Source organism: Aethina tumida, chromosome 5, assembly GCF_024364675.1.
Source record: "Aethina tumida isolate Nest 87 chromosome 5, icAetTumi1.1, whole genome shotgun sequence".
Taxonomy (NCBI): domain Eukaryota; kingdom Metazoa; phylum Arthropoda; class Insecta; order Coleoptera; family Nitidulidae; genus Aethina; species Aethina tumida.
This window is the reverse complement of record NC_065439.1, coordinates 9,627,932-9,700,020: the sequence shown is the minus strand read 5'-3', so window position 1 is coordinate 9,700,020 and position 72,089 is coordinate 9,627,932.

Here is a 72,089-nt window from a genome sequence, read left to right as displayed (position 1 = left end):
AGAATCTAATGAATCCAAAGAATCTAAAGAATCTAAAGAATCTAAAGAATCTAAAGAATCTAAAGAATCTAAATAATCTAAATAATCTAAAGAATCTAAAGAATCTAAAGAATCTAAAGAATCTAAAGAATCTAAAGAATCTAAAGAATCTAAAGAATCTAAAGAATCTAAGGAATCTAAAGAATCTAAAGTATTTAAAGAATCTAAAGAATCTAATGAATCAAAAGAATCTAAGGAATCTAAAGTATCTAAAGAATCTAAAGAATCTAAAGAATCTAAAGAATCTAAAAAATCTAAAGAATCTAAAGAATCTAAAGAATCTAAAGAATCTAAAGAATCTAAAGAATCTAAAGAATCTAAAGAATCTAAAGAATCTAAAGAATCTAAAGAATCTAAAGAATCTAAAGAATCTAAAGAATCTAAAGAATCTAAAGAATCTAAAGAATCTAAAGAATCTAAAGAATCTAAAGAATCTAAAGAATCTAAAGAATCTAAAGAATCTAAAGAATCTAAAGAATCTAAAGAATCTAAAGAATCTAAAGAATCTAAAGAATCTAAAGAATCTAAAGAATCTAAAGAATCTAAAGAATCTAAAGAATCTAAAGAATCTAAAGAATCTAAAGAATCTAAAGAATCTAAAGAATCTAAAGAATCTAAAGAATCTAAAGAATCTAAAGAATCTAAAGAATTTAAAGAATCTAAAGAACCTAAAGAATCTAAAAAATCTAAAGGATCTAAAGAATCTAAAGAATCTAAAGAATCTAAAGAATCTAAAGAATCTAAATAATCTAAATAATCTAAAGAATCTAAAGAATCTAAAGAATCTAAAGAATCTAAAGAATCTAAAGAATCTAAAGAATCTAAAGAATCTAAAGAATCTAAAGGCTCTAAAGAATCTAAAGAATCTAAAGTATTTAAAGAATCTAAAGAATCTAATGAATCTAAAGAATCTAAAGAATCTAAAGAATCTAAAGAATCTAAAGGATCTGAAGAATATAAAACGTCTAAGGAATCTAAATAATCTAAAGAATCTAAAGAATCTAAAGTATCTAAAGAATCTAAAAATCTAAAGTATCTAAAGAATCTAAAGAATCTAAAAAATCTAAAGAATCTGAAGAATCTAAAGAATCTAAAGAATCTAAAGGATCTAAATAATCTAAAGTATTTAAAAAATCTAAAAAATCTAACGAATCTAAAGAATCTAAAGAATCTAAAGAATCCAAAGAATCTAAAGAATCTAAAGAATCTAAAGAATCTAAAGTATCTAAAGAATCTAATGAATCTAAAGAATCCAAAGAATCTAAAGAATCTAAAGAATCTAAATAAACTAAAGAATCTAAAGGATCTGAAGATTATAAAAAGTCTAAGGAATCTAAATAATCTAAAGAATCTAAAGAATCTAAAGAATCTAAAGAATCTAAAGAATCTAAAGAATCTAAAGAACCTAAAGAATCTAAAGAATCTAAAGTATCTAAAGAATCTAATGAATCTAAAGAATCTAAAGAATCTAAAGAATCTAAAGAATCTAAAGAATCTAAAGAAACTAAAGAATCTAAAGGATCTGAAGAATATAAAATGTCTAAGGAATCTAAATAATCTAAAGAATCTAAAGAATCTAAAAAATCTAAAGAATCTAAAGAATCTAAAGAATCTAAAGAACCTAAAGAATCTAAAGAATCTAAAGAATCTAAAGAATCTAAAGAATCTAAAGAATCTAAAGAATCTAAAGAATCTAAAGAATCTAAAGAATCTAAAGTATCTAAAGAATCTAAAGAATCTAAAGAATCTAAAGAATCTAAAAAATCTAAAGAATCTAAAGAATCTAAAGAATCTAAAGAATCTAAAGAATCTAAAGAATCTAAAGAATCTAAATAATCTAAAGAATCTAAAGAATCTAAAGAATCTAAAGAATCTAAAGAATCTAAAGAATCTAAAGAACCTAAAGAATCTAAAGAATCTAAAGAATCTAAAGAATCTAAAGAATCTAAAGAATCTAAAGAATCTAAAGAATCTAAAGAATCTAAAGAATCTAAAGAATCTAAAGAATCTAAAGTATTTAAAGAATCTAAAGAATCTAATGAATCTAAAGAATCTAAAGAATCTAAAGAATCTAAAGAATCTAAAGAATCTAAAGAATCTAAAGAATCTAAAGAATCTAAAGAATCTAAAGAATCTAAAGAATCTAAAGAATCTAAAGAATCTAAAGAATCTAAAGAATCTAAAGAATCTAAAGAATCTAAAGAATCTAAAGAATCTAAAGAATCTAAAGAATCTAAAGAATATAAAGAATCTAAAGAATCTAAAGAATCTAAATAATCTAAATAATCTAAATAATCTAAATAATCTAAAGAATCTAAAGAATCTAAAGAATCTAAAGAATCTAAAGAATCTAACGAATCTAAAGAATATAAATAATCTAAAGAATCTAAAGAATCTAAAGAATCTAAAGAATCTAAATAATCTAAAGAATCTAAAGAATCTAAAGAATCTAAAGAATCTAAAGAATCTAAAGAATCTAAAGAATCTAAAGAATCTAAAGAATCTAAAGAATCTAAAGAATCTAAAGAATCTAAAGAATCTAAAGAATCTAAAGAATCTAAAGAATCTAAAGAATCTAAAGAATCTAAAGAATCTAAAGAATCTAAAGAATCTAAAGAATCAAAAGAATCTAAAGAATCTAAAGAATCTAAAGAATCTAAAGAATCTAAAGAATCTAAAGAATCTAAAGAATCTAAAGAATCTAAAGAATCTAAAGAATCTAAAGAATCTAAAGAATCTAAAGAATTTAAAGAATCTAAAGAACCTAAAGAATCTAAAAAATCTAAAGAATCTAAAGAATCTAAAGAATATAAAGAATCTAAAGAATCTAAAGAATCTAAATAATCTAAATAATCTAAATAATCTAAAGAATCTAAAGAATCTAAAGAATCTAAAGAATCTAAAGAATCTAAGGAATCTAAAGAATCTAAAGTATTTAAAGAATCTAAAGAATCTAATGAATCAAAAGAATCTAAGGAATCTAAAGTATCTAAAGAATCTAAAGAATCTAAAGAATCTAAAAAATCTAAAGAATCTAAAGAATCTAAAGAATCTAAAGAATCTAAAGAATCTAAAGAATCTAAAGAATCTAAAGAATCTAAAGAATCTAAAGAATCTAAAGAATCTAAAGAATCTAAAGAATCTAAAGAATCTAAAGAATCTAAAGAATCCAAAAAATCTAAAGAATCTAAAGAATCTAAAAAAATCTAAATAATTTAAAAAATCTAAAAAATCTGAAGAATCTAAAGAATCTAAAGAATCTAATGAATATAAAGAATCTAAAGAATCTAAAGAATCTAAAGAATCTAAAGAATCTAAAGAATCTAAAGAATCTAAAGAATCTAAAGAATCTGAAGAATCTAAAGGATTTAAAAAATCTAAAGAATATAAAAAATCTAAAAAATCTGAAGAATCCAGAGAATGTAAAGAATCTAACGAATCTAAGGAATCTAAAGAATCTAAAGAATCTAAAGAATCTAATGAATATAAAGAATCTAAAGAATCTAAAGAATCTAAAGAATCTAAAGAATCTAAAGAATCTAAAGAATCTAAAGAATCTAAAGGATCTAAAGAATCTAAAAAATCTAAAAAATCTAAAGAATCTGAAGAATCTAAAGAATCTAAAGAATCTAAAGAATCTAAAGAATCTAAAGATTCTAAAGAATCTAAAGAATCTAAAGAATCTAAAGTACCTAAAGAATCTTAAGAATTTAAAGAATGTAAAGAATCTAAAGAATCTAAAGAATCTAAAGAATCTAAAGAATCTAAAGAATCTAAAGAATCTAAAGATTCTAAAGATTCTAAAGAATCTAAAGAATCTAAAGAATCTAAAGAATCTAAAGAATCTAAAGAATCTAAAGAATCTAAAGAATCTAAAGAATCTAAAGAATCTAAAGAATCTAAAGAATCTAAAGAATCTAAAGATTCTAAAGAATCTAAAGAATCTAAAGAATCTAAAGAACCTAAAGAATCTTAAGAATTTAAAGAATGTAAAGAATCTAAAGAATCTAAAGAATCTAAAAAATCTAAATAATCTAAAGAATCTAAAGAATCTAAAGAATCTAAAGAATTTAAAGAATCTAAAGAATCTAAAGAATCTAAAGAATCTAAAGAATCTAAAGAATCTAAAAAATCTAAAGAATCTAAAGAATCTAAAGAATCTAAAGAATCTAAAGAATCTAAAGAATCTAAAGAATCTAAACTATCTAAGGAATCTAAAAAATCTAAAGAATCTAAAGAATCTAAAGAATCTAGAGAATATAAAAATCTAAAAAATCTAAAGGATCTAAAGAATCTAAAGAATCTAAAGAATCTAAAGAATCTAAAGAATCTAAAGGATCTAAAGAATCTAAAGAATCTAAAGAATCTAAAGAATCTAAAGAATCTAAAGAATCTAAAGAATCTAAAGAATCTAAAGAATCTAAAGAATCTAAAGAATCTAAAGAATCTAAAGAATCTAAAGAATCTAAAGAATATAAAGAATCTAAAGAATCTAAAGAATCTAAAGAATCTAAAGAATCTAAAAAATCTAATGAATCTAAAGAATCTAAAGGATCGAAAGAATCTGAAGAATCTAAAGAATCTAAAGAACCTAAAGAATCTGAAGAATCTAAAGGATCTAAAATATCTAAAGAATCTAAAGAATCTAAAGAATCTAAAGAATCTAAAGAATCTAAAGAATCTAAAGAATCTAAAGAATCTAAATAACCTAAAGAATCTAAAGAATCTAAAGAATCTAAAGAATATAAAGAATCTAAAGAATCTAAAAAATCTAAAGAATCTAAAGAATCTAAAAAATCTAAAGAATATAAAAAATCTAAAGAAAATAAAGAATCTAAAGAATCTAAAGAATCTAAAGAATCTAAAGAATCTAAAGAATCTAAAGAATCTAATGAATCCAAAGAATCTAAAGAATCTAAAGAATCTAAAGAATCTAAAGAATCTAAAGAATCTAAAGAATCTAAAGAATCTAAAAAATCTAAAGAATCTAAAGAATCTAAAGAATCTAATGAATCTAAAAAATCTAAAAAATCTAAAGAATCTAAAGAATCTAAAGAATCTAAAGAATCTAAAGAATCTAAAGAATCTAAAGAATCTAAGGAATCTAAAGAATCTAAAGAATCTAAAGAATCTAAAGAATCTAAAGAATCTAAAGAATCTAAAGAATCTCAAAAATCTAAAGAATTTAAAAAATCTAAAAAATCTGAAGAATCTTAAGAATCTAAAGAATCTAAAGAATCTAAAGAATCTAAAGAATCTAAAGAATCTAAAGAATCTAAAGAATCTAAAGAATCTAAAGAATCTAAAGAATCTAAAGAATTTAAAGAATCTAAAGAATCTAAAGAATCTAAAGAATCTAAAGAATCTAAAGAATCTAAAGAATCTAAAGAATCTAAAAAATCTAAAGAATCTAAAGAATCTAAAGAAGCTAAAGAATCTAAAGAATCTAAAGAATCTAAATAATCTAAATAATCTATAAAATCTAAAGAATCTAAAGAATCTAAAGAATCTAAAAAATCTAAAGAATCTAAAAAAATCTAAAGGAATTAAAGAATCTAAAGAATCTAAAAAATCTAAAGAAACTAAAGTATCTGAAGAATCTAAAGAATCTAAAAAATCTAAAGAATCTAAAGAATCTAAAAATCTAAAGATTCTAAAGAATATAAAGAATCTAAAGAATCTAAAGAATCTAAAGAATCTAAAGAATCTAAAGAATCTAAAGAATCTAAAGAATCTAAAGAATCTAAAGAATCTAAAGAATCTAAAGAATCTAAAGAATCTAAAGAATCTAAAGAATCTAAAGAATCTAAGGAATCTAAAGAATCTAAAGAATCTAAAGAATTTAAAGAATCTAAAAAATCTAAAGAATCTGAAGAATCTAAAGAATCTAAAGTATTTAAAGAATCTAAAAAATCTAAAGAATCTGAAGAATCTAAAGAATCTAAAGTATTTAAAAAATCTAAAAAATCTAATGAATATAAAGAATCTAAAGATTCTAAAGAATCTAAAAATCTAAAGAATCTAAAGAATCTAAAGAATCTAAAGAATCTAAAGAATCTAAAGAATCTAAAGAATCTAAAGAATCTAAAGAATCTGAAGAATCTAAAGAATCTAAAGAATCTAAAGAATCTAAAGAATCTAAAGAATCTAAAGAATCTAAAGAATCTAAAGAATCTAAAGAATCTAAAGAATCTAAAGAATCTAAAGAATCTAAAGAATCTAAAGAATCTAAAGAATCTAAAGAATCTAAAGAATCTAAAGAATCTAAAGAATCTAAAGAATTTAAAGAATCTAAAGAACCTAAAGAATCTAAAAAATCTAAAGGAACTAAAGAATCTAAAGAATCTAAAGAATCTAAAGAATCTAAATAATCTAATTAATCTAAAGAATCTAAAGAATCTAAAGAATCTAAAGAATCTAAAGAATCTAAAGAATCTAAAGAATCTAAAGGATCTAAAGAATCTAAAGAAACTAAAGTATTTAAAGAATCTAAAGAATCTAATGAATCTAAAGAATCTAAAGAATCTAAAGAATCTAAAGGATCTGAAGAATATAAAACGTCTAAGGAATCTAAATAATCTAAAGAATCTAAAGAATCTAAAGTATCTAAAGAATCTAAAAATCTAAAGTATCTAAAGAATCTAAAGAATCTAAAAAATCTAAAGAATCTGAAGAATCTAAAGAATCTAAAGAATCTAAAGGATCTAAATAATCTAAAGTATTTAAAAAATCTAAAAAATCTAACGAATCTAAAGAATCTAAAGAATCTAAAGAATCCAAAGAATCTAAAGAATCTAAAGAATCTAAAGAATCTAAAGTATCTAAAGAATCTAATGAATCTAAAGAATCTAAAGAATCTAAAGAATCTAAAGAATCTAAAGAATCTAAAGAAACTAAAGAATCTAAAGGATCTGAAGAATATAAAAAGTCTAAGGAATCTAAATAATCTAAAGAATCTAAAGAATCTAAAGAATCTAAAGAATCTAAAGAATCTAAAGAATCTAAAGAATCTAAAGAATCTAAAGAACCTAAAGAATCTAAAGAATCTAAAGAATCTAAAGAATCTAAAGAATCTAAAGAATCTAAAGAATCTAAAGAATCTAAAGAATCTAAAGAATCTAAAGAATCTAAAGTATCTAACGAATCTAAAGAATCTAAAGAATCTAAAGAATCTAAAAAATCTAAAGAATCTAAAGAATCTAAAAATTCTAAAGAATGTAGAGAATCTAAAGAATCTAAAGAATCTAAGGAATCTAAAGAATCTAAAGAATCTAAACAATCTAAAGAATTTGAAGAATCTAAAGAATCTAAAGAATCTAAAGAATCTAAGGAATCTAAAGAATCTAAAAAATCTAAAGGATCTGAAGAATATAAAAAGTCTAAGGAATCTAAATAATCTAAAGAATCTAAAGAATCTAAAGTATCTAAAGAATCTAAAGAATCTAAAGTATCTAAAGAATCTAAATATCTAAAGAATCTAAAGAATCTAAAGAATCTAAAAAATCTAAAGAATCTGAAGAATCTAAAGAATCTAAAGAATCTAAAGAATCTAAAGAACCTAAAGAATCTAAAGAATCTAAAGAATCGAAAGAATCTGAAGAATCTAAAGAATCTAAAGAACCTAAAGAATCTGAAGAATCTAAAGAATCGAAAGAATCTGAAGAATCTAAAGAATCTAAAGAACCTAAAGAATCTAAAGAATCTAAAGAATCTAAAGAATCTAAAGAATCTAAAGAATCTAAAGAATCTAAAGAATATAAAGAATCTAAAGAATCTAAAGAATCTAAAGAATCTAAAGAATCTAAAGAATCTAAAGAATCTAAAGAATCTAAAGAATCGAAAGAATCTAAAGAATCTAAAGAATCTAAAGAATCTAAAGAATCTAAAGAATCTAAAGAATCTAAAGAATCTAAAAAATCTAAAGAATCTAAAGAATCTAAAGAATCTAAAGAATCTAAAGAATCTAAAGAATCTAAAAAATCTAAAGAATATAAAAAATCTAAAGAAAATAAAGAATCTAAAGAATCTAAAGAATCTAAAGAATCTAAAGAATCTAAAGAATCTAAAGAATCTAAAGAATCTAAAGAATCTAAAGAATCTAAAGAATCTAAAGAATCTAAAGAATCTAAAGAATCTAAAGAATCTAAGGAATCTAAAGAATCTAAAAAATCTAAAGAATCTAAAGAATCTAAAGAATCTAGAGAATATAAAAATCTAAAAAATCTAAAGGATCTAAAGAATCTAAAGAATCTAAAGAATCTAAAGAATCTAAAGAATCTAAAGAATCTAAAAAATCTAAAGAATCTAAAGAATCTAAAGAATCTAAAGAATCTAAAGAATCTAAAGAATCTAAAGAATCTAAAGAATCTAAAGAATCTAAAGAATCTAAAAAATCTAAAGAATCTAAAGAATCTAAAGAATCTAAAGAATCTAAAGAATCTAAAGAATCTAAAGAATCTAAAGTATTTAAAAAATCTAAAAAATCTAATGAATCTAAAGAATCTAAAGAATCTAAAGAACCTAAAGAATCTAAAGAATCTAAAGAATCGAAAGAATCTGAAGAATCTAAAGAATCTAAAGAACCTAAAGAATCTGAAGAATCTAAAGAATCGAAAGAATCTGAAGAATCTAAAGAATCCAAAGAACCTAAAGAATCTAAAGAATCTAAAGAATCTAAAGAATCTAAAGAATCTAAAGAATCTAAAGAATCTAAAGAATCTAAAGAATCTAAAAAATCTAAAGAATCTAAAGAATCTAAAGAATCTAAAGAATCTAAAGAATCTAAAGAATCTAAAAAATCTAAAGAATATAAAAAATCTAAAGAAAATAAAGAATCTAAAGAATCTAAAGAATCTAAAGAATCTAAAGAATCTAAAGAATCTAAAGAATCTAAAGAATCTAAAGAATCTAAAGAATCTAAAGAATCTAAAGAATCTAAAGAATCTAAAGAATCTAAAGAATCTAAGGAATCTAAAGAATCTAAAAAATCTAAAGAATCTAAAGAATCTAAAGAATCTAGAGAATATAAAAATCTAAAAAATCTAAAGGATCTAAAGAATCTAAATAATCTAAAGAATCTAAAGAATCTAAAGAATCTAAAGAATCTAAAGAATCTAAAGAATCTAAAGAATCTAAAGAATCTAAAGAATCTAAAGAATCTAAAGAATCTAAAGAATCTAAAGAATCTAAAGAATCTAAAGAATCTAAAGAATCTAAAGAATCTAAAGAATCTAAAGAATATAAAGAATCTAAAGAATCTAAAGAATCTAAAGAATCTAAAGAATCTAAAGAATCTAAAGAATCTAAAGAATCGAAAGAATCTGAAGAATCTAAAGAATCTAAAGAACCTAAATAATCTGAAGAATCTAAAGGATCTAAAATATCTAAAGAATCTAAAGAATCTAAAGAATCTAAAGAATCTAAAGAATCTAAAGAATCTAAAGAATCTAAAGAATCTAAAGAATCTAAAGAATCTAAATAACCTAAAGAATCTAAAGAATCTAAAGAATATAAAGAATCTAAAGAATCTAAAAAATCTAAAGAATCTAAAGAATCTAAAGAATCTAAAAAATCTAAAGAATATAAAAAATCTAAAGAAAATAAAGAATCTAAAGAATCTAAAGAATCTAAAGAATCTAAAGAATCTAAAGAATCTAAAGAATCTAATGAATCCAAAGAATCTAAAGAATCTAAAGAATCTAAAGAATCTAAAGAATCTAAAGAATCTAAAGAATCTAAAGAATCTAAAAAATCTAAAGAATCTAAAGAATCTAAAGAATCTAATGAATCTAAAGAATCTAAAAAATCTAAAGAATCTAAAGAATCTAAAGAATCTAAAGAATCTAAAGAATCTAAAGAATCTAAAGAATCTAAAGAATCTAAGGAATCTAAAGAATCTAAAGAATCTAAAGAATCTAAAGAATCTAAAGAATCTAAAGAATCTCAAAAATCTAAAGAATTTAAAAAATCTAAAAAATCTGAAGAATCTTAAGAATCTAAAGAATCTAAAGAATCTAAAGAGTCTAAAGAATATAAAGAATCTAAAGAATCTAAAAATCTAAAGAATCTAAAGAATCTAAAGAATCTAAAGAATCTAAAGAATCTAAAGAATCTAAAGAATCTAAAGAATCTAAAGAATCTAAAGAATCTAAAGAATCTAAAGAATCTAAAGAATCTAAAGAATCTAAAGAATCTAAAGAATCTAAAGAATCTAAAGAATCTAAAGAATCTAAAGAATCTAAAGAATCTAAAGAATCTAAAGAATCTAAAGAATCTAAAAAATCTAAAGAATCTAAAGAATCTAAAGAAGCTAAAGAATCTAAAGAATCTAAAGAATCTAAAGAATCTAAATAATCTAAATAATCTATAAAATCTAAAGAATCTAAAGAATCTAAAGAATCTAAAGAATCTAAAAAATCTAAAGAATCTAAAAAAATCTAAAGGAATTAAAGAATCTAAAGAATCTAAAAAATCTAAAAAATATAAAGAATCTGAAGAATTTAAAGAATCTAAAGAATCTAAAGAATCTAAAGAATCTAAAGAATCTAAAGAATCTAAAGAATCTAAAGAATCTAAAGAATCTAAAGAATCTAAAGAATCTAAAGAATCTAAAGAATCTAAGGAAACTAAAGTATCTAAAAAATCTAAAAAATCTAAAGAATCTAAAGAATCTAAAGAATCTAAAAATCTAAAGAATCTAAAGAATCTAAAGAATCTAAAGAATCTAAAGATTCTAATGAATCTAAAGAATCTAAAAAATCTAAAGAAACTAAAGAATTTGAAGAATCTAAAGAATCTAAAGAGCCTAAAGAATCTAAAGAATCTAAAGAATATAAAGAATCTAAAGAATCTAAAGAATCTAAAGAATCTAAAGAATCTAAAGAATCTAAAGAATCTAAAGAATCTAAAGAATCTAAAAAATTTAAAGAATCTAAAGAATCTAAAGAATCTAAAGAATCCAAAGGATCTAAAGAATCTAAAAACCTAAAGAATCTAAAGAATCTAAAAAATCTAAAGAAACTAAAGTATCTGAAGAATCTAAAGAATCTAAAAAATCTAAAGAATCTAAAGAATCTAAAGAATCTAAAGAATCTAAAGAATCTAAAGAATATAAAGAATCTAAAGAATCTAAAGAATCTAAAGAAACTAAAGAATCTAAAGAATCTAAAGAATCTAAAGAATCTAAAGAATCTAAAGAATCTAAAGAATCTAAAGAATCTAAAGAATCTAAAGAATCTAAAGAATCTAAGGAATCTAAAGAATCTAAAGAATCTAAAGAATTTAAAGAATCTAAAAAATCTAAAGAATCTGAAGAATCTAAAGAATCTAAAGTATTTAAAGAATCTAAAAAATCTAAAGAATCTGAAGAATCTAAAGAATCTAAAGTATTTAAAAAATCTAAAAAATCTAATGAATATAAAGAATCTAAAGATTCTAAAGAATCTAAAAAATCTAAAGAATCTAAAGAATCTAAAGAATCTAAAGAATCTAAAGAATCTAAAGAATCTAAAGAATCTAAAGAATCTAAAGAATCTAAAGAATATAAAGAATCTAAAGAATCTAAAGAATCTAAAGAATCTAAAGAATCTAAAGAATCTAAAGAATCTAAAGAATCTAAAGAATCTAAAGAATCTAAAGAATCTAAAGAATCTAAAGAATCTAAAGAATCTAAAGAATCTAAAGAATCTAAAGAATCTAAAGAATCTAAAGAATCTAAAGAATTTAAAGAATCTAAAGAACCTAAAGAATCTAAAAAATCTAAAGGAACTAAAGAATCTAAAGAATCTAAAGAATCTAAAGAATCTAAATAATCTAATTAATCTAAAGAATCTAAAGAATCTAAAGAATCTAAAGAATCTAAAGAATCTAAAGAATCTAAAGAATCTAAAGAATCTAAAGGATCTAAAGAATCTAAAGAAACTAAAGTATTTAAAGAATCTAAAGAATCTAATGAATCTAAAGAATCTAAAGAATCTAAAGAATCTAAAGGATCTGAAGAATATAAAACGTCTAAGGAATCTAAATAATCTAAAGAATCTAAAGAATCTAAAGTATCTAAAGAATATAAAAATCTAAAGTATCTAAAGAATCTAAAGAATATAAAAAATCTAAAGAATCTGAAGAATCTAAAGAATCTAAAGAATCTAAAGGATCTAAATAATCTAAAGTATTTAAAAAATCTAAAAAATCTAACGAATCTAAAGAATCTAAAGAATCTAAAGAATCCAAAGAATCTAAAGAATCTAAAGAATCTAAAGAATCTAAAGTATCTAAAGAATCTAATGAATCTAAAGAATCTAAAGAATCTAAAGAATCTAAAGAATCTAAAGAATCTAAAGAAACTAAAGAATCTAAAGGATCTGAAGAATATAAAAAGTCTAAGGAATCTAAATAATCTAAAGAATCTAAAGAATCTAAAGAATCTAAAGAATCTAAAGAATCTAAAGAATCTAAAGAATCTAAAGAACCTAAAGAATCTAAAGAATCTAAAGAATCTAAAGATTCTAAAGAATCTAAAGAATCTAAAGAATCTAAAGAATCTAAAGAATCTAAAGAATCTAAAGAATCTAAAGAATCGAAAGAATCTAAAGAATCTAAAGAATCTAAAGAATCTAAAGAATCTAAAGAATCTAAAGAATCTAAAGAATCTAAAAAATCTAAAGAATCTAAAGAATCTAAAGAATCTAAAGAATCTAAAGAATCTAAAGAATCTAAAAAATCTAAAGAATATAAAAAATCTAAAGAAAATAAAGAATCTAAAGAATCTAAAGAATCTAAAGAATCTAAAGAATCTAAAGAATCTAAAGAATCTAAAGAATCTAAAGAATCTAAAGAATCTAAAGAATCTAAAGAATCTAAAGAATCTAAAGAATCTAAAGAATCTAAGGAATCTAAAGAATCTAAAAAATCTAAAGAATCTAAAGAATCTAAAGAATCTAGAGAATATAAAAATCTAAAAAATCTAAAGGATCTAAAGAATCTAAAGAATCTAAAGAATCTAAAGAATCTAAAGAATCTAAAGAATCTAAAAAATCTAAAGAATCTAAAGAATCTAAAGAATCTAAAGAATCTAAAGAATCTAAAGAATCTAAAGAATCTAAAGAATCTAAAGAATCTAAAGAATCTAAAAAATCTAAAGAATCTAAAGAATCTAAAGAATCTAAAGAATTTAAGAATCTAAAGAATCTAAAGAATCTAAAGTATTTAAAAAATCTAAAAAATCTAATGAATCTAAAGAATCTAAAGAATCTAAAGAACCTAAAGAATCTAAAGAATCTAAAGAATCGAAAGAATCTGAAGAATCTAAAGAATCTAAAGAACCTAAAGAATCTGAAGAATCTAAAGAATCGAAAGAATCTGAAGAATCTAAAGAATCCAAAGAACCTAAAGAATCTAAAGAATCTAAAGAATCTAAAGAATCTAAAGAATCTAAAGAATCTAAAGAATCTAAAGAATCTAAAGAATCTAAAAAATCTAAAGAATCTAAAGAATCTAAAGAATCTAAAGAATCTAAAGAATCTAAAGAATCTAAAAAATCTAAAGAATATAAAAAATCTAAAGAAAATAAAGAATCTAAAGAATCTAAAGAATCTAAAGAATCTAAAGAATCTAAAGAATCTAAAGAATCTAAAGAATCTAAAGAATCTAAAGAATCTAAAGAATCTAAAGAATCTAAAGAATCTAAAGAATCTAAAGAATCTAAGGAATCTAAAGAATCTAAAAAATCTAAAGAATCTAAAGAATCTAAAGAATCTAGAGAATATAAAAATCTAAAAAATCTAAAGGATCTAAAGAATCTAAATAATCTAAAGAATCTAAAGAATCTAAAGAATCTAAAGAATCTAAAGAATCTAAAGAATCTAAAGAATCTAAAGAATCTAAAGAATCTAAAGAATCTAAAGAATCTAAAGAATCTAAAGAATCTAAAGAATCTAAAGAATCTAAAGAATCTAAAGAATCTAAAGAATATAAAGAATCTAAAGAATCTAAAGAATCTAAAGAATCTAAAGAATCTAAAGAATCTAAAGAATCTAAAGAATCGAAAGAATCTGAAGAATCTAAAGAATCTAAAGAACCTAAATAATCTGAAGAATCTAAAGGATCTAAAATATCTAAAGAATCTAAAGAATCTAAAGAATCTAAAGAATCTAAAGAATCTAAAGAATCTAAAGAATCTAAAGAATCTAAAGAATCTAAAGAATCTAAAGAATCTAAATAACCTAAAGAATCTAAAGAATCTAAAGAATATAAAGAATCTAAAGAATCTAAAAAATCTAAAGAATCTAAAGAATCTAAAGAATCTAAAAAATCTAAAGAATATAAAAAATCTAAAGAAAATAAAGAATCTAAAGAATCTAAAGAATCTAAAGAATCTAAAGAATCTAAAGAATCTAAAGAATCTAAAGAATCTAATGAATCCAAAGAATCTAAAGAATCTAAAGAATCTAAAGAATCTAAAGAATCTAAAGAATCTAAAGAATCTAAAGAATCTAAAAAATCTAAAGAATCTAAAGAATCTAAAGAATCTAATGAATCTAAAGAATCTAAAAAATCTAAAGAATCTAAAGAATCTAAAGAATCTAAAGAATCTAAAGAATCTAAAGAATCTAAAGAATCTAAAGAATCTAAGGAATCTAAAGAATCTAAAGAATCTAAAGAATCTAAAGAATCTAAAGAATCTAAAGAATCTCAAAAATCTAAAGAATTTAAAAAATCTAAAAAATCTGAAGAATCTTAAGAATCTAAAGAATCTAAAGAATCTAAAGAGTCTAAAGAATATAAAGAATCTAAAGAATCTAAAAATCTAAAGAATCTAAAGAATCTAAAGAATCTAAAGAATCTAAAGAATCTAAAGAATCTAAAGAATCTAAAGAATCTAAAGAATCTAAAGAATCTAAAGAATCTAAAGAATCTAAAGAATCTAAAGAATCTAAAGAATCTAAAGAATCTAAAGAATCTAAAGAATCTAAAGAATCTAAAGAATCTAAAGAATCTAAAGAATCTAAAGAATCTAAAGAATCTAAAGAATCTAAAGAATCTAAAAAATCTAAAGAATCTAAAGAATCTAAAGAAGCTAAAGAATCTAAAGAATCTAAAGAATCTAAAGAATCTAAATAATCTAAATAATCTATAAAATCTAAAGAATCTAAAGAATCTAAAGAATCTAAAGAATCTAAAAAATCTAAAGAATCTAAAAAAATCTAAAGGAATTAAAGAATCTAAAGAATCTAAAAAATCTAAAAAATATAAAGAATCTGAAGAATTTAAAGAATCTAAAGAATCTAAAGAATCTAAAGAATCTAAAGAATCTAAAGAATCTAAAGAATCTAAAGAATCTAAAGAATCTAAAGAATCTAAAGAATCTAAAGAATCTAAAGAATCTAAAGAATCTAAGGAAACTAAAGTATCTAAAAAATCTAAAAAATCTAAAGAATCTAAAGAATCTAAAGAATCTAAAAATCTAAAGAATCTAAAGAATCTAAAGAATCTAAAGAATCTAAAGATTCTAATGAATCTAAAGAATCTAAAAAATCTAAAGAAACTAAAGAATTTGAAGAATCTAAAGAATCTAAAGAGCCTAAAGAATCTAAAGAATCTAAAGAATATAAAGAATCTAAAGAATCTAAAGAATCTAAAGAATCTAAAGAATCTAAAGAATCTAAAGAATCTAAAGAATCTAAAGAATCTAAAAAATTTAAAGAATCTAAAGAATCTAAAGAATCTAAAGAATCCAAAGGATCTAAAGAATCTAAAAACCTAAAGAATCTAAAGAATCTAAAAAATCTAAAGAAACTAAAGTATCTGAAGAATCTAAAGAATCTAAAAAATCTAAAGAATCTAAAGAATCTAAAGAATCTAAAGAATCTAAAGAATCTAAAGAATATAAAGAATCTAAAGAATCTAAAGAATCTAAAGAAACTAAAGAATCTAAAGAATCTAAAGAATCTAAAGAATCTAAAGAATCTAAAGAATCTAAAGAATCTAAAGAATCTAAAGAATCTAAAGAATCTAAGGAATCTAAAGAATCTAAAGAATCTAAAGAATTTAAAGAATCTAAAAAATCTAAAGAATCTGAAGAATCTAAAGAATCTAAAGTATTTAAAGAATCTAAAAAATCTAAAGAATCTGAAGAATCTAAAGAATCTAAAGTATTTAAAAAATCTAAAAAATCTAATGAATATAAAGAATCTAAAGATTCTAAAGAATCTAAAAAATCTAAAGAATCTAAAGAATCTAAAGAATCTAAAGAATCTAAAGAATCTAAAGAATCTAAAGAATCTAAAGAATCTAAAGAATCTAAAGAATATAAAGAATCTAAAGAATCTAAAGAATCTAAAGAATCTAAAGAATCTAAAGAATCTAAAGAATCTAAAGAATCTAAAGAATCTAAAGAATCTAAAGAATCTAAAGAATCTAAAGAATCTAAAGAATCTAAAGAATCTAAAGAATCTAAAGAATCTAAAGAATCTAAAGAATCTAAAGAATCTAAAGAATTTAAAGAATCTAAAGAACCTAAAGAATCTAAAAAATCTAAAGGAACTAAAGAATCTAAAGAATCTAAAGAATCTAAAGAATCTAAATAATCTAATTAATCTAAAGAATCTAAAGAATCTAAAGAATCTAAAGAATCTAAAGAATCTAAAGAATCTAAAGAATCTAAAGAATCTAAAGGATCTAAAGAATCTAAAGAAACTAAAGTATTTAAAGAATCTAAAGAATCTAATGAATCTAAAGAATCTAAAGAATCTAAAGAATCTAAAGGATCTGAAGAATATAAAACGTCTAAGGAATCTAAATAATCTAAAGAATCTAAAGAATCTAAAGTATCTAAAGAATATAAAAATCTAAAGTATCTAAAGAATCTAAAGAATCTAAAAAATCTAAAGAATCTGAAGAATCTAAAGAATCTAAAGAATCTAAAGGATCTAAATAATCTAAAGTATTTAAAAAATCTAAAAAATCTAACGAATCTAAAGAATCTAAAGAATCTAAAGAATCCAAAGAATCTAAAGAATCTAAAGAATCTAAAGAATCTAAAGTATCTAAAGAATCTAATGAATCTAAAGAATCTAAAGAATCTAAAGAATCTAAAGAATCTAAAGAATCTAAAGAAACTAAAGAATCTAAAGGATCTGAAGAATATAAAAAGTCTAAGGAATCTAAATAATCTAAAGAATCTAAAGAATCTAAAGAATCTAAAGAATCTAAAGAATCTAAAGAATCTAAAGAACCTAAAGAATCTAAAGAATCTAAAGAATCTAAAGATTCTAAAGAATCTAAAGAATCTAAAGAATCTAAAGAATCTAAAGAATCTAAAGTATCTAACGAATCTAAAGAATCTAAAGAATCTAAGGAATCTAAAAAATCTAAAGAATCTAAAGAATCTAAAAATTCTAAAGAATGTAGAGAATCTAAAGAATCTAAAGAATCTAAACAATCTAAAGAATTTGAAGAATCTAAAGAATCTAAAGAATCTAAAGAATCTAAGGAATCTAAAGAATCTAAAAAATCTAAAGGATCTGAAGAATATAAAAAGTCTAAGGAATCTAAATAATCTAAAGAATCTAAAGAATCTAAAGTATCTAAAGAATCTAAAGAATCTAAAGTATCTAAAGAATCTAAATATCTAAAGAATCTAAAGAATCTAAAGAATCTAAAAAATCTAAAGAATCTGAAGAATCTAAAGAATCTAAAGAATCTAAAGAATCTAAAGAATCTAAAGAATCTAAAGTATTTAAAAAATCTAAAAAATCTAATGAATCTAAAGAATCTAAAGAATCTAAAGAACCTAAAGAATCTAAAGAATCTAAAGAATCTAAAGAATCTAAAGAATCTAAAGAAACTAAAGAATCTAAAGAATCTAAAGAATCTAAAGAATCTAGAGAATCTAAAGAATCTAAAGAATCTAAAGAATCTAAAGAATCTATAGAATCTAAAGAATCTAAAGAATCTAAAGAATCTAAAGAATTTAAAGAATCTAAAGAACCTAAAGTATCTAAGGAATCTAAAGAATCTAAAGAATCTAAAGAATCTAAAGAATCTAAAGAATCTAAAGAATCTAAAGAATCTAAAGAATCTAAAGAATCTGAATAATCTAAATAATCTAAAGAATCTAAAGAATCTAAAGAATCTAAAGAATCTAAAGAATCTAAAGAATCTAAAGAATCTAAAGAATCTAAAGAATCTAAAGAATCTAAAGAATCTAAAGAATCTAAAGAATGTAAAGAATCTAAAGAATCTAAAGAATCTAAAGAATCTAAAGAATCTAAAGAATCTAAAGAATCTAAAGAATCTAAAGAATCTAAAGAATCTAAAGAACCTAAAGAACCTAAAGAATCTAAAGAATCTAAAGAATCTAAAGAATTTAAAGAATCTAAAGAACCTAAAGAATCTAAAGAATCTAAAGAATCTAAAGAATCTAAAGAATCTAAAGAAACTAAAGAATCTAAAGAATCTAAAGAATCTAAAGAATCTAAATAATCTTAATAATCTAAAGAATCTAAAGAATCTAAAGAATCTAAAGAATCTAATGAATCTAAAGAATCTAAAAAATCTAAAGAAACTAAAGAATTTGAAGAATCTAAAGAATCTAAAGAGCCTAAAGAATCTAAAGAATCTAAAGAATATAAAGAATCTAAAGAATCTAAAGAATCTAAAGAATCTAAAGAATCTAAAGAATCTAAAGAATCTAAAAAATTTAAAGAATCTAAAGAATCTAAAGAATCTAAAGAATCCAAAGGATCTAAAGAATCTAAAAAACCTAAAGAATCTAAAGAATCTAAAGAATCTAAAGAATCTAAAGAATCTAAAGAATCTAAATAATCTTAATAATCTAAAGAATCTAAAGAATCTAAAGAATCTAAAGAATCTAATGAATCTAAAGAATCTAAAAAATCTAAAGAAACTAAAGAATTTGAAGAATCTGAAGAATCTAAATAGCCTAAAGAATCTAAAGAATCTAAATAATCTTAATAATCTAAAGAATCTAAAGAATCTAAAGAATCTAAAGAATCTAAAGAATCTAAAGAATCTAAAGAATCTAAAGAATCTAAAGAATCTAAAGAATCTAAGGAATCTAAAGTATCTAAAAAATCTAAAAAATCTAAAGAATCTAAAGAACCTAAAGAATCTAAAAAATCTAAAGAATCTAAAGAATCTAAAGAATCTAATGAATCTAAAGAATCTAAAAAATCTAAAGAAACTAAAGAATTTGATGAATCTAAAGAATCTAAAGAGCCTAAAGAATCTAAAGAATTTAAAGAATATAAAGAATCTAAAGAATCTAAAGAATCTAAAGAATCTAAAGAATCTAAAGAATCTAAAGAATCTAAAAAATCTAAAGAATCTAAAGAATCTAAAGATTCTAAAGAATGTAGAGAATCTAAAGAATCTAAAGAATCTAAGGAATCTAAAGAATCTAAAGAATCTAAACAATCTAAAGGATTTGAAGAATCTAAATAATCTAAAGAATCTAAAGAATCTAAGGAATCTAAAGAATCTAAAGAATCTAAAGAATCTAAAGAATCTAAAGAATCTAAAAAATCTAAAGAATCTAAAGAATCTGAAGATTCTAAAGAATGTAGAGAATCTAAAGAATCTAAAGAATCTAAAGAATCTAAAGAATCTAAAGAATCTAAAGAATCTAAAGAATCTAAAGAATCTAAAGAATCTAAAGAATCTAAAAAATCTAAAGAATCTAAAGAATCTAAAGAATCTAAAGATTCTAAAGAATGTAGAGAATCTAAAGAATCTAAAGAATCTAAGGAATCTAAAGAATCTAAAGAATCTAAACAATCTAAAGAATTTGAAGAATCTAAAGAATCTAAAGAATCTAAAGAATCTAAGGAATCTAAAGAATCTAAAAAATCTAAAGGATCTGAAGAATATAAAAAGTCTAAGGAATCTAAATAATCTAAAGAATCTAAAGAATCTAAAGTATCTAAAGAATCTAAAGAATCTAAAGTATCTAAAGAATCTAAATATCTAAAGAATCTAAAGAATCTAAAGAATCTAAAAAATCTAAAGAATCTAAAGAATCTAAAGAATCTAAAGAATCTAAAGAATCTAAAGAATCTAAAGAATCTAAAGTATTTAAAAAATCTAAAAAATCTAATGAATCTAAAGAATCTAAAGATTCTAAAGAATCTATAGAATCTAAAGAATCTAAAGAATCTAAAGAATCTAAAGAATCTAAAGAATCTAAAGAATCTAAAGAATCTAAAGAATCTAAAGAATCTAAAGAATCTAAAGAATCTAAAGAATCTAAAGAATCTAAATAATCTAAAGAATCTAAAGAATCTAAAGAATCTAAAGAATCTAAAGAATCTAAAGAATCTAAAGAATCTAAAGAATCTAAAGAATCTAAAGAATCTAAAGAATCTAAAGAATCTAAAGAATCCAAAGAATCTAAAGAATCTAAAGAATCCAAAGAATCTAAAGAATCTAAATAATCTAAAGAATCTAAAGAATCTAAAGAATCTAAAGAATCTAAAGAATCTAAAAAATCTAAAGAATTTAAAGAATCTAAAGAACCTAAAGAATCTAAAGAATCTAAAGAATCTAAAGAATCTAAGGAATTTAAAGAATCTAAAGAACCTAAAGAATCTAAAGAATCTAAAGAATCTAAAGAATCTAAAGAATCTAAAGAATCTAAAGAATCTAAAGAATCTAAAGAATCTAAAGAATCTAAAGAATCTAAATAATCTTAATAATCTAAAGAATCTAAAGAATCTAAAGAATCTAAAGAATCTAATGAATCTAAAGAATCTAAAAAATCTAAAGAAACTAAAGAATTTGAAGAATCTAAAGAATCTAAAGAGCCTAAAGAATCTAAAGAATCTAAAGAATATAAAGAATCTAAAGAATCTAAAGAATCTAAAGAATCTAAAGAATCTAAAGAATCTAAAGAATCTAAAAAATTTAAAGAATCTAAAGAATCTAAAGAATCTAAAGAATCCAAAGGATCTAAAGAATCTAAAAAACCTAAAGAATCTAAAGAATCTAAAGAATCTAAAGAATCTAAAGAATCTAAAGAATCTAAAGAATCTAAATAATCTTAATAATCTAAAGAATCTAAAGAATCTAAAGAATCTAGAGAATCTAATGAATCTAAAGAATCTAAAAAATCTAAAGAAACTAAAGAATTTGAAGAATCTGAAGAATCTAAAGAGCCTAAAGAATCTAAAGAATCTAAAGAATATAAAGAATCTAAAGAATCTAAAGAATCTAAAGAATCTAAAGAATCTAAAGAATCTAAAGAATCTAAAGAATCTAAAGAATCTAAAAAATCTAAAGAATCTGAAAAATCTAAAGGAATTAAAGAATCTAAAGAATCTAAAAAATCTAAAGAATATAAAGAATCTGAAGAATTTAAAGAATCTAAAGAATCTAAAGAATCTAAAGAATCTAAAGAATCTAAAGAATCTAAAGAATCTAAAGAATCTAAAGAATCTAAAGAATCTAAGGAATCTAAAGTATCTAAAAAATCTAAAAAATCTAAAGAATCTAAAGAACCTAAAGAATCTAAAGAATCTAAAGAATCTAAAGAATCTAAAGAATCTAAAGAATCTAAAGAATCTAATGAATCTAAAGAATCTAAAAAATCTAAAGAAACTAAAGAATTTGAAGAATCTAAAGAATCTAAAGAGCCTAAAGAATCTAAAGAATCTAAAGAATATAAAGAATCTAAAGAATCTAAAGAATCTAAAGAATCTAAAGAATCTAAAAAATTTAAAGAATCTAAAGAATCTAAAGAATCTAAAGAATCCAAAGGATCTAAAGAATCTAAAAAACCTAAAGAATCTAAAGAATCTAAAGAATCTAAAAAATCTAAAGAAACTAAAGTATCTGAAGAATCTAAAGAATCTAAAGAATCTAAAGAATCTAAAGAATCTAAAGAATCTAAGGAATCTAAAGAATCTAAAGAATCTAAAGAATCTAAAGAATCTAAAGAATCTAAAGAATCTAAAGAATCTAAAGAATCTAAAGAATCTAAAGAATCTAAAGAATCTAAAGAATCTAAAGAATCTAAAGAATCTAAAGAATCTAAAGAATCTAAAGAATCTAAAGAATCTAAAGAATCTAAAGAATCTAAAGAATCTAAAGAATCTAAAGAATCTAAAGAATCTAAATAATCTAAAGAATCTAAAGAATCTAAAGAATCTAAAGAATCTAAAGAATCTAAAGAATCTAAAGAATCTAAAGAATCTAAAGAATCTAAAGAATCTAAAGAATCTAAAGAATCTAAAGAATCTAAAGAATTTAAAGAATCCAAAAAATCTAAAGAATCTGAAAAATCTAAAGAATCTAAAGTATTTAAAAAATCTAAAAAATCTAATGAATATAAAGAATCTAAAGATTCTAAAGAATCTAAAAAATCTAAAGAATCTAAAGAATCTAAAGAATCTAAAGAATCTAAAGAATCTAAAGAATCTAAAGAATCTAAAGAATCTAAAGAATCTAAAGAATCTAAAGAATCTAAAGAATCTAAATAATCTAAAGAATCTAAAGAATCTAAAGAATCTAAAGAATCTAAAGAATCTAAAGAATCTAAAGAATCTAAAGAATCTAAAGAATCTAAAGAATCTAAAGAATCTAAAGAATCTAAAGAATCTAAAGAATCTAAAGAATCTAAAGAATCTAAAGAATTTAAAGAATCTAAAGAACCTAAAGAATCTAAAAAATCTAAAGGATCTAAAGAATCTAAAGAATCTAAAGAATCTAAAGAATCTAAATAATCTAAATAATCTAAAGAATCTAAAGTATCTAAAGAATCTAAAGAATCTAAAGAATCTAAAGAATCTAAAGAATCTAAAGAATCTAAAGAATCTAAAGAATCTAAAGGATCTAAAGAATCTAAAGAATCTAAAGTATTTAAAGAATCTAAAGAATCTAATGAATCTAAAGAATCTAAAGAATCTAAAGAATCTAAAGAATCTAAAGGATCTGAAGAATATAAAAAGTCTAAGGAATCTAAATAATCTAAAGAATCTAAAGAATCTAAAGTATCTAAAGAATCTAAAAATCTAAAGTATCTAAAGAATCTAAAGAATCTAAAAAATCTAAAGAATCTGAAGAATCTAAAGAATCTAAAGAATCTAAAGGATCTAAATAATCTAAAGTATTTAAAAAATCTAAAAAATCTAACGAATCTAAAGAATCTAAAGAATCCAAAGAATCTAAAGAATCTAAAGAATCTAAAGAATCTAAAGTATCTAAAGAATCTAATGAATCTAAAGAATCTAAAGAATCTAAAGAATCTAAAGAATCTAAAGAAACTAAAGAATCTAAAGGATCTGAAGAATATAAAAAGTCTAAGGAATCTAAATAATCTAAAGAATCTAAAGAATCTAAAAAATCTAAAGAATCTAAAGAATCTAAAGAATCTAAAGAATCTAAAGAATCTAAAGAATCTAAAAAATCTAAAGAATCTAAAGAATCTAAAGAATCTAAAGAATCTAAAGAATCTAAAGAATCTAAAGAATCTAAAGAATCTAAAGAATCTAAAGAATCTAAAGAATCTAAAGAATCTAAAGAATCTAAAGAATCTAAAGAATCTAAAGAATCTAAAGAATCTAAAGAATCTAAAGAATCTAAAGAATCTAAAAAATCTAAAGAATCTAAAGAATCTAAAGAATCTAAAGAATCTAGAGAATCTAAAGAATCTAAGGAATCTAAAGTATCTAAAAAATCTAAAAAATCTAAAGAATCTAAAGAACCTAAAGAATCTAAAAAATCTAAAGAATCTAAAGAATCTAAAGAATCTAAAGAATCTAAAGAATCTAAAGAATCTAAAGAATCTAAAGAATCTAAAGAATCTAAAGAATCTAAAGAATCTAAAGAATCTAAAGAATCTAATGAATCTAAAGAATCTAAAAAATCTAAAGAAACTAAAGAATTTGAAGAATCTGAAGAATCTAAATAGCCTAAAGAATCTAAAGAATCTAAATAATCTTAATAATCTAAAGAATCTAAAGAATCTAAAGAATCTAAAGAATCTAAAGAATCTAAAGAATCTAAAGAATCTAAAGAATCTAAAGAATCTAAAGAATCTAAGGAATCTAAAGTATCTAAAAAATCTAAAAAATCTAAAGAATCTAAAGAACCTAAAGAATCTAAAAAATCTAAAGAATCTAAAGAATCTAAAGAATCTAATGAATCTAAAGAATCTAAAAAATCTAAAGAAACTAAAGAATTTGATGAATCTAAAGAATCTAAAGAGCCTAAAGAATCTAAAGAATTTAAAGAATATAAAGAATCTAAAGAATCTAAAGAATCTAAAGAATCTAAAGAATCTAAAGAATCTAAAGAATCTAAAAAATCTAAAGAATCTAAAGAATCTAAAGATTCTAAAGAATGTAGAGAATCTAAAGAATCTAAAGAATCTAAGGAATCTAAAGAATCTAAAGAATCTAAACAATCTAAAGGATTTGAAGAATCTAAATAATCTAAAGAATCTAAAGAATCTAAGGAATCTAAAGAATCTAAAGAATCTAAAGAATCTAAAGAATCTAAAGAATCTAAAAAATCTAAAGAATCTAAAGAATCTGAAGATTCTAAAGAATGTAGAGAATCTAAAGAATCTAAAGAATCTAAAGAATCTAAAGAATCTAAAGAATCTAAAGAATCTAAAGAATCTAAAGAATCTAAAGAATCTAAAGAATCTAAAAAATCTAAAGAATCTAAAGAATCTAAAGAATCTAAAGATTCTAAAGAATGTAGAGAATCTAAAGAATCTAAAGAATCTAAGGAATCTAAAGAATCTAAAGAATCTAAACAATCTAAAGAATTTGAAGAATCTAAAGAATCTAAAGAATCTAAAGAATCTAAGGAATCTAAAGAATCTAAAAAATCTAAAGGATCTGAAGAATATAAAAAGTCTAAGGAATCTAAATAATCTAAAGAATCTAAAGAATCTAAAGTATCTAAAGAATCTAAAGAATCTAAAGTATCTAAAGAATCTAAATATCTAAAGAATCTAAAGAATCTAAAGAATCTAAAAAATCTAAAGAATCTAAAGAATCTAAAGAATCTAAAGAATCTAAAGAATCTAAAGAATCTAAAGAATCTAAAGTATTTAAAAAATCTAAAAAATCTAATGAATCTAAAGAATCTAAAGATTCTAAAGAATCTATAGAATCTAAAGAATCTAAAGAATCTAAAGAATCTAAAGAATCTAAAGAATCTAAAGAATCTAAAGAATCTAAAGAATCTAAAGAATCTAAAGAATCTAAAGAATCTAAAGAATCTAAAGAATCTAAATAATCTAAAGAATCTAAAGAATCTAAAGAATCTAAAGAATCTAAAGAATCTAAAGAATCTAAAGAATCTAAAGAATCTAAAGAATCTAAAGAATCTAAAGAATCTAAAGAATCTAAAGAATCCAAAGAATCTAAAGAATCTAAAGAATCCAAAGAATCTAAAGAATCTAAATAATCTAAAGAATCTAAAGAATCTAAAGAATCTAAAGAATCTAAAGAATCTAAAAAATCTAAAGAATTTAAAGAATCTAAAGAACCTAAAGAATCTAAAGAATCTAAAGAATCTAAAGAATCTAAGGAATTTAAAGAATCTAAAGAACCTAAAGAATCTAAAGAATCTAAAGAATCTAAAGAATCTAAAGAATCTAAAGAATCTAAAGAATCTAAAGAATCTAAAGAATCTAAAGAATCTAAAGAATCTAAATAATCTTAATAATCTAAAGAATCTAAAGAATCTAAAGAATCTAAAGAATCTAATGAATCTAAAGAATCTAAAAAATCTAAAGAAACTAAAGAATTTGAAGAATCTAAAGAATCTAAAGAGCCTAAAGAATCTAAAGAATCTAAAGAATATAAAGAATCTAAAGAATCTAAAGAATCTAAAGAATCTAAAGAATCTAAAGAATCTAAAGAATCTAAAGAATCTAAAAAATTTAAAGAATCTAAAGAATCTAAAGAATCTAAAGAATCCAAAGGATCTAAAGAATCTAAAAAACCTAAAGAATCTAAAGAATCTAAAGAATCTAAAGAATCTAAAGAATCTAAAGAATCTAAAGAATCTAAATAATCTTAATAATCTAAAGAATCTAAAGAATCTAAAGAATCTAGAGAATCTAATGAATCTAAAGAATCTAAAAAATCTAAAGAAACTAAAGAATTTGAAGAATCTGAAGAATCTAAAGAGCCTAAAGAATCTAAAGAATCTAAAGAATATAAAGAATCTAAAGAATCTAAAGAATCTAAAGAATCTAAAGAATCTAAAGAATCTAAAGAATCTAAAGAATCTAAAGAATCTAAAAAATCTAAAGAATCTGAAAAATCTAAAGGAATTAAAGAATCTAAAGAATCTAAAAAATCTAAAGAATATAAAGAATCTGAAGAATTTAAAGAATCTAAAGAATCTAAAGAATCTAAAGAATCTAAAGAATCTAAAGAATCTAAAGAATCTAAAGAATCTAAAGAATCTAAAGAATCTAAGGAATCTAAAGTATCTAAAAAATCTAAAAAATCTAAAGAATCTAAAGAACCTAAAGAATCTAAAGAATCTAAAGAATCTAAAGAATCTAAAGAATCTAAAGAATCTAAAGAATCTAATGAATCTAAAGAATCTAAAAAATCTAAAGAAACTAAAGAATTTGAAGAATCTAAAGAATCTAAAGAGCCTAAAGAATCTAAAGAATCTAAAGAATATAAAGAATCTAAAGAATCTAAAGAATCTAAAGAATCTAAAGAATCTAAAAAATTTAAAGAATCTAAAGAATCTAAAGAATCTAAAGAATCCAAAGGATCTAAAGAATCTAAAAAACCTAAAGAATCTAAAGAATCTAAAGAATCTAAAAAATCTAAAGAAACTAAAGTATCTGAAGAATCTAAAGAATCTAAAGAATCTAAAGAATCTAAAGAATCTAAAGAATCTAAGGAATCTAAAGAATCTAAAGAATCTAAAGAATCTAAAGAATCTAAAGAATCTAAAGAATCTAAAGAATCTAAAGAATCTAAAGAATCTAAAGAATCTAAAGAATCTAAAGAATCTAAAGAATCTAAAGAATCTAAAGAATCTAAAGAATCTAAAGAATCTAAAGAATCTAAAGAATCTAAGGAATCCAAAGAATCTAAAGAATCTAAAGAATTTAAAGAATCCAAAAAATCTAAAGAATCTGAAAAATCTAAAGAATCTAAAGTATTTAAAAAATCTAAAAAATCTAATGAATATAAAGAATCTAAAGATTCTAAAGAATCTAAAAAATCTAAAGAATCTAAAGAATCTAAAGAATCTAAAGAATCTAAAGAATCTAAAGAATCTAAAGAATCTAAAGAATCTAAAGAATCTAAAGAATCTAAAGAATCTAAAGAATCTAAATAATCTAAAGAATCTAAAGAATCTAAAGAATCTAAAGAATCTAAAGAATCTAAAGAATCTAAAGAATCTAAAGAATCTAAAGAATCTAAAGAATCTAAAGAATCTAAAGAATCTAAAGAATCTAAAGAATCTAAAGAATCTAAAGAATCTAAAGAATTTAAAGAATCTAAAGAACCTAAAGAATCTAAAAAATCTAAAGGATCTAAAGAATCTAAAGAATCTAAAGAATCTAAAGAATCTAAATAATCTAAATAATCTAAAGAATCTAAAGTATCTAAAGAATCTAAAGAATCTAAAGAATCTAAAGAATCTAAAGAATCTAAAGAATCTAAAGAATCTAAAGAATCTAAAGGATCTAAAGAATCTAAAGAATCTAAAGTATTTAAAGAATCTAAAGAATCTAATGAATCTAAAGAATCTAAAGAATCTAAAGAATCTAAAGAATCTAAAGGATCTGAAGAATATAAAAAGTCTAAGGAATCTAAATAATCTAAAGAATCTAAAGAATCTAAAGTATCTAAAGAATCTAAAAATCTAAAGTATCTAAAGAATCTAAAGAATCTAAAAAATCTAAAGAATCTGAAGAATCTAAAGAATCTAAAGAATCTAAAGGATCTAAATAATCTAAAGTATTTAAAAAATCTAAAAAATCTAACGAATCTAAAGAATCTAAAGAATCCAAAGAATCTAAAGAATCTAAAGAATCTAAAGAATCTAAAGTATCTAAAGAATCTAATGAATCTAAAGAATCTAAAGAATCTAAAGAATCTAAAGAATCTAAAGAAACTAAAGAATCTAAAGGATCTGAAGAATATAAAAAGTCTAAGGAATCTAAATAATCTAAAGAATCTAAAGAATCTAAAAAATCTAAAGAATCTAAAGAATCTAAAGAATCTAAAGAATCTAAAGAATCTAAAGAATCTAAAAAATCTAAAGAATCTAAAGAATCTAAAGAATCTAAAGAATCTAAAGAATCTAAAGAATCTAAAGAATCTAAAGAATCTAAAGAATCTAAAGAATCTAAAGAATCTAAAGAATCTAAAGAATCTAAAGAATCTAAAGAATCTAAAGAATCTAAAGAATCTAAAGAATCTAAAGAATCTAAAGAATCTAAAGAATCTAAAGAATCTAAAAAATCTAAAGAATCTAAAGAATCTAAAGAATCTAAAGAATCTAGAGAATCTAAAGAATCTAAAGAATCTAAGGAATCTAAAGAATCTAAAGAATCTAAAGAATCTAAAGAATCTAAAGAATCTAAACAATCTAAAGAATTTGAAGAATCTAAAGAATCTAAAGAATCTAAAGAATCTAAGGAATCTAAAGAATCTAAAAAATCTAAAGGATCTGAAGAATATAAAAAGTCTAAGGAATCTAAATAATCTAAAGAATCTAAAGAATCTAAAGTATCTAAAGAATCTAAAGAATCTAAAGTATCTAAAGAATCTAAAAATCTAAAAAATCTAAAGAATCTAAAGAATCTAAGAAATCTAAAGAATCTGAAGAATCTAAAGAATCTAAAGAATCTAAAGAATCTAAAGAATCTAAAGAATCTAAAGAATCTAAAGTATTTAAAAAATCTAAAAAATCTAATGAATCTAAAGAATCTAAAGATTCTAAAGAATCTATAGAATTTAAAGAATCTAAAGAATCTAAAGAATCTAAAGAATCTAAAGAATCTAAAGAATCTAAAGAATCTAAAGAATCTAAAGAATCTAAAGAATCTAAAGAATCTAAAGAATCTAAAGAATCTAAAGAATCTAAAGAATCTAAAGAATCTAAAGAATCTAAAGAATCTAAAGAATCTAAAGAATCTAAAGAATCTAAAGAATCTAAAGAATCTAAAGAATCTAAAGAATCTAAAGAATCTAAAGAATCTAAAGAATCTAAAGAATCTAAAGAATCTAAAGAATCTAAAGAATCTAAAGAATCTAAAGAATCTAAAGAATCTAAAGAATCTAAAGAATCTAAATAATCTAAAGAATCTAAAGAATCTAAAGAATCTAAAGAATCTAAAGAATCTAAAGAATCTAAAGAATCTAAAGAATCTAAAGAATCTAAAGAATCTAAAAAATCTAAAGAATCTAAAGAATCTAAAGAATCTAAGGAATCTAAAGAACCTAAAGAATCTAAAGAATCTAAAGAATCTAAAGAATCTAAAGAATCTAAAGAATCTAAAGAATCTAGAGAATCTAAAGAATCTAAAGAATCTAAAGAATCTAAAGAATCTAAAGAATCTAAAGAATCTAAAGAATCTAAAGAATCTAAAGAATCTAAAGAATTTAAAGAATCTAAAGAACCTAAAGTATCTAAGGAATCTAAAGAATCTAAAGAATCTAAAGAATCTAAATAATCTAAAGAATCTGAATAATCTAAATAATCTAAAGAATCCAAAGAATCTAAAGAATCTAAAGAATCTAAAGAATCTAAAGAATCTAAAGAATGTAAAGAATCTAAAGAATCTAAAGAATCTAAAGAATCTAAAGAATCTAAAGAATCTAAAGAATCTAAAAAATTTAAAGAATCTAAAGAATCTAAAGAGTCTAAAGAATCCAAAGGATCTAAAGAATCTAAAAAACCTAAAGAATCTAAAGAATCTAAAGAATCTAAAAAATCTAAAGAAACTAAAGTATCTGAAGAATCTAAAGAATCTAAAGAATCTAAAGAATCTAAAGAATCTAAAGAATCTAAAGAATCTAAAGAATCTAAAGAATCTAAAGAATCTAAAGAATCTAAAGAATCTAAAGAATCTAAAGAATCTAAAGAATCTAAAGAATCTAAAGAATCTAAAGAATCTAAAGAATCTAAAGAATCTAAAGAATCTAAAGAATCTAAAGAATCTAAAGAATCTAAAGAATCTAAAGAATCTAAAGAATCTAAGGAATCCAAAGAATCTAAAGAATCTAAAGAATTTAAAGAATCCAAAAAATCTAAAGAATCTGAAGAATCTAAAGAATCTAAAGTATTTAAAAAATCTAAAAAATCTAATGAATATAAAGAATCCAAAGATTCTAAAGAATCTAAAAAATCTAAAGAATCTAAAGAATCTAAAGAATCTAAAGAATCTAAAGAATCTAAAGAATCTAAAGAATCTAAAGAATCTAAAGAATCTAAAGAATCTAAAGAATCTAAAGAATCTAAAGAATCTAAAGAATCTAAAGAATCTAAAGAATCTAAAGAATCTAAAGAATCTAAAGAATCTAAAGAATCTAAAGAATCTAAAGAATCTAAAGAATCTAAAGAATCTAAAGAATCTAAAGAATCTAAAGAATCTAAAGAATTTAAAGAATTTAAAGAATCTAAAGAACCTAAAGAATCTAAAAAATCTAAAGGATCTAAAGAATCTAAAGAATCTAAAGAATCTAAAGAATCTAAATAATCTAAATAATCTAAAGAATCTAAAGAATCTAAAGAATCTAAAGAATCTAAAGAATCTAAAGAATCTGAAGAATCTAAAGAATCTAAAGAATCTAAAGAATCTAAAGAATCTAAAGGATCTAAAGAATCTAAAGAATCTAAAGTATTTAAAGAATCTAAAGAATCTAATGAATCTAAAGAATCTAAAGAATCTAAAGAATCTAAAGAATCTAAAGGATCTGAAGAATATAAAAAGTCTAAGGAATCTAAATAATCTAAAGAATCTAAAGAATCTAAAGTATCTAAAGAATTTAAAAATCTAAAGTATCTAAAGAATCTAAAGAATCTAAAAAATCTAAAGAATCTGAAGAATCTAAAGAATCTAAAGAATCTAAAGGATCTAAATAATCTAAAGTATTTAAAAAATCTAAAAAATCTAACGAATCTAAAGAATCTAAAGAATCCAAAGAATCTAAAGAATCTAAAGAATCTAAAGAATCTAAAGTATCTAAAGAATCTAATGAATCTAAAGAATCTAAAGAATCTAAAGAATCTAAAGAATCTAAAGAAACTAAAGAATCTAAAGGATCTGAAGAATATAAAAAGTCTAAGGAATCTAAATAATCTAAAGAATCTAAAGAATCTAAAGTATCTAAAGAATCTAAAGAATCTAAAGTATCTAAAGAATCTAAAAATCTAAAAAATCTAAAGAATCTAAAGAATCTAAGAAATCTAAAGAATCTGAAGAATCTAAAGAATCTAAAGAATCTAAAGAATCTAAAGAATCTAAAGAATCTAAAGTATTTAAAAAATCTAAAAAATCTAATGAATCTAAAGAATCTAAAGATTCTAAAGAATCTATAGAATTTAAAGAATCTAAAGAATCTAAAGAATCTAAAGAATCTAAAGAATCTAAAGAATCTAAAGAATCTAAAGAATCTAAAGAATCTAAAGAATCTAAAGAATCTAAAGATTCTAAAGAATCTAAAGAATCCAAAGAATCTAAAGAATCTAAAGAATCTAAAAAATCTAAAGAATCTAAAGAATCTAAAGAATCTAAAGAATCTAAAGAATCTAAAGAATCTAAATAATCTAAAGAATCTAAAGAATCTAAAGTATCTAAAGAATCTAAAAATCTAAAAAATCTAAAGAATCTAAAGAATCTAAGAAATCTAAAGAATCTGAAGAATCTAAAGAATCTAAAGAATCTAAAGAATCTAAAGAATCTAAAGAATCTAAAGAATCTAAAGTATTTAAAAAATCTAAAAAATCTAATGAATCTAAAGAATCTAAAGATTCTAAAGAATCTATAGAATTTAAAGAATCTAAAGAATCTAAAGAATCTAAAGAATCTAAAGAATCTAAAGAATCTAAAGAATCTAAAGAATCTAAAGAATCTAAAGAATCTAAAGAATCTAAAGAATCTAAAGAATCTAAAGAATCTAAAGAATCTAAAGAATCTAAAGAATCTAAAGAATCTAAAGAATCTAAAGAATCTAAAGAATCTAAAGAATCTAAAGAATCTAAAGAATCTAAAGAATCTAAAGAATGTAAAGAATCTAAAGAATCTAAAGAATCTAAAGAATCTAAAGAATCTAAAGAATCTAAAGAATCTAAAGAATCTAAAGAATCTAAAGAATCTAAAGAATCTAAAGAATCTAAAGAATCTAAAGAATCTAAAGAATCTAAAGAATCTAAAGAATCTAAAGAATCTAAAGAATCTAAAGAATCTAAAGAATCTAAAGAATCTAAAGAATCTAAAGAATCTAAAGAATCTAAAGAATCTAAAGAATCTAAAGAATCTAAAGAATCTAAAGAATCTAAAAAATCTAAAGAATCTAAAGAATCTAAAGAATCTAAAGAATCTAGAGAATCTAAAGAATCTAAAGAATCTAAGGAATCTAAAGAATCTAAAGAATCTAAAGAATCTAAAGAATCTAAACAATCTAAAGAATTTGAAGAATCTAAAGAATCTAAAGAATCTAAAGAATCTAAGGAATCTAAAGAATCTAAAAAATCTAAAGGATCTGAAGAATATAAAAAGTCTAAGGAATCTAAATAATCTAAAGAATCTAAAGAATCTAAAGTATCTAAAGAATCTAAAGAATCTAAAGTATCTAAAGAATCTAAAAATCTAAAAAATCTAAAGAATCTAAAGAATCTAAGAAATCTAAAGAATCTGAAGAATCTAAAGAATCTAAAGAATCTAAAGAATCTAAAGAATCTAAAGAATCTAAAGAATCTAAAGAATCTAAAGTATTTAAAAAATCTAAAAAATCTAATGAATCTAAAGAATCTAAAGATTCTAAAGAATCTATAGAATTTAAAGAATCTAAAGAATCTAAAGAATCTAAAGAATCTAAAGAATCTAAAGAATCTAAAGAATCTAAAGAATCTAAAGAATCTAAAGAATCTAAAGAATCTAAAGAATCTAAAGAATCTAAAGAATCTAAAGAATCTAAAGAATCTAAAGAATCTAAAGAATCTAAAGAATCTAAAGAATCTAAAGAATCTAAAGAATCTAAAGAATCTAAAGAATCTAAAGAATCTAAAGAATCTAAAGAATCTAAAGAATCTAAAGAATCTAAAGAATCTAAAGAATCTAAAGAATCTAAAGAATCTAAAGAATCTAAAGAATCTAAAGAATCTAAAGAATCTAAAGAATCTAAAGAATCTAAAGAATCTAAATAATCTAAAGAATCTAAAGAATCTAAAGAATCTAAAGAATCTAAAGAATCTAAAGAATCTAAAGAATCTAAAGAATCTAAAGAATCTAAAAAATCTAAAGAATCTAAAGAATCTAAAGAATCTAAGGAATCTAAAGAACCTAAAGAATCTAAAGAATCTAAAGAATCTAAAGAATCTAAAGAATCTAAAGAATCTAAAGAATCTAGAGAATCTAAAGAATCTAAAGAATCTAAAGAATCTAAAGAATCTAAAGAATCTAAAGAATCTAAAGAATCTAAATAATCTAAAGAATCTGAATAATCTAAATAATCTAAAGAATCCAAAGAATCTAAAGAATCTAAAGAATCTAAAGAATCTAAAGAATGTAAAGAATCTAAAGAATCTAAAGAATCTAAAGAATCTAAAGAATCTAAAGAATCTAAAGAATCTAAAGAATCTAAAGAATCTAAAAAATTTAAAGAATCTAAAGAATCTAAAGAGTCTAAAGAATCCAAAGGATCTAAAAATCTAAAAAACCTAAAGAATCTAAAGAATCTAAAGAATCTAAAAAATCTAAAGAAACTAAAGTATCTGAAGAATCTAAAGAATCTAAAGAATCTAAAGAATCTAAAGAATCTAAAGAATCTAAAGAATCTAAAGAATCTAAAGAATCTAAAGAATCTAAAGAATCTAAAGAATCTAAAGAATCTAAAGAATCTAAAGAATCTAAAGAATCTAAAGAATCTAAAGAATCTAAAGAATCTATAGAATCTAAAGAATCTAAAGAATCTAAAGAATCTAAAGAATCTAAAGAATCTAAAGAATCTAAAGAATTTAAAGAATCTAAAGAATCTAAAGAATCTAAAGAATCTAAAGAATCTAAAGAATCTAAGGAATCCAAAGAATCTAAAGAATCTAAAGAATTTAAAGAATCCAAAAAATCTAAAGAATCTGAAGAATCTAAAGAATCTAAAGTATTTAAAAAATCTAAAAAATCTAATGAATATAAAGAATCCAAAGATTCTAAAGAATCTAAAAAATCTAAAGAATCTAAAGAATCTAAAGAATCTAAAGAATCTAAAGAATCTAAAGAATCTAAAGAATCTAAAGAATCTAAAGAATCTAAAGAATCTAAAGAATCTAAAGAATCTAAAGAATCTAAAGAATCTAAAGAATCTAAAGAATCTAAAGAATCTAAAGAATCTAAAGAATCTAAAGAATCTAAAGAATCTAAAGAATCTAAAGAATCTAAAGAATCTAAAGAATCTAAAGAATCTAAAGAATCTAAAGAATCTAAAGAATCTAAAGAATCTAAAGAATCTAAAGAATTTAAAGAATCTAAAGAACCTAAAGAATCTAAAAAATCTAAAGGATCTAAAGAATCTAAAGAATCTAAAGAATCTAAAGAATCTAAATAATCTAAATAATCTAAAGAATCTAAAGAATCTAAAGAATCTAAAGAATCTAAAGAATCTAAAGAATCTGAAGAATCTAAAGAATCTAAAGAATCTAAAGAATCTAAAGAATCTAAAGGATCTAAAGAATCTAAAGAATCTAAAGTATTTAAAGAATCTAAAGAATCTAATGAATCTAAAGAATCTAAAGAATCTAAAGAATCTAAAGGATCTGAAGAATATAAAAAGTCTAAGGAATCTAAATAATCTAAAGAATCTAAAGAATCTAAAGTATCTAAAGAATCTAAAAATCTAAAGTATCTAAAGAATCTAAAGAATCTAAAAAATCTAAAGAATCTGAAGAATCTAAAGAATCTAAAGAATCTAAAGGATCTAAATAATCTAAAGTATTTAAAAAATCTAAAAAATCTAACGAATCTAAAGAATCTAAAGAATCCAAAGAATCTAAAGAATCTAAAGAATCTAAAGAATCTAAAGTATCTAAAGAATCTAATGAATCTAAAGAATCTAAAGAATCTAAAGAATCTAAAGAATCTAAAGAAACTAAAGAATCTAAAGGATCTGAAGAATATAAAAAGTCTAAGGAATCTAAATAATCTAAAGAATCTAAAGAATCTAAAGTATCTAAAGAATCTAAAGAATCTAAAGTATCTAAAGAATCTAAAAATCTAAAAAATCTAAAGAATCTAAAGAATCTAAGAAATCTAAAGAATCTGAAGAATCTAAAGAATCTAAAGAATCTAAAGAATCTAAAGAATCTAAAGAATCTAAAGTATTTAAAAAATCTAAAAAATCTAATGAATCTAAAGAATCTAAAGATTCTAAAGAATCTATAGAATTTAAAGAATCTAAAGAATCTAAAGAATCTAAAGAATCTAAAGAATCTAAAGAATCTAAAGAATCTAAAGAATCTAAAGAATCTAAAGAATCTAAAGAATCTAAAGAATCTAAAGATTCTAAAGAATCTAAAGAATCCAAAGAATCTAAAGAATCTAAAGAATCTAAAAAATCTAAAGAATCTAAAGAATCTAAAGAATCTAAAGAATCTAAAGAATCTAAAGAATCTAAAGAATCTAAATAATCTAAAGAATCTAAAGAATCTAAAGAATCTAAAGTATCTAAAGAATCTAAAGAATCTAAAGTATCTAAAGAATCTAAAAATCTAAAAAATCTAAAGAATCTAAAGAATCTAAGAAATCTAAAGAATCTGAAGAATCTAAAGAATCTAAAGAATCTAAAGAATCTAAAGAATCTAAAGAATCTAAAGAATCTAAAGTATTTAAAAAATCTAAAAAATCTAATGAATCTAAAGAATCTAAAGATTCTAAAGAATCTATAGAATTTAAAGAATCTAAAGAATCTAAAGAATCTAAAGAATCTAAAGAATCTAAAGAATCTAAAGAATCTAAAGAATCTAAAGAATCTAAAAAATCTAAAGAATCTAAAGAATCTAAAGAATCTAAAGAATCTAAAGAATCTAAAGAATCTAAAGAATCTAAAGAATCTAAAGAATCTAAAGAATGTAAAGAATCTAAAGAATCTAAAGAATCTAAAGAATCTAAAGAATCTAAAGAATCTAAAGAATCTAAAGAATCTAAAGAATCTAAAGAATCTAAAGAATCTAAAGAATCTAAAGAATCTAAAGAATCTAAAGAATCTAAAGAATCTAAAGAATCTAAAGAATCTAAAGAATCTAAAGAATCTAAAGAATCTAAAGAATCTAAAGAATCTAAAGAATCTAAAGAATCTAATGAATCTAAAGAATCTAAAGAATCTAAATAATCTAAAGAATCTAAAGAATCTAAAGAATCTAAAGAATCTAAAGAATCTAAAGAATCTAAAGAATCTAAAGAATCTAAAGAATCTAAAGAATCTAAAAAATCTAAAGAATCTAAAGAATCTAAGAAATCTAAAGAATCTGAAGAATCTAAATAATCTAAAGAATCTAAAGAATCTAAAGTATCTAAAGAATCTAAAGAATCTAAAGTATCTAAAGAATCTAAAAATCTAAAAAATCTAAAGAATCTAAAGAATTTAAGAAATCTAAAGAATCTGAAGAATCTAAAGAATCTAAAGAATCTAAAGAATCTAAAGAATCTAAAGAATCTAAAGTATTTAAAAAATCTAAAAAATCTAATGAATCTAAAGAATCTAAAGATTCTAAAGAATCTATAGAATTTAAAGAATCTAAAGAATCTAAAGAATCTAAAGAATCTAAAGAATCTAAAGAATCTAAAGAATCTAAAGAATCTAAAGAATCTAAAGAATCTAAAGAATCTAAAGAATCTAAAGAATCTAAAGAATCTAAAGAATCTAAAGAATCTAAAGAATCTAAAGAATCTAAAGAATCTAAAGAATCTAAAGAATCTAAAGAATCTAAAGAATCTAAAGAATCTAAAGAATCTAAAGAATCTAAAGAATCTAAAGAATCTAAATAATCTAAAGAATCTAAAGAATCTAAAGAATCTAAAGAATCTAAAGAATCTAAAGAATCTAAAGAATCTAAATAATCTAAATAATCTAAAGAATCTAAAGAATCTAAAGAATCTAAAGAATCTAAAGAATCTAAAGGATCTAAATAATCTAAAGTATTTAAAAAATCTAAAAAATCTAACGAATCTAAAGAATCTAAAGAATCCAAAGAATCTAAAGAATCTAAAGAATCTAAAGAATCTAAAATATCTAAAGAATCTAATGAATCTAAAGAATCTAAAGAATCTAAAGAATCTAAAGAATCTAAAGAAACTAAAGAATCTAAAGGATCTGAAGAATATAAAAAGTCTAAGGAATCTAAATAATCTAAAGAATCTAAAGAATCTAAAGTATCTAAAGAATCTAAAGAATCTAAAGTATCTAAAGAATCTAAAAATCTAAAAAATCTAAAGAATCTAAAGAATCTAAGAAATCTAAAGAATCTGAAGAATCTAAAGAATCTAAAGAATCTAAAGAATCTAAAGAATCTAAAGAATCTAAAGAATCTAAAGAATCTAAAGTATTTAAAAAATCTAAAAAATCTAATGAATCTAAAAAATCTAAAGATTCTAAAGAATCTATAAAATTTAAAGAATCTAAAGAATCTAAAGAATCTAAAGAATCTAAAGAATCTAAAGAATCTAAAGAATCTAAAGAATCTAAAGAATCTAAAGAATCTAAAGAATCTAAAGAATCTAAAGAATCTAAAGAATCTAAAGAATCTAAAGAATCTAAAGAATCTAAAGAATCTAAAGAATCTAAAGAATCTAAAGAATCTAAAGAATCTAAAGAATCTAAAGAATCTAAAGAATCTAAAAAATCTAAAGAATCTAAGGAATCTAAAGAATCTAAATAATCTAAAGAATCTAAAGAATCTAAAGAATCTAAAGAATCTAAAGAATCTAAAGAATCTAAAGAATCTAAAGAATCTAAAGAATCTAAAAAATCTAAAGAATCTAAAGAATCTAAAGAATCTAAGGAATCTAAAGAACCTAAAGAATCTAAAGAATCTAAAGAATCTAAAGAATCTAAAGAATCTAAAGAATCTAAAGAATCTAAAGAATCTAAAGAATCTAGAGAATCTAAAGAATCTAAAGAATCTAAAGAATCTAAAGAATCTAAAGAATCTAAAGAATCTAAAGAATCTAAAGAATCTAAAGAATTTAAAGAATCTAAAGAACCTAAAGTATCTAAGGAATCTAAAGAATCTAAAGAATCTAAAGAATCTAAATAATCTGAATAATCTAAATAATCTAAAGAATCCAAAGAATCTAAAGAGTCTAAAGAATCTAAAGAATCTAAGGAATCTAAAGAATGTAAAGAATCTAAAGAATCTAAAGAATCTAAAGAATCTAAAGAATCTAAAGAATCTAAAGAATCTAAAGTATCTAAAGAATCTAAAGAATCTAAAGAATCCAAAGAATCTAAAGAATCTAAAGAATCTAAAGAATCTAAATAATCTAAAGAATCTAAAGAATCTAAAGAATCTAAAGAATCTAAAGAATCTAAAGAATCTAAAGAATCTAAAAAATCTAAAGAATCTAAAGAATCTAAAGAATCTAAAGAATCTAAAGAACCTAAAGAATCTAAAGAATCTAAAGAATCTAAAGAATCTAAAGAATCTAAAGAATCTAAAGAATCTAGAGAATCTAAAGAATCTAAAGAATCTAAAGAATCTAAAGAATCTATAGAATTTAAAGAATCTAAAGAATCTAAAGAATCTAAAGAATTTAAAAAATCTAAAGAACCTAAAGTATCTAAGGAATCTAAAGAATCTAAAGAATCTAAAGAATCTAAAGAATCTAAAAAATCTGAATAATCTAAATAATCTAAAGAATCTAAAGAATCTAAAGAATCTAAAGAATCTAAAGAATCTAAAGAATCTAAAGAATCTAAAGAATCTAAAGAATCTAAAGAATCTAAAGAATCTAAAGAATCTAAAGAATGTAAAGAATCTAAAGAATCTAAAGAATCTAAAGAATCTAAAGAATCTAAAGAATCTAAAGAATCTAAAGAATCTAAAGAATCTAAAGAATCTAAAGAATCTAAAGAACCTAAAGAACCTAAAGAATCTAAAGAATCTAAAGAATCTAAATAATCTTAATAATCTAAAGAATCTAAAGAATCTAAAGAATCTAAAGAATCTAATGAATCTAAAGAATCTAAAAAATCTAAAGAAACTAAAGAATTTGAAGAATCTAAAGAATCTAAAGAGCCTAAATAATCTAAAGAATCTAAAGAATATAAAGAATCTAAAGAATCTAAAGAATCTAAAGAATCTAAAGAATCTAAAGAATCTAAAAAATTTAAAAAATCTAAAGAATCTAAAGAATCTAAAGAATCTAAAGAATCCAAAGGATCTAAAGAATCTAAAAAACCTAAAGAATCTAAAGAATCTAAAAAATCTAAAGAATCTAAAGAATCTAAAGAATCTAAAGAATCTAAAGAATCTAAAGAATCTAAAGAATCTAAAGAATCTAAAGAATCTAAAGAATCTAAAGAATCTAAAGAATCTAAAGAATCTAAAGAATCTAAAGAATCTTAATAATCTAAAGAATCTAAAGAATCTAAAGAATCTAAAGAATCTAATGAATCTAAAGAATCTAAAAAATCTATAGAAACTAAAGAATTTGAAGAATCTAAAGAATCTAAAGAGCCTAAAGAATCTAAAAAATCTAAAGAATATAAAGAATCTAAAGAATCTAAAGAATCTAAAGAATCTAAAGAATCTAAAGAATCTAAAGAATCTAAAGAATCTAAAGAATCTAAAGAATCTAAAGAATCTAAAAAATCTAAAGAATCTAAAAAATCTAAAGGAATTAAAGAATCTAAAGAATCTAAAAAATCTAAAGAATATAAAGAATCTGAAGAATTTAAAGAATCTAAAGAATCTAAAGAATCTAATGAATCTAAAGAATCTAAAGAATCTAAAGAATCTAAAGAATCTAAAGAATCTAAGGAATCTAAAGTATCTAAAAAATCTAAAAAATCTAAAGAATCTAAAGAACCTAAAGAATCTAAAGAATCTAAAGAATCTAAAGAATCTAAAGAATCTAAAGAATCTAATGAATCTAAAGAATCTAAAAAATCTAAAGAAACTAAAGAATTTGAAGAATCTAAAGAATCTAAAGAGACTAAAGAATCTAAAGAATCTAAAGAATCCAAAGGATCTAAAGAATCTAAAAAACCTAAAGAATCTAAAGAATCTAAAGAATCTAAAAAATCTAAAGAAACTAAAGTATCTGAAGAATCTAAAGAATCTAAAGAATCTAAAGAATCTAAAGAATCTAAAGAATCTAAAGAATCTAAAGAATGTAAAAAATCTAAAGAATCTAAAGAATCTAAAGAATCTAAAGAATCCAAAGAATCTAAAGAGACTAAAGAATTTGAAGAATCTAAAGAATCTAAAGAGCCTAAAGAATCTAAAGAATCTAAAGAATATAAAGAATCTAAAGAATCTAAAGAATCTAAAGAATCTAAAAAATCTAAAAAATTTAAAGAATCTAAAGAATCTAAAGAATCTAAAGAATCTAAAGAATCCAAAGGATCTAAAGAATCTAAAAAACCTAAAGAATCTAAAGAATCTAAAAAATCTAAAGAATCTAAAAAATCTAAAGAATCTAAAGAATCTAAAGAATCTAAAAAATCTAAAGAATCTAAAGAATCTAAAGAATCTTAATAATCTAAAGAATCTAAAGAATCTAAAGAATCTAAAGAATCTAATGAATCTAAAGAATCTAAAAAATCTAAAGAAACTAAAGAATTTGAAGAATCTAAAGAATCTAAAGAGCCTAAAGAATCTAAAAAATCTAAAGAATATAAAGAATCTAAAGAATCTAAAGAATCTAAAGAATCTAAAGAATCTAAAGAATCTAAAGAATCTAAAGAATCTAAAGAATCTAAAGAATCTAAAGAATCTAAAGAATCTAAAGAATCTAAAGAATCTAAAGAATCTAAAAAATCTAAAGAATCTAAAAAATCTAAAGGAATTAAAGTATCTAAAGAATCTAAAAAATCTAAAGAATATAAAGAATCTGAAGAATTTAAAGAATCTAAAGAATCTAAAGAATCTAATGAATCTAAAGTATCTAAAGAATCTAAAGAATCTAAAGAATCTAAAGAATCTAAAGAATCTAAAGAATCTAAAGAATCTAAAGAATCTAAAGAATCTAAAGAATCTAAAGAATCTAAAGAATTTAAAGAATCTAAAGAATCTAAAGAATCTAAAGAATCTAAAGAATCTAAAGAATCTAAAGAATCTAAAGAATCTAAAGAATCTAAAGAATCTAAAGAATCTAAATAATCTAAAGAATCTAAAGAATCTAAAGAATCTAAAGAATCTAAAGAATCTAAAGAATCTAAAGAATCTAAAGAATCTAAAGAATCTAAAGAATCTAAAAAATCTAAAGAATCTAAAGAATCTAAGAAATCTAAAGAATCTGAAGAATCTAAATAATCTAAAGAATCTAAAGAATCTAAAGTATCTAAAGAATCTAAAGAATCTAAAGTATCTAAAGAATCTAAAAATCTAAAAAATCTAAAGAATCTAAAGAATCTAAGAAATCTAAAGAATCTGAAGAATCTAAAGAATCTAAAGAATCTAAAGAATCTAAAGAATCTAAAGAATCTAAAGTATTTAAAAAATCTAAAAAATCTAATGAATCTAAAGAATCTAAAGATTCTAAAGAATCTATAGAATTTAAAGAATCTAAAGAATCTAAAGAATCTAAAGAATCTAAAGAATCTAAAGAATCTAAAGAATCTAAAGAATCTAAAGAATCTAAAGAATCTAAAGAATCTAAAGAATCTAAAGAATCTAAAGAATCTAAAGAATCTAAAGAATCTAAAGAATCTAAAGAATCTAAAGAATCTAAAGAATCTAAAGAATCTAAAGAATCTAAATAATCTAAAGAATCTAAAGAATCTAAAGAATCTAAAGAATCTAAAGAATCTAAAGAATCTAAAGAATCTAAATAATCTAAATAATCTAAAGAATCTAAAGAATCTAAAGAATCTAAAGAATCTAAAGAATCTAAAGGATCTAAATAATCTAAAGTATTTAAAAAATCTAAAAAATCTAACGAATCTAAAGAATCTAAAGAATCCAAAGAATCTAAAGAATCTAAAGAATCTAAAGAATCTAAAATATCTAAAGAATCTAATGAATCTAAAGAATCTAAAGAATCTAAAGAATCTAAAGAATCTAAAGAAACTAAAGAATCTAAAGGATCTGAAGAATATAAAAAGTCTAAGGAATCTAAATAATCTAAAGAATCTAAAGAATCTAAAGTATCTAAAGAATCTAAAGAATCTAAAGTATCTAAAGAATCTAAAAATCTAAAAAATCTAAAGAATCTAAAGAATCTAAGAAATCTAAAGAATCTGAAGAATCTAAAGAATCTAAAGAATCTAAAGAATCTAAAGAATCTAAAGAATCTAAAGAATCTAAAGAATCTAAAGTATTTAAAAAATCTAAAAAATCTAATGAATCTAAAGAATCTAAAGATTCTAAAGAATCTATAAAATTTAAAGAATCTAAAGAATCTAAAGAATCTAAAGAATCTAAAGAATCTAAAGAATCTAAAGAATCTAAAGAATCTAAAGAATCTAAAGAATCTAAAGAATCTAAAGAATCTAAAGAATCTAAAGAATCTAAAGAATCTAAAGAATCTAAAGAATCTAAAGAATCTAAAGAATCTAAAGAATCTAAAGAATCTAAAGAATCTAAAGAATCTAAAGAATCTAAAGAATCTAAAGAATCTAAAGAATCTAAAAAATCTAAAGAATCTAAGGAATCTAAAGAATCTAAATAATCTAAAGAATCTAAAGAATCTAAAGAATCTAAAGAATCTAAAGAATCTAAAGAATCTAAAGAATCTAAAGAATCTAAAGAATCTAAAAAATCTAAAGAATCTAAAGAATCTAAAGAATCTAAGGAATCTAAAGAACCTAAAGAATCTAAAGAATCTAAAGAATCTAAAGAATCTAAAGAATCTAAAGAATCTAAAGAATCTAAAGAATCTAAAGAATCTAGAGAATCTAAAGAATCTAAAGAATCTAAAGAATCTAAAGAATCTAAAGAATCTAAAGAATCTAAAGAATCTAAAGAATCTAAAGAATTTAAAGAATCTAAAGAACCTAAAGTATCTAAGGAATCTAAAGAATCTAAAGAATCTAAAGAATCTAAATAATCTGAATAATCTAAATAATCTAAAGAATCCAAAGAATCTAAAGAATCTAAAGAATCTAAAGAATCTAAGGAATCTAAAGAATGTAAAGAATCTAAAGAATCTAAAGAATCTAAAGAATCTAAAGAATCTAAAGAATCTAAAGAATCTAAAGAATCTAAAGTATCTAAAGAATCTAAAGAATCTAAAGAATCCAAAGAATCTAAAGAATCTAAAGAATCTAAAGAATCTAAATAATCTAAAGAATCTAAAGAATCTAAAGAATCTAAAGAATCTAAAGAATCTAAAGAATCTAAAGAATCTAAAAAATCTAAAGAATCTAAAGAATCTAAAGAATCTAAAGAATCTAAAGAACCTAAAGAATCTAAAGAATCTAAAGAATCTAAAGAATCTAAAGAATCTAAAGAATCTAAAGAATCTAGAGAATCTAAAGAATCTAAAGAATCTAAAGAATCTAAAGAATCTATAGAATTTAAAGAATCTAAAGAATCTAAAGAATCTAAAGAATTTAAAAAATCTAAAGAACCTAAAGTATCTAAGGAATCTAAAGAATCTAAAGAATCTAAAGAATCTAAAGAATCTAAAAAATCTGAATAATCTAAATAATCTAAAGAATCTAAAGAATCTAAAGAATCTAAAGAATCTAAAGAATCTAAAGAATCTAAAGAATCTAAAGAATCTAAAGAATCTAAAGAATCTAAAGAATCTAAAGAATCTAAAGAATCTAAAGAATGTAAAGAATCTAAAGAATCTAAAGAATCTAAAGAATCTAAAGAATCTAAAGAATCTAAAGAATCTAAAGAATCTAAAGAATCTAAAGAATCTAAAGAATCTAAAGAACCTAAAGAACCTAAAGAATCTAAAGAATCTAAAGAATCTAAATAATCTTAATAATCTAAAGAATCTAAAGAATCTAAAGAATCTAAAGAATCTAATGAATCTAAAGAATCTAAAAAATCTAAAGAAACTAAAGAATTTGAAGAATCTAAAGAATCTAAAGAGCCTAAAGAATCTAAAGAATCTAAAGAATATAAAGAATCTAAAGAATCTAAAGAATCTAAAGAATCTAAAGAATCTAAAGAATCTAAAAAATTTAAAAAATCTAAAGAATCTAAAGAATCTAAAGAATCTAAAGAATCCAAAGGATCTAAAGAATCTAAAAAACCTAAAGAATCTAAAGAATCTAAAAAATCTAAAGAATCTAAAGAATCTAAAGAATCTAAAGAATCTAAAGAATCTAAAGAATCTAAAGAATCTAAAGAATCTAAAGAATCTAAAGAATCTAAAGAATCTAAAGAATCTAAAGAATCTTAATAATCTAAAGAATCTAAAGAATCTAAAGAATCTAAAGAATCTAATGAATCTAAAGAATCTAAAAAATCTATAGAAACTAAAGAATTTGAAGAATCTAAAGAATCTAAAGAGCCTAAAGAATCTAAAAAATCTAAAGAATATAAAGAATCTAAAGAATCTAAAGAATCTAAAGAATCTAAAGAATCTAAAGAATCTAAAGAATCTAAAGAATCTAAAGAATCTAAAGAATCTAAAGAATCTAAAGAATCTAAAGAATCTAAAAAATCTAAAGAATCTAAAAAATCTAAAGGAATTAAAGAATCTAAAGAATCTAAAAAATCTAAAGAATATAAAGAATCTGAAGAATTTAAAGAATCTAAAGAATCTAAAGAATCTAATGAATCTAAAGAATCTAAAGAATCTAAAGAATCTAAAGAATCTAAAGAATCTAAGGAATCTAAAGTATCTAAAAAATCTAAAAAATCTAAAGAATCTAAAGAACCTAAAAAATCTAAAGAATCTAAAGAATCTAAAGAATCTAAAGAATCTAAAGAATCTAATGAATCTAAAGAATCTAAAAAATCTAAAGAAACTAAAGAATTTGAAGAATCTAAAGAATCTAAAGAGACTAAAGAATCTAAAGAATCTAAAGAATCCAAAGGATCTAAAGAATCTAAAAAACCTAAAGAATCTAAAGAATCTAAAGAATCTAAAAAATCTAAAGAAACTAAAGTATCTGAAGAATCTAAAGAATCTAAAGAATCTAAAGAATCTAAAGAATCTAAAGAATCTAAAGAATCTAAAGAATGTAAAAAATCTAAAGAATCTAAAGAATCTAAAGAATCTAAAGAATCCAAAGAATCTAAAGAGACTAAAGAATTTGAAGAATCTAAAGAATCTAAAGAGCCTAAAGAATCTAAAGAATCTAAAGAATATAAAGAATCTAAAGAATCTAAAGAATCTAAAGAATCTAAAAAATCTAAAAAATTTAAAGAATCTAAAGAATCTAAAGAATCTAAAGAATCTAAAGAATCCAAAGGATCTAAAGAATCTAAAAAACCTAAAGAATCTAAAGAATCTAAAAAATCTAAAGAATCTAAAAAATCTAAAGAATCTAAAGAATCTAAAGAATCTAAAAAATCTAAAGAATCTAAAGAATCTAAAGAATCTTAATAATCTAAAGAATCTAAAGAATCTAAAGAATCTAAAGAATCTAATGAATCTAAAGAATCTAAAAAATCTAAAGAAACTAAAGAATTTGAAGAATCTAAAGAATCTAAAGAGCCTAAAGAATCTAAAAAATCTAAAGAATATAAAGAATCTAAAGAATCTAAAGAATCTAAAGAATCTAAAGAATCTAAAGAATCTAAAGAATCTAAAGAATCTAAAGAATCTAAAGAATCTAAAGAATCTAAAGAATCTAAAGAATCTAAAGAATCTAAAAAATCTAAAGAATCTAAAAAATCTAAAGGAATTAAAGAATCTAAAGAATCTAAAAAATCTAAAGAATATAAAGAATCTGAAGAATTTAAAGAATCTAAAGAATCTAAAGAATCTAATGAATCTAAAGTATCTAAAGAATCTAAAGAATCTAAAGAATCTAAAGAATCTAAGGAATCTAAAGTATCTAAAAAATCTAAAAAATCTAAAGAATCTAAAGAACCTAAGGAATCTAAAGAATCTAAAGAATCTAAAGAATCTAAAGAATCTAATGAATCTAAAGAATCTAAAAAATCTAAAGAAACTAAAGAATTTGAAGAATCTAAAGAATCTAAAGAGACTAAAGAATCTAAAGAATCTAAAGAATCCAAAGGATCTAAAGAATCTAAAAAACCTAAAGAATCTAAAGAATCTAAAGAATCTAAAAAATCTAAAGAAACTAAAGTATCTGAAGAATCTAAAGAATCTAAAGAATCTAAAGAATCTAAAGAATCTAAAGAATCTAAAGAATCTAAAGAATCTAAAGAATCTAAAGAATCTAAAGAATCTAAAGAATCTAAAGAATCTAAAGAATCTAAAGAATCTAAGGAATCTAAAGAATCTAAAGAATCTAAAGAATTTAAAGTATCCAAAAAATCTAAAGAATTTGAAGAATCTAAAGAATCTAAAGTATTTAAAAAATCTAAAAAATCTAATGAATATAAAGAATCTAAAGATTCTAAAGAATCTAAAAAATCTAAAGAATCTAAAGAATCTAAAGAATCTAAAGAATCTAAAGAATCTAAAGAATCTAAAGAATCTAAAGAATCTAAAGAATCTAAAGAATCTAAAGAATCTAAAGAATCTAAAGAATCTAAAGAATCTAAAGAATCTAAAGAATCTAAAGAATCTAAAGAATCTAAAGAATCTAAAGAATCTAAAGAATCTAAAGAATCTAAAGAATCTAAAGAATCTAAAGAATCTAAAGAATTTAAAGAATCTAAAGAACCTAAAGAATCTAAAGGATCTAAAGAATCTAAAGAATCTAAAGAATCTAAAGAATCTAAAGAATCTAAAGAATCTAAATAATCTAAAGAATCTAAAGAATCTAAAGAATCTAAAGAATCTAAAGAATCTAAAGAATCTAAAGAATCTAAAGAATCTAAAGAATCTAAAGAATCTAAAGAATCTAAAGAATCTAAAGAATCTAAAGAATCTAAAGGATCTAAAGAATCTAAAGAATCTAAAGTATCTAAAGAATCTAAAGAATCTAAAAAATCTAAAGAATCTGAAGAATCTAAAGAATCTAAAGAATCTAAAGGATCTAAATAATCTAAAGTATTTAAAAAATCTAAAAAATCTAACGAATCTAAAGAATCTAAAGAATCTAAAGAATCCAAAGAATCTAAAGAATCTAAAGAATCTAAAGAATCTAAAGTATCTAAAGAATCTAATGAATCTAAAGAATCTAAAGAATCTAAATATCTAAAGAATCTAAAGAATCTAAAGAAACTAAAGAATCTAAAGCATCTGAAGAATATAAAAAGTCTAAGGAATCTAAATAATCTAAAGAATCTAAAGAATCTAAAGAATCTAAAGAATCTAAAGAATCTAAAGAATCTAAAGAATCTAAGGAATCTAAAGAATCTAAAGAATCTAAAGAATCTAAAGAATCTAAAGAATCTAAAGAATCTAAAGAATCTAAAGAATATAAAGAATCTAAAGAATCTAAAGAATCTAAAGAATCTAAAGAATCTAAAGAATCTAAAAAATCTAAAAAATCTAAAGAATCTAAAGAATCTAAAGAATCTAAAGAATCTAGAGTATCTAAAGGATCTAAAGAATCTAAGGAATCTAAAGAATCTAAAGAATCTAAACAATCTAAAGAATTTGAAGAATCTAAAGAATCTAAAGAATCTAAAGAATCTAAGGAATCTAAAGAATCTAAAAAATCTAAAGGATCTGAAGAATATAAAAAGTCTAAGGAATCTAAATAATCTAAAGAATCTAAAGAATCTAAAGTATCTAAAGAATCTAAAGAATCTAAAGAATCTAAAGAATCTAAAGAATCTAAAAATCTAAAGAATCTAAAGAATCTAAAGAATCTAAAAAATCTGAAGAATCTGAAGAATCTAAAGAATCTAAAGAATCTAAAGAATCTAAGAAATCTAAAGAATCTAAAGAATCTAAAGTATTTAAAAAATCTAAAAAATCTAATGAATCTAAAGAATCTAAAGATTCTAAAGAATCTATAGAATTTAAAGTATCTAAAGAATCTAAAGAATCTAAAGAATCTAAAGAATCTGAAGAATCTAAAGAATCTAAAGAATCTAAAGAATCTAAAGAATCTAAAGAATCTAAAGAATCTAAAGAATCTAAAGAATCTAAAGAATCTAAAGAATCTAAAGAATCTAAAGAATCTAAAGAATCTAAAGAATCTAAAGAATCTAAAGAATCTAAAGAATCTAAAGAATCTAAAGAATCTAAAGAATCTAAAGAATCTAAAGAATCTAAAGAATCTAAAGAATCTAAAGAATCTAAAGAATCTAAAGAATCTAAAGAATCTAAAGAATCTAAAGAATCTAAAGAATCTAAAGAATCTAAAGAATCTAAAGAATCTAAAGAATCTAAAGAATCTAAAGAACCTAAAGAATCTAAAGGATCTAAAGAATCTAAAGAATCTAAAGAATCTAAAGAATCTAAAGAATCTAAAGAATCTAAAGAATCTAGAGAATCTAAAGAATCTAAAGAATCTAAAGAATCTAAAGAATCTAAAGAATCTAAAGAATCTAAAGAATCTAAAGAATCTAAAGAATCTAAAGAATTTAAAGAATCTAAAGAACCTAAAGTATCTAAGGAATCTAAAGAATCTAAAGAATCAAAAGAATCTAAAGAATCTAAAGAATCTAAAGAATCTGAATAATCTAAATAGTCTAAAGAATCTAAAGAATCTAAAGAATCTAAAGAATCTAAAGAATCTAAAGAATCTAAAGAATCTAAAGAATGTAAAGAATCTAAAGAATCTAAAGAATCTAAAGAATCTAAAGAATCTAAAGAATCTAAAGAATCTAAAGAATCTAAAGAATCTAAAGAATCTAAAGAATCTAAAGAATCTAAAGAATCTAAAGAATCTAAAGAATCTAAAGAACCTAAAGAATCTAAAGAATCTAAAGAATCTAAAGAATTTAAAGAATCTAAAGAACCTAAAGAATCTAAAGAATCTAAAGAATCTAAAGAATCTAAAGAATCTAAAGAATCTAAAGAATCTAAAGAATCTAAAGAATCTAAAGAATCTAAAGAATCTAAATAATCTTAATAATCTAAAGAATCTAAAGAATCTAAAGAATCTAAAGAATCTAAAGAATCTAAAGAATCTAAAGAATCTAATGTATCTAAAGAATCTAAAGAATCTAATGAATCTAAAGAATCTAAAGAATCTAAAGAATCTAAAGGATCTGAAGAATATAAAAAGCCTAAGGAATCTAAATAATCTAAAGAATCTAAAGAATCTAAAGTATCTAAAGAATCTAAAAATCTAAAGAATCTAAAGAATCTAAAGAATCTAAAGAATCTAAAAAATCTAAAGAATCTGAAGTATCTAAAGAATCTAAAGGATTTAAAGAATCTAAAGTATTTAAAAAATCTAAAAAATCTAACGAATCTAAAGAATCTAAAGGTTCGAAAGAATCTAAAGAATCTAAAGAATCTAAAGAATCTAAAGAATCTAAAGAATCTAAAGAATCTAAAGAATCTAAAGAATCTAAAGAATCTAAAGAATCTAAAGAATCTAAAGAATCTAAAGAATCTAAAGAATCTAAAGAATCTAAAGAATCTAAAGAATCTAAAGAATCTAAAGAATCTAAAGAATCTAAAGAATCTAAAGAATCTAAAGAATCTAAAGAATTTAAAGAATCTAAAGAACCTAAAGAATCTAAAAAATCTAAAGGATCTAAAGAATCTAAAGAATCTAAAGAATCTAAAGAATCTAAATAATCTAAATAATCTAAAGAATCTAAAGAATCTAAAGAATCTAAAGAATCTAAAGAATCTAAAGAATCTAAAAAATCTAAAGAATCTAAAGAATCTAAAGAATCTAAAGAATCTAAAGAATCTAAAGAATCTAAAGAATCTAAAGAATCTAAAGAATCTAAAGGATCTAAAGAATCTAAAGAATCTAAAGTATCTAAAGAATCTAAAGAATCTAAAAAATCTAAAGAATCTGAAGAATCTAAAGAATCTAAAGAATCTAAAGGATCTAAATAATCTAAAGTATTTAAAAAATCTAAAAAATCTAACGAATCTAAATAATCTAAAGAATCTAAAGAATCTAAAGAATCTAAAGAATCTAAAGAATCTAAAGAATCTAAAGAATCTAAAGAATCTAAAGAATCTAAAGAATCTAAAAAATCTAAAGAATCTAAAGAAACTAAAGAATCTAAAGGATCTGAAGAATATAAAAAGTCTAAGGAATCTAAATAATCTAAAGAATCTAAAGAATCTAAAGAATCTAAAGAATCTAAAGAATCTAAAGAATCTAAAGAATCTAAAGAATCTAAAGAATCTAAAGAATCTAAAGAATCTAAAGAATCTAAGGAATCTAAAGAATCTAAAGAATCTAAAGAATCTAAAGAATCTAAAGAATCTAAAGAATCTAAAGAATCTAAAGAATCTAAAGAATATAAAGAATCTAAAGAATCTAAAGAATCTAAAGAATCTAAAGAATCTAAAGAATCTAAAGAATCTAAAAAATCTAAAGAATCTAAAGAATCTAAAGAATCTAAAGAATCTAGAGAATCTAAAGAATCTAAAGAATCTAAGGAATCTAAAGAATCTAAAGAATCTAAAGAATCTAAACAATCTAAAGAATTTGAAGAATCTAAAGAATCTAAAGAATCTAAAGAATCTAAGGAATCTAAAGAATCTAAAAAATCTAAAGGATCTGAAGAATATAAAAAGTCTAAGGAATCTAAATAATCTAAAGAATCTAAAGAATCTAAAGTATCTAAAGAATCTAAAGAATCTAAAGAATCTAAAGAATCTAAAAATCTAAAGAATCTAAAGAATCTAAAGAATCTAAAAAATCTGAAGAATCTGAAGAATCTAAAGAATCTAAAGAATCTAAAGAATCTAAAGAATCTAAAGAATCTAAAGAATCTAAAGTATTTAAAAAATCTAAAAAATCTAATGAATCTAAAGAATCTAAAGATTCTAAAGAATCTATAGAATTTAAACAATCTAAAGAATCTAAAGAATCTAAAGAATCTAAAGAATCTAAAGAATCTAAAGAATCTAAAGAATCTAAAGAATCTAAAGAATCTAAAGAATCTAAAGAATCTAAAGAATCTAAAGAATCTAAAGAATCTAAAGAATCTAAAGAATCTAAAGAATCTAAAGAATCTAAAGAATCTAAAGAATCTAAAGAATCTAAAGAATCTAAAGAATCTAAAGAATCTAAAGAATCTAAAGAATCTAAAGAATCTAAAGAATCTAAAGAATCTAAAGAATCTAAAGAATCTAAAGAATCTAAAGAATCTAAAGAATCTAAATAATCTAAAGAATCTAAAGAATCTAAAGAATCTAAAGAATCTAAAGAATCTAAAGAATCTAAAGAATCTAAAGAATCTAAAGAATCTAAAGAATCTAAAGAATCTAAAAAATCTAAAGAATCTAAAGAATCTAAAGAATCTAAAGAATCTAAAGAATCTAAAGAACCTAAAGAATCTAAAGGATCTAAAGAATCTAAAGAATCTAAAGAATCTAAAGAATCTAAAGAATCTAGAGAATCTAAAGAATCTAAAGAATCTAAAGAATCTAAAGAATCTAAAGAATCTAAAGAATCTAAAGAACCTAAAGAATCTAAAGAATCTAAAGAATTTAAAGAATCTAAAGAACCTAAAGTATCTAAGGAATCTAAAGAATCTAAAGAATCTAAAGAATCTAAAGAATCTAAAGAATCTAAAGAATCTGAATAATCTAAATAGTCTAAAGAATCTAAAGAATCTAAAGAATCTAAAGAATCTAAAGAATCTAAAGAATCTAAAGAATCTAAAGAATCTAAAGAATCTAAAGAATCTAAAGAATCTAAAGAATCTAAAGAATGTAAAGAATCTAAAGAATCTAAAGAATCTAAAGAATCTAAAGAATCTAAAGAATCTAAAGAATCTAAAGAATCTAAAGAATCTAAAGAATCTAAAGAATCTAAAGAATCTAAAGAATCTAAAGAATCTAAAGAACCTAAAGAACCTAAAGAATCTAAAGAATCTAAAGAATTTAAAGAATCTAAAGAACCTAAAGAATCTAAAGAATCTAAAGAATCTAAAGAATCTAAAGAATCTAAAGAATCTAAAGAATCTAAAGAATCTAAAGAATCTAAAGAATCTAAATAATCTTAATAATCTAAAGAATCTAAAGAATCTAAAGAATCTAAAGAATCTAAAGAATCTAAAGAATCTAATGTATCTAAAGAATCTAAAGAATCTAATGAATCTAAAGAATCTAAAGAATCTAAAGAATCTAAAGGATCTGAAGAATATAAAAAGCCTAAGGAATCTAAATAATCTAAAGAATCTAAAGAATCCAAAGTATCTAAAGAATCTAAAAATCTAAAGAATCTAAAGAATCTAAAGAATCTAAAAAATCTAAAGAATCTGAAGTATCTAAAGAATCTAAAGGATTTAAAGAATCTAAAGTATTTAAAAAATCTAAAAAATCTAACGAATCTAAAGAATCTAAAGGTTCGAAAGAATCTAAAGAATCTAAAGAATCTAAAGAATCTAAAGAATCTAAAGAATCTAAAGAATCTAAAGAATCTAAAGAATCTAAAGAATCTAAAGAATCTAAAGATTCTAAAGAATCTAAAAATCTAAAGAATCTAAAGAATCTAAAGAATCTAAAGAATCTAAAGAATCTAAAGAATCTAAAGAATCTAAAGAATCTAAATAATCTAAATAATCTAAATAATCTAAAGAATCTAAAGAATCTAAAGAATCTAAAGAATCTAAAGAATCTAAAGAATCTAAAGAATCTAAAGAATCTAAAGAATCTAAAGAATCTAAGGAATCTAAAGAATCTAAAGTATTTAAAGAATCTAAAGAATCTAATGAATCTAAAGAATCTAAAGAATCTAAAGAATTTAAAGAATCTAAAGAACCTAAAGAATCTAAAGAATCTAAAGAATCTAAAGAATCTAAAGAATCTAAAGAATCTAAAGAATCTAAAGAATCTAAAGAATCTAAAGAATCTAGAGAATCTAAAGAATCTAAAGAATCTAAAGAATCTAAAGAATCTAAAGAATCTAAAGAATCTAAAGAATCTAAAGAATCTAAAGAATATAAATAATCTAAAGAATCTAAAGAATCTAAAGAATCTAAAGAATCTAAAGAATCTAAAGAATCTAAAGAATCTAAAGAATCTAAAGAATCTAAAGAATCTAAAGAATCTAAAGAATCTAAAGAATCTAAAGAATCTAAGGAATCTAAAGAATCTAAAGTATTTAAAGAATCTAAAGAATCTAATGAATCTAAAGAATCTAAAGAATCTAAAGAATTTAAAGAATCTAAAGAACCTAAAGAATCTAAAGAATCTAAAGAATCTAAAGAATCTAAAGAATTTAAAGAATCTAAAGAATCTAAAGAATCTAAGGAATCTAAAGAATCTAAAGTATTTAAAGAATCTAAAGAATCTAATGAATCTAATGAATCTAAAGAATCTAAAAAATCTAAAGAAACTAAAGAATTTGAAGAATCTAAAGAATCTAAAGAGCCTAAAGAATCTAAAGAATCTAAAGAATCTAAAGAATCTAAAGAATCTAAAGATTCTAAAGAATCTAAAAATCTAAAGAATCTAAAGTATCTAAAGAATCTAAAGATTCTAAAGGATCTAAAAATCTAAAGAATCTAAAGAATCTAAAGAATCTAAAGAATCTAAAGAATCTAAAGAATCTAAAGAATCTAAAGAATCTAAAGAATCTAAAGAATCTAAAGAATCTAAAGAATCTAAAGAATCTAAAGAATCTAAAGAATCTAAAGAATCTAAAGAATCTAAAGAATCTAAAGAATCTAAAGAATCTAAAGAATCTAAAGAATCTAAAGAATCTAAAGAATCTAAAGAATCTAAAGAATCTAAAGAATCTAAAGAATCTAAAGAATCTAAAGAATCTAAAGAATCTAAAGAATCTAAAGAATCTAAAGAATATAAATAATCTAAAGAATCTAAAGAATCTAAAGAATCTAAAGAATCTAAAGAATCTAAAGAATCTAAAGAATCTAAAGAATCTAAAGAATCTAAAGATTCTAAAGAATCTAAAGAATCTAAAGAATCTAAAGAATCTAAAGAAATTAAAGAATCTAAAGAACCTAAAGAATCTAAAAAATCTAATGAATCTAAAGAATCTAAAGAATATAAAGAATCTAAAGAATCTAAAGAATCTAAAGAATCTAAATAATCTAAATAATCTAAATAATCTAAATAATCTAAATAATCTAAAGAATCTAAAGAATCTAAAGAATCTAAAGAATCTAAAGAATCTAAAGAATCTAAAGAATCTAAAGAATCTAAGGAATCTAAAGAATCTAAAGTATTTAAAGAATCTAAAGAATCTAATGAAACTAAAGAATCTAAAGAATCTAAAGAATTTAAAGAATCTAAAGAACCTAAAGAATCTAAAGAATCTAAAGAATCTAAAGAATCTAAAGAATCTAAAGAATCTAAAGAATCTAAAGAATCTAAAGAATTTAAAGAATCTAAAGAACCCAAAGAATCTAAAGAATCTAAAGAATCTAAAGAATCTAAAGAATCTAAAGAATCTAAAGAATCTAAAGAATCTAAGGAATCTAAAGAATCTAAAGTATTTAAAGAAACTAAAGAATCTAATGAATCTAAAGAATCTAAAGAATTTAAAGAATCTAAAGAACCTAAAGAATCTTAATAATCTAAAGAATCTAAAGAATCTAAAGAATCTAAAGAATCTAATGAATCTAAAGAATCTAAAAAATCTAAAGAAACTAAAGAATTTGAAGAATCTAAAGAATCTAAAGAGCCTAAAGAATCTAAAGAATCTAAAGAATATAAAGAATCTAAAGAATCTAAAGAATCTAAAGAATCTAAAGAATCTAAAGAATGTAAAGAATCTAAAAAATCTAAAGAATATAAAGAATCTGAAGAATTTAAAGAATCTAAAGAATCTAAAGAATCTAAAGAATCTAAAGAATCTAAAGAATCTAAAGAATCTAAAGAATCTAAAGAATCTAAAGAATCTAAAGAATCTAAAGAATCTAAGGAATCTAAAGTATCTAAAAAATCTAAAAAATATAAAGAATCTAAAGAATCTAAAGAATCTAAAGAATCTAAAGAATCTAAAGAATCTAAAGAATCTAATGAATCTAAAGAATCTAAAAAATCTAAAGAAACTAAAGAATTTGAAGAATCTAAAGAATCTAAAGAGCCTAAAGAATCTAAAGAATCTAAAGAATATAAAGAATCTAAAGAATCTAAAGAATCTAAAGAATCTAAAGAATCTAAAGAATCTAAAAAATTTAAAGAATCTAAAGAATCTAAAGAATCCAAAGGACCTAAAGAATCTAAAAAACCTAAAGAATCTAAAGAATCTAAAAAATCTAAAGAAACTAAAGTATCTGAAGAATCTAAAGAATCTAAAGAATCTAAAGAATCTAAAGAATCTAAAGAATCTAAAGAATCTAAAGAATCTAAAGAATCTAAAGAATCTAAAGAATCTAAAGAATCTAAAGAATCTAAAGAATCTAAAGAATCTAAAGAATCTAAAGAATCTAAAGAATCTAAAGGATCTAAAGAATCTAAAGAATCTAAGGAATCTAAAGAATCTAAAGAATCTAAAGAATTTAAAGAATCTAAAAAATCTAAAGAATCTGAAGAATCTAAAGAATCTAAAGTATTTAAAAAATCTAAAAAATCTAATGAATATAAAGAATCTAAAGATTCTAAAGAATCTAAAAAATCTAAAGAATCTAAAGAATCTAAAGTATCTAAAGAATCTAAAGAATCTAAAGAATCTAAAGAATCTAAAGAATCTAAAGAATCTAAAGAATCTAAAGAATCTAAAGAATCTAAAGAATCTAAAGAATCTAAAAAATCTAAAGAATCTAAAGAATCTAAAGAATCTAAAAAATCTAAAGAATCTAAAGAATCTAAAGAATTTAAAGAATCTAAAGAACCTAAAGAATCTAAAAAATCTAAAGGATCTAAAGAATCTAAAGAATCTAAAGAATCTAAAGAATCTAAAGAATCTAAATAATCTAAATAATCTAAAGAATCTAAAGAATCTAAAGAATCTAAAGAATCTAAAGAATCTAAAGAATCTAAAGAATCTAAAGAATCTAAAGAATCTAAAGAATCTAAAGAATCTAAAGGATCTAAAGAATCTAAAGAATCTAAAGTATTTAAAGAATCTAAAGAATCTAATGAATCTAAAGAATCTAAAGAATCTATAAAATCTAAAGGATCTGAAGAATATAAAAAGTCTAAGGAATCTAAATAATCTAAAGAATCTAAAGAATCTAAAGTATCTAAAGAATCTAAAAATCTAAAGTATCTAAAGAATCTAAAGAATCTAAAAAATCTAAAGAATCTGAAGAATCTAAAGTATCTAAAGGATCTAAATAATCTAAAGTATTTAAAAAATCTAAAAAATCTAACGAATCTAAAGAATCTAAAGAATCTAAAGAATCCAAAGAATCTAAAGAATCTAAAGAATCTAAAGAATCTAAAGAATCTAAAGTATCTAAAGAATCTAATGAATCTAAAGAATCTAAAAATCTAAAGTATCTAAAGAATCTAAAGAATCTAAAAAATCTAAAGAATCTGAAGAATCTAAAGTATCTAAAGGATCTAAATAATCTAAAGTATTTAAAAAATCTAAAAAATCTAACGAATCTAAAGTATCTAAAGAATCTAAAGAATCCAAAGAATCTAAAGAATCTAAAGAATCTAAAGAATCTAAAGAATCTAAAGTATCTAAAGAATCTAATGAATCTAAAGAATCTAAAGAATCTAAAGAATCTAAAGAATCTAAAGAATCTAAAGAATCTAAAGAATCTAAAGAATCTAAAGAATCTAGAGAATCTAAAGAATCTAAAGAATCTAAAGAATCTAAAGAATCTAAAGAATCTAAAGAATCTAAAGAATCTAAAGAATCTAAAGAATCTAAAGAATTTAAAGAATCTAAAGAATCTAAAGTATCTAAGGAATCTAAAGAATCTAAAGAATCAAAAGAATCTAAAGAATCTAAAGAATCTAAAGAATCTGAATAATCTAAATAGTCTAAAGAATCTAAAGAATCTAAAGAATCTAAAGAATCTAAAGAATCTAAAGAATCTAAAGAATCTAAAGAATCTAAAGAATCTAAAGAATCTAAAGAATCTAAAGAATCTAAAGAATCTAAAGAATCTAAAGAATCTAAAGAATCTAAAGAATCTAAAGAATCTAAAGAATCTAAAGAATCTAAAGAATCTAAAGAACCTAAAGAATCTAAAGAATCTAAAGAATCTAAAGAATTTAAAGAATCTAAAGAACCTAAAGAATCTAAAGAATCTAAAGAATCTAAAGAATCTAAAGAATCTAAAGAATCTAAAGAATCTAAAGAATCTAAAGAATCTAAAGAATCTAAAGAATCTAAAGAATCTAAAGAATCTAAATAATCTTAATAATCTAAAGAATCTAAAGAATCTAAAGAATCTAAAGAATCTAAAGAATCTAAAGAATCTAATGTATCTAAAGAATCTAAAGAATCTAATGAATCTAAAGAATCTAAAGAATCTAAAGAATCTAAAGGATCTGAAGAATATAAAAAGCCTAAGGAATCTAAATAATCTAAAGAATCTAAAGAATCTAAAGTATCTAAAGAATCTAAAAATCTAAAGAATCTAAAGAATCTAAAGAATCTAAAGAATCTAAAAAATCTAAAGAATCTGAAGTATCTAAAGAATCTAAAGGATTTAAAGAATCTAAAGTATTTAAAAAATCTAAAAAATCTAACGAATCTAAAGAATCTAAAGGTTCGAAAGAATCTAAAGAATCTAAAGAATCTAAAGAATCTAAAGAATCTAAAGAATCTAAAGAATCTAAAGAATCTAAAGAATCTAAAGAATCTAAAGAATCTAAAGAATCTAAAGAATCTAAAGAATCTAAAGAATCTAAAGAATCTAAAGAATCTAAAGAATCTAAAGAATCTAAAGAATCTAAAGAATCTAAAGAATCTAAAGAATCTAAAGAATCTAAAGAATCTAAAGAATCTAAAGAATCTAAAGAATTTAAAGAATCTAAAGAACCTAAAGAATCTAAAAAATCTAAAGGATCTAAAGAATCTAAAGAATCTAAAGAATCTAAAGAATCTAAATAATCTAAATAATCTAAAGAATCTAAAGAATCTAAAGAATCTAAAGAATCTAAAGAATCTAAAGAATCTAAAAAATCTAAAGAATCTAAAGAATCTAAAGAATCTAAAGAATCTAAAGAATCTAAAGAATCTAAAGAATCTAAAGAATCTAAAGAATCTAAAGAATCTAAAGGATCTAAAGAATCTAAAGAATCTAAAGTATCTAAAGAATCTAAAGAATCTAAAAAATCTAAAGAATCTGAAGAATCTAAAGAATCTAAAGAATCTAAAGGATCTAAATAATCTAAAGTATTTAAAAAATCTAAAAAATCTAACGAATCTAAATAATCTAAAGAATCTAAAGAATCTAAAGAATCTAAAGTATCTAAAGAATCTAAAGAATCTAAAGAATCTAAAGAATCTAAAAAATCTAAAGAATCTAAAGAAACTAAAGAATCTAAAGGATCTGAAGAATATAAAAAGTCTAAGGAATCTAAATAATCTAAAGAATCTAAAGAATCTAAAGAATCTAAAGAATCTAAAGAATCTAAAGAATCTAAAGAATCTAAAGAATCTAAAGAATCTAAAGAATCTAAAGAATCTAAGGAATCTAAAGAATCTAAAGAATCTAAAGAATCTAAAGAATCTAAAGAATCTAAAGAATCTAAAGAATCTAAAGAATATAAAGAATCTAAAGAATCTAAAGAATCTAAAGAATCTAAAGAATCTAAAGAATCTAAAGAATCTAAAAAATCTAAAGAATCTAAAGAATCTAAAGAATCTAAAGAATCTAGAGAATCTAAAGAATCTAAAGAATCTAAGGAATCTAAAGAATCTAAAGAATCTAAAGAATCTAAACAATCTAAAGAATTTGAAGAATCTAAAGAATCTAAAGAATCTAAAGAATCTAAGGAATCTAAAGAATCTAAAAAATCTAAAGGATCTGAAGAATATAAAAAGTCTAAGGAATCTAAATAATCTAAAGAATCTAAAGAATCTAAAGTATCTAAAGAATCTAAAGAATCTAAAGAATCTAAAGAATCTAAAAATCTAAAGAATCTAAAGAATCTAAAGAATCTAAAAAATCTGAAGAATCTGAAGAATCTAAAGAATCTAAAGAATCTAAAGAATCTAAAGAATCTAAAGAATCTAAAGAATCTAAAGTATTTAAAAAATCTAAAAAATCTAATGAATCTAAAGAATCTAAAGATTCTAAAGAATCTATAGAATTTAAACAATCTAAAGAATCTAAAGAATCTAAAGAATCTAAAGAATCTAAAGAATCTAAAGAATCTAAAGAATCTAAAGAATCTAAAGAATCTAAAGAATCTAAAGAATCTAAAGAATCTAAAGAATCTAAAGAATCTAAAGAATCTAAAGAATCTAAAGAATCTAAAGAATCTAAAGAATCTAAAGAATCTAAAGAATCTAAAGAATCTAAAGAATCTAAAGAATCTAAAGAATCTAAAGAATCTAAAGAATCTAAAGAATCTAAAGAATCTAAAGAATCTAAAGAATCTAAAGAATCTAAATAATCTAAAGAATCTAAAGAATCTAAAGAATCTAAAGAATCTAAAGAATCTAAAGAATCTAAAGAATCTAAAGAATCTAAAGAATCTAAAGAATCTAAAAAATCTAAAGAATCTAAAGAATCTAAAGAATCTAAAGAATCTAAAGAATCTAAAGAATCTAAAGAACCTAAAGAATCTAAAGGACCTAAAGAATCTAAAGAATCTAAAGAATCTAAAGAATCTAAAGAATCTAGAGAATCTAAAGAATCTAAAGAATCTAAAGAATCTAAAGAATCTAAAGAATCTAAAGAATCTAAAGAACCTAAAGAATCTAAAGAATCTAAAGAATTTAAAGAATCTAAAGAACCTAAAGTATCTAAGGAATCTAAAGAATCTAAAGAATCTAAAGAATCTAAAGAATCTAAAGAATCTGAATAATCTAAATAGTCTAAAGAATCTAAAGAATCTAAAGAATCTAAAGAATCTAAAGAATCTAAAGAATCTAAAGAATCTAAAGAATCTAAAGAATCTAAAGAATCTAAAGAATCTAAAGAATCTAAAGAATCTAAAGAATGTAAAGAATCTAAAGAATCTAAAGAATCTAAAGAATCTAAAGAATCTAAAGAATCTAAAGAATCTAAAGAATCTAAAGAATCTAAAGAATCTAAAGAATCTAAAGAATCTAAAGAATCTAAAGAACCTAAAGAACCTAAAGAATCTAAAGAATCTAAAGAATTTAAAGAATCTAAAGAACCTAAAGAATCTAAAGAATCTAAAGAATCTAAAGAATCTAAAGAATCTAAAGAATCTAAAGAATCTAAAGAATCTAAAGAATCAAAAGAATCTAAAGAATCTAAAGAATCTAAATAATCTTAATAATCTAAAGAATCTAAAGAATCTAAAGAATCTAAAGAATCTAAAGAATCTAAAGAATCTAAAGAATCTAATGTATCTAAAGAATCTAAAGAATCTAATGAATCTAAAGAATCTAAAGAATCTAAAGAATCTAAAGGATCTGAAGAATATAAAAAGCCTAAGGAATCTAAATAATCTAAAGAATCTAAAGAATCTAAAGTATCTAAAGAATCTAAAAATCTAAAGAATCTAAAGAATCTAAAGAATCTAAAAAATCTAAAGAATCTGAAGTATCTAAAGAATCTAAAGGATTTAAAGAATCTAAAGTATTTAAAAAATCTAAAAAATCTAACGAATCTAAAGAATCTAAAGGTTCGAAAGAATCTAAAGAATCTAAAGAATCTAAAGAATCTAAAGAATCTAAAGAATCTAAAGAATCTAAAGAATCTAAAGAATCTAAAGAATCTAAAGAATCTAAAGATTCTAAAGAATCTAAAAATCTAAAGAATCTAAAGTATCTAAAGAATCTAAAGATTCTAAAGGATCTAAAAATCTAAAGAATCTAAAGAATCTAAAGAATCTAAAGAATCTAAAGAATCTAAAGAATCTAAAGAATCTAAAGAATCTAAAGAATCTAAAGAATCTAAAGAATCTAAAGAATCTAAAGAATCTAAAGAATCTAAAGAATCTAAAGAATCTAAAGAATCTAAAGAATCTAAAGAATCTAAAGAATCTAAAGAATCTAAAGAATCTAAAGAATCTAAAGAATCTAAAGAATCTAAAGAATATAAAGAATCTAAAGAATCTAAAGAATCTAAAGAATCTAAAGAATCTAAAGAATCTAAAGAATCTAAAGAATCTAAAGAATCTAAAGAATCTAAAGAATCTAAAGAATCTAAAGAATCTAAAGAATATAAATAATCTAAAGAATCTAAAGAATCTAAAGAATCTAAAGAATCTAAAGAATCTAAAGAATCTAAAGAATCTAAAGATTCTAAAGAATCTAAAGAATCTAAAGAATCTAAAGAATCTAAAGAATCTAAATAATCTAAATAATCTAAATAATCTAAATAATCTAAAGAATCTAAAGAATCTAAAGAATCTAAAGAATCTAAAGAATCTAAAGAATCTAAAGAATCTAAAGAATCTAAAGAATCTAAAGAATCTAAAGAATCTAAAGAATCTAAGGAATCTAAAGAATCTAAAGTATTTAAAGAATCTAAAGAATCTAATGAATCTAAAGAATCTAAAGAATCTAAAGAATTTAAAGAATCTAAAGAACCTAAAGAATCTAAAGAATCTAAAGAATCTAAAGAATCTAAAGAATCTAAAGATTCTAAAGAATCTAAAAATCTAAAGAATCTAAAGTATCTAAAGAATCTAAAGAATCTAAAGAATCTAAAGAATCTAAAGAATCTAAAGAATCTAAAGAATCTAAAGAATCTAAAGAATCTAAAGATTCTAAAGAATCTAAAGAATCTAAAGAATCTAAAGAATCTAAAGAAATTAAAGAATCTAAAGAACCTAAAGAATCTAAAAAATCTAATGAATCTAAAGAATCTAAAGAATATAAAGAATCTAAAGAATCTAAAGAATCTAAAGAATCTAAATAATCTAAATAATCTAAATAATCTAAATAATCTAAAGAATCTAAAGAATCTAAAGAATCTAAAGAATCTAAAGAATCTAAAGAATCTAAAGAATCTAAAGAATCTAAAGAATCTAAGGAATCTAAAGAATCTAAAGTATTTAAAGAATCTAAAGAATCTAATGAATCTAAAGAATCTAAAGAATCTAAAGAATTTAAAGAATCTAAAGAACCTAAAGATTCTAAAGAATCTAAAGAATCTAAAGAGTCTAAAGAATCTAAAGAATCTAAAGAATCTAAAGAATCTAAAGAATTTAAAGAATCTAAAGAACCTAAAGGATCTAAAGAATCTAAAGAATCTAAAGAATCTAAAGAATCTAAAGAATCTAAAGAATCTAAAGAATCTAAAGAATCTAAGGAATCTAAAGAATCTAAAGTATTTAAAGAATCTAAAGAATCTAATGAATCTAAAGAATCTAAAGAATTTAAAGAATCTAAAGAACCTAAAGAATCTTAATAATCTAAAGAATCTAAAGAATCTAAAGAATCTAAAGAATCTAATGAATCTAAAGAATCTAAAAAATCTAAAGAAACTAAAGAATTTGAAGAATCTAAAGAATCTAAAGAGCCTAAAGAATCTAAAGAATCTAAAGAATATAAAGAATCTAAAGAATCTAAAGAATCTAAAGAATCTAAAGAATCTAAAGAATGTAAAGAATCTAAAAAATCTAAAGAGTATAAAGAATCTGAAGAATTTAAAGAATCTAAAGAATCTAAAGAATCTAAAGAATCTAAAGAATCTAAAGAATCTAAAGAATCTAAAGAATCTAAAGAATCTAAAGAATCTAAGGAATCTAAAGTATCTAAAAAATCTAAAAAATATAAAGAATCTAAAGAATCTAAAGAATCTAAAGAATCTAAAGAATCTAAAGAATCTAAAGAATCTAATGAATCTAAAGAATCTAAAAAATCTAAAGAAACTAAAGAATTTGAAGAATCTAAAGAATCTAAAGAGCCTAAAGAATCTAAAGAATCTAAAGAATATAAAGAATCTAAAGAATCTAAAGAATCTAAAGAATCTAAAGAATCTAAAGAATCTAAAAAATTTAAAGAATCTAAAGAATCTAAAGAATCCAAAGGACCTAAAGAATCTAAAAAACCTAAAGAATCTAAAGAATCTAAAAAATCTAAAGAAACTAAAGTATCTGAAGAATCTAAAGAATCTAAAGAATCTAAAGAATCTAAAGAATCTAAAGAATCTAAAGAATCTAAAGAATCTAAAGAATCTAAAGAATCTAAAGAATCTAAAGAATCTAAAGAATCTAAAGAATCTAAAGAATCTAAAGAATCTAAAGAATCTAAAGAATCTAAAGAATCTAAAGGATCTAAAGAATCTAAAGAATCTAAGGAATCTAAAGAATCTAAAGAATCTAAAGAATTTAAAGAATCTAAAAAATCTAAAGAATCTGAAGAATCTAAAGAATCTAAAGTATTTAAAAAATCTAAAAAATCTAATGAATATAAAGAATCTAAAGATTCTAAAGAATCTAAAAAATCTAAAGAATCTAAAGAATCTAAAGTATCTAAAGAATCTAAAGAATCTAAAGAATCTAAAGAATCTAAAGAATCTAAAGAATCTAAAGAATCTAAAGAATCTAAAGAATCTAAAGAATCTAAAGAATCTAAAGAATCTAAAAAATCTAAAGAATCTAAAGAATCTAAAGAATCTAAAAAATCTAAAGAATCTAAAGAATCTAAAGAATTTAAAGAATCTAAAGAACCTAAAGAATCTAAAAAATCTAAAGGATCTAAAGAATCTAAAGAATCTAAAGAATCTAAAGAATCTAAAGAATCTAAATAATCTAAATAATCTAAAGAATCTAAAGAATCTAAAGAATCTAAAGAATCTAAAGAATCTAAAGAATCTAAAGAATCTAAAGAATCTAAAGAATCTAAAGAATCTAAAGAATCTAAAGAATCTAAAGGATCTAAAGAATCTAAAGAATCTAAAGTATTTAAAGAATCTAAAGAATCTAATGAATCTAAAGAATCTAAAGAATCTATAAAATCTAAAGGATCTGAAGAATATAAAAAGTCTAAGGAATCTAAATAATCTAAAGAATCTAAAGAATCTAAAGTATCTAAAGAATCTAAAAATCTAAAGTATCTAAAGAATCTAAAGAATCTAAAAAATCTAAAGAATCTGAAGAATCTAAAGTATCTAAAGGATCTAAATAATCTAAAGTATTTAAAAAATCTAAAAAATCTAACGAATCTAAAGAATCTAAAGAATCTAAAGAATCCAAAGAATCTAAAGAATCTAAAGAATCTAAAGAATCTAAAGAATCTAAAGTATCTAAAGAATCTAATGAATCTAAAGAATCTAAAGAATCTAAAGAATCTAAAGAATCTAAAGAAACTAAAGAATCTAAAGGATCTGAAGAATATAAAAAGTCTAAGGAATCTAAATAATCTAAAGAATCTAAAGAATCTAAAGAATCTAAAGAATCTAAAGAATCTAAAGAATCTAAAGAATCTAAAGAATCTAAAGAATCTAAAGAATCTAAAGAATCTAAAGAATCTAAAGAATCTAAAGAATCTAAAGAATCTAAAGAATCTAAAGAATCTAAAGAATCTAAAGAATCTAAAGAATCTAAAGAATCTAAAGAATCTAAAGAATCTAAAGAATCTAAAGAATCTAAAGAATCTAAAGAATCTAAAGAATCTAAAGAATCTAAAGAATCTAAAGAATCTAAAGAATCTAAAGAATCTAAAGAATCTAAAGAATCTAAAGAATCTAAAGAATCTAAAGAATCTAAAGAATCTAAAGAATCTAAAGAATCCAAAGAATCTAAAAAATCTAAAGAATCTAGAGAATCTAAAGAATCTAAAGAATCTAGAGAATCTAAAGAATCTAAAGAATCTAAGGAATCTAAAGAATCTAAAGAATCTAAAGAATCTAAAGAATCTAAAGAATCTAAACAATCTAAAGAATTTGAAGAATCTAAAGAATCTGAAGAATCTAAATAATCTAAGGAATCTAAAGAATCTAAAAAATCTAAAGGATCTGAAGAATATAAAAAGTCTAAGGAATCTAAATAATCTAAAGAATCTAAAGAATCTAAAGAATCTAAAGAATCTAAAGAATCTAAAGAATCTAAAGAATCTAAAGAATCTAAAGAATCTAAAGAATCTAAGGAACCTAAAGAATCTAAAGTATTTAAAGAATCTAAAGAATCTAATGAATCTAAAGAATCTAAAGAATCTAAAGAATTTAAAGAATCTAAAGAACCTAAAGAATCTAAAGAATCTAAAGAATCTAAAGAATCTAAAGAATCTAAAGAATCTAAAGAATCTAAAGAATCTAAAGAATCTAAAGAATCTAAAGAATCTAGAGAATCTAAAGAATCTAAAGAATCTAAAGAATCTAAAGAATCTAAAGAATCTAAAGAATCTAAAGAATATAAATAATCTAAAGAATCTAAAGAATCTAAAGAATCTAAAGAATCTAAAGAATCTAAAGAATCTAAAGAATCTAAAGAATCTAAAGAATCTAAAGAATCTAAAGAATCTAAAGAATCTAAAGAATCTAAAGAATCTAAAGAATCTAAGGAATCTAAAGAATCTAAAGTATTTAAAGAATCTAAAGAATCTAATGAATCTAAAGAATCTAAAGAATCTAAAGAATTTAAAGAATCTAAAGAACCTAAAGAATCTAAAGAATCTAAAGAATCTAAAGAATCTAAAGAATCTAAAGAATTTAAAGAATCTAAAGAATCTAAAGAATCTAAGGAATCTAAAGAATCTAAAGTATTTAAAGAATCTAATGAATCTAATGAATCTAAAGAATCTAAAAAATCTAAAGAAACTAAAGAATTTGAAGAATCTAAAGAATCTAAAGAGCCTAAAGAATCTAAAGAATCTAAAGAATCTAAAGAATCTAAAGAATCTAAAGATTCTAAAGAATCTAAAAATCTAAAGAATCTAAAGTATCTAAAGAATCTAAAGATTCTAAAGGATCTAAAAATCTAAAGAATCTAAAGAATCTAAAGAATCTAAAGAATCTAAAGAATCTAAAGAATCTAAAGAATCTAAAGAATCTAAAGAATCTAAAGAATCTAAAGAATCTAAAGAATCTAAAGAATCTAAAGAATCTAAAGAATCTAAAGAATCTAAAGAATCTAAAGAATCTAAAGAATCTAAAGAATCTAAAGAATCTAAAGAATCTAAAGAATCTAAAGAATCTAAAGAATCTAAAGAATCTAAAGAATCTAAAGAATCTAAAGAATCTAAAGAATCTAAAGAATCTAAAGAATCTAAAGAATATAAATAATCTAAAGAATCTAAAGAATCTAAAGAATCTAAAGAATCTAAAGAATCTAAAGAATCTAAAGAATCTAAAGAATCTAAAGAATCTAAAGATTCTAAAGAATCTAAAGAATCTAAAGAATCTAAAGAATCTAAAGAAATTAAAGAATCTAAAGAACCTAAAGAATCTAAAAAATCTAATGAATCTAAAGAATCTAAAGAATATAAAGAATATAAAGAATCTAAAGAATCTAAAGAATCTAAAGAATCTAAAGAATCTAAATAATCTAAATAATCTAAATAATCTAAATAATCTAAAGAATCTAAAGAATCTAAAGAATCTAAAGAATCTAAAGAATCTAAAGAATCTAAAGAATCTAAAGAATCTAAAGAATCTAAGGAATCTAAAGAATCTAAAGTATTTAAAGAATCTAAAGAATCTAATGAATCTAAAGAATCTAAAGAATCTAAAGAATTTAAAGAATCTAAATAACCTAAAGAATCTAAAGAATCTAAAGAATCTAAAGAATCTAAAGAATCTAAAGAATCTAAAGAATTTAAAGAATCTAAAGAACCTAAAGAATCTAAAGAATCTAAAGAATCTAAAGAATCTAAAGAATCTAAAGAATCTAAAGAATCTAAAGAATCTAAGGAATCTAAAGAATCTAAAGTATTTAAAGAATCTAAAGAATCTAATGAATCTAAAGAATCTAAAGAATTTAAAGAATCTAAAGAACCTAAAGAATCTTAATAATCTAAAGAATCTAAAGAATCTAAAGAATCTAAAGAATCTAATGAATCTAAAGAATCTAAAAAATCTAAAGAAACTAAAGAATTTGAAGAATCTAAAGAATCTAAAGAGCCTAAAGAATCTAAAGAATCTAAAGAATATAAAGAATCTAAAGAATCTAAAGAATCTAAAGAATCTAAAGAATCTAAAGAATGTAAAGAATCTAAAAAATCTAAAGAATATAAAGAATCTGAAGAATTTAAAGAATCTAAAGAATCTAAAGAATCTAAAGAATCTAAAGAATCTAAAGAATCTAAAGAATCTAAAGAATCTAAAGAATCTAAGGAATCTAAAGTATCTAAAAAATCTAAAAAATATAAAGAATCTAAAGAATCTAAAGAATCTAAAGAATCTAAAGAATCTAAAGAATCTAAAGAATCTAAAGAATCTAATGAATCTAAAGAATCTAAAAAATCTAAAGAAACTAAAGAATTTGAAGAATCTAAAGAATCTAAAGAGCCTAAAGAATCTAAAGAATCTAAAGAATATAAAGAATCTAAAGAATCTAAAGAATCTAAAGAATCTAAAGAATCTAAAGAATCTAAAAAATTTAAAGAATCTAAAGAATCTAAAGAATCCAAAGGACCTAAAGAATCTAAAAAACCTAAAGAATCTAAAGAATCTAAAAAATCTAAAGAAACTAAAGTATCTGAAGAATCTAAAGAATCTAAAGAATCTAAAGAATCTAAAGAATCTAAAGAATCTAAAGAATCTAAAGAATCTAAAGAATCTAAAGAATCTAAAGAATCTAAAGAATCTAAAGAATCTAAAGAATCTAAAGAATCTAAAGAATCTAAAGGATCTAAAGAATCTAAAGAATCTAAGGAATCTAAAGAATCTAAAGAATCTAAAGAATTTAAAGAATCTAAAAAATCTAAAGAATCTGAAGAATCTAAAGAATCTAAAGTATTTAAAAAATCTAAAAAATCTAATGAATATAAAGAATCTAAAGATTCTAAAGAATCTAAAAAATCTAAAGAATCTAAAGAATCTAAAGAATCTAAAGAATCTAAAGAATCTAAAGAATCTAAAGAATCTAAAGAATCTAAAGAATCTAAAGAATCTAAAGAATCTAAAGAATCTAAAGAATCTAAAAAATCTAAAGAATCTAAAGAATCTAAAGAATCTAAAGAATCTAAAGAATCTAAAGAATTTAAAGAATCTAAAGAACCTAAAGAATCTAAAAAATCTAAAGGATCTAAAGAATCTAAAGAATCTAAAGAATCTAAAGAATCTAAATAATCTAAATAATCTAAAGAATCTAAAGAATCTAAAGAATCTAAAGAATCTAAAGAATCTAAAGAATCTAAAGAATCTAAAGAATCTAAAGAATCTAAAGAATCTAAAGAATCTAAAGAATCTAAAGAATCTAAAGGATCTAAAGAATCTAAAGAATCTAAAGTATTTAAAGAATCTAAAGAATCTAATGAATCTAAAGAATCTAAAGAATCTATAAAATCTAAAGGATCTGAAGAATATAAAAAGTCTAAGGAATCTAAATAATCTAAAGAAGACTAAAGAATCTAAAGTATCTAAAGAATCTAAAAATCTAAAGTATCTAAAGAATCTAAAGAATCTAAAAAATCTAAAGAATCTGAAGAATCTAAAGTATCTAAAGGATCTAAATAATCTAAAGTATTTAAAAAATCTAAAAAATCTAACGAATCTAAAGAATCTAAAGAATCTAAAGAATCCAAAGAATCTAAAGAATCTAAAGAATCTAAAGAATCTAAAGTATCTAAAGAATCTAATGAATCTAAAGAATCTAAAGAATCTAAAGAATCTAAAGAATCTAAAGAAACTAAAGAATCTAAAGGATCTGAAGAATATAAAAAGTCTAAGGAATCTAAATAATCTAAAGAATCTAAAGAATCTAAAGAATCTAAAGAATCTAAAGAATCTAAAGAATGTAAAGAATCTAAAGAATCTAAAGAATCTAAAGAATCTAAAGAATCTAAAGAATCTAAAAAATCTAAAGAATCTAAAGAATCTAAAGAATCTAAAGAATCTAAAGAATCTAAAGAATCTAAAGAATCTAAAGAATCTAAAGAATCTAAAGAATCTAAAGAATCTAAAGAATCTAAAGAATCTAAAGAATCTAAAGAATCTAAAGAATCTAAAGAATCTAAAGAATCTAAAGAATCTAAAGAATCTAAAGAATCTAAAGAATCCAAAGAATCTAAAAAATCTAAAGAATCTAGAGAATCTAAAGAATCTAAAGAATCTAGAGAATCTAAAGAATCTAAAGAATCTAAGGAATCTAAAGAATCTAAAGAATCTAAAGAATCTAAAGAATCTAAAGAATCTAAACAATCTAAAGAATTTGAAGAATCTAAAGAATCTAAAGAATCTAAATAATCTAAGGAATCTAAAGAATCTAAAAAATCTAAAGGATCTGAAGAATATAAAAAGTCTAAGGAATCTAAATAATCTAAAGAATCTAAAGAATCTAAAGAATCTAAAGAATCTAAAGAATCTAAAGAATCTAAAGAATCTAAAGATTCTAAAAATCTAAAGAATCTAAAGAATCTAAAGAATCTAAAGAATCTAAAGAATCTAAAGAATCTAAAGAATCTAAAGAATCTAAAGAATCTAAAGAATCTAAAGAATCTAAAGAATCTAAAGAATCTAAAGAATCTAAAGAATCTAAAGAATCTAAAGAAACTAAAGGATCTAAAGAATCTAAAGAATCTAAAGTATTTAAAGAATCTAAAGAATCTAATGAATCTAAAGAATCTAAAGAATCTAAAGAATCTAAAGGATCTGAAGAATATAAAAAGTCTAAGAAATCTAAATAATCTAGAGAATCTAAAGAATCTAAAGAATCTAAAAAATCTAAGGAATCTAAAGAATCTAAAGAATCTAAAGTATCTAAAGAATCTAAAGAATCTAAAGTATCTAAAGAATCTAAAAATCTAAAGAATCTAAAGAATCTAAAGAATCTAAAGAATCTAAAGAATCTAAAGAATCTAAAGAATCTAAATAATCTAAAGAATCTAAAGAATCTAAAGAATCTAAAGAATCTAAAGAATCTAAAGAATCTAAAGAATCTAAAGAATCTAAAGAATCTAAAGAATCTAAAGAATCTAAAGAATCTGAAGAATCTAAAGAATCTAAAGAATCTAAAGAATCTAAAGAATATAAAGAATCTAAAGTATTTAAAAAATCTAAAAAATCTAATGAATCTAAAGAATCTAAAGATTCTAAAGAATCTATAGAATCTAAAGAATTTAAAGAATCTAAAGAATCTAAAGAATCTAAAGAATCTAAAGAATCTAAAGAATCTAAAGAATCTAAAGAATCTAAAGAATCTAAAGAATCTAAAGAATCTAAAGAATCTAAAGAATCTAAAGAATCTAAAGAATCTAAAGAATCTAAAGAATCTAAAGAATCTAAAGAATCTAAAGAATCTAAAGAATCTAAAGAATCTAAAGAATCTAAAGAATCTAAAGAATCTAAATAATCTAAAGAATCTAAAAAATCTAAAGAATCTAAAGAATCTAAAGAATCTAAAGAATCTAAAGAATCTAAAGAATCTAAAGAATCTAAAAAATCTAAAGAATCTAAAGAATCTAAAGAATCTAAAGAATCTAAAGAACCTAAAGAATCTAAAGAATCTAAAGAATCTAAAGAATCTAAAGAATCTAAAGAATCTAAAGAATCTAGAGAATCTAAAGAATCTAAAGAATCTAAAGAATCTAAAGAATCTAAAGAATCTGAAGAATCTAAAGAATCTAAAGAATCTAAAGAATCTAAAGAATTTAAAGAATCTAAAGAACCTAAAGTATCTAAGGAATCTAAAGAATCTAAAGAATCTAAAGAATCTAAAGAATCTAAAGAATCTGAATAATCTAAATAATCTAAAGAATCTAAAGAATCTAAAGAATCTAAAGAATCTAAAGAATCTAAAGAATCTAAAGAATCTAAATAATGTGAAGAATCTAAAGAATCTAAAGAATCTAAAGAATATAAAGAATCTAAAGAATCTAAAGAATCTAAATAATCTAAAGAACCTAAAGAATCTAAAGAATCTAAAGAATCTAAAGAATCTAAAGAATTTAAAGAATCTAAAGAACCTAAAGAATCTAAAGAATCTAAAGAATCTAAAGAATCTAAAGAATCTAAAGAATCTAAAGAATCTAAATAATCTTAATAATCTAAAGAATCTAAAGAATCTAAAGAATCTAAAGAATCTAAAGAATCTAATGTATCTGAAGAATCTAAAGAATCTAATGAATCTAAAGAATCTAAAGAATCTAAAGAATCTAAAGGATCTGAAGAATATAAAAAGCCTAAGGAATCTAAATAATCTAAAGAATCTAAAGAATCTAAAATATCTAAAGAATCTAAAAATCTAAAGAATCTAAAGAATCTAAAGAATCTAAAAAATCTAAAGAATCTGAAGTATCTAAAGAATCTAAAGGATTTAAAGAATCTAAAGTATTTAAAAAATCTAAAAAATCTAACGAATCTAAAGAATCTAAAGATTCGAAAGAATCTAA